Genomic DNA, 69,965 nt, shown 5'->3' with positions numbered 1-69,965 from the left:
GGTGACAACTCCATTCATAATTAGGTAGTCAACGATGACTAAGTATTTCAAAATTCAGGCAACAAATCTCATTTTTTTGTTTTTCCAATACTTGCAATCAAATTAAATTCAACCATCTCGAGTGAAATGTTATGGAAAATATATGGCTGGTTGAAACCGAGAGGTTCATAGATGAACCACCTAATTTCTAAGGATGTTCTTGTCTTGGATTGAGGATTTGATTGGAGGAAGATATTTGATATGAAGAAGCATTTTAAAGATGAATTTCAAATGATGGGATGTATTTGAAATTCACAACAATCATCATTGAAATAATATAATCATTTATCTCCAATTTTGTTCATCCAAACGAGTCAAATGATTCGAAATTTATCATCCTAAATCCATCAATCCAAACACAACTTAATGAACATATATGAAATAACATCAAATATTGCACTTATGTCTATAAACGTGAAAGTTTGGACAATACAAAATTTCGATTTCAATACTAGTATAATAACCTTTATTTCATGAACGCAGAGTACCATAGAAAAAATTTATCTGGGGTGAGAACACTAATGCTTGGTTTCTCTTCTACAACCAGCATAGGCAACCACATTTTACGGCGTGACAATCTCAAAACTATGACAATTTCTGGATCCAAGTTAATCAAATACATGCAAAATTGCATTATTATTGAACATATTATATTATATCGAGAGAAAACTTTCATCAAGCCATTCTTCTATTAAATGTTCAGGACGGTGGCAGTTTTTATGCATATGCATTATGCATAGAACTAAGGCCCGTGATAATGAAGCAGTAGTAACTGAATATTTCATGAATGAAGTATGAATTTTGTTTGAGTTATATAATTCTGTTACAAACTATTAAGCAGTGCATAAAAACAACAAAGAATAATGACCCCCGAACGAGAAAAAACTGACTTAACTACCTTACATTTGTGCAACATGAATCCTTTGACTTAACTACCTTACATTTGTGCAACATGAATCCTTTCTACCTTTTCTTCTTCATTGGCAGTTCTTTCATTTGATTCATCATTTGAATCCGACAATAAAGGTTCTTCTTTGTTTAATTCATTCTCACTAATTCGAGTAGAGGAAAGATGGTCCACAGAAATGGCATTCCTTTTATAATTCCATACTAGCATTGAAATGTAATATTGAGGTGAAATCCGACCTTGTTCTTTAAGGCAGTCTAGGCTCTCGTCAAGGGTTTGAGAGTCATCAAGCCCAATATATTCGAGCAATGCTTTCTCGTGATCTGGTCTCCAGTTAGCTGGAAATGGGGTATAGTCAGTCTCTGGTACAAGAGACATTCGGGTGTATTGAAGCCCATCAATTGATTCCACGAGACCCATTCTCAGTAAATTATGGTACTCGGGCGACTGCCCTTTCTTTTCCTTTAAAGGACGACTCAAATTACGAGAACCAATCTTGTAAACCTTTGCTCGCGACCTTAGCTTGTACTTTGCAGCATAGAGCTTTGCAAGTGAACCTCTAAGGATGTAAGAGCAGAAATTGACGATTTTCTTCCTGTTGACCGCATATCTATACCACTCAGCTATTGTGGTCAAGAACTTCTTCATCTGAGCGTTCGTGTGAGCCTGGGTAGCATGAAACATTCTAAAGCAAGGTTGTGGATCTGGATCCCTATCTCCCTTCAGAAAGTTCAGCTTCCTAAACTGTTTGATACACTGCTTCAAGCTTGCAGTGACTGACAACAGAGTCCCGACACCCTTCTCGCTGATTATTTTTCCACCAGTAGCCGTATATCTTAGAGCAGGGTAGACCACCCTTCGGCATAATACGTGGTCAAGAAAGATGATGCCTTTAGTAATGTGCTCAATTGGTAGGCTTTCGTTGTCAAGTTTCAGCATATACTTCTGGTCACAGAATTCTATCAACTGCTTTCTAAGAGTTGCTGCATCGGCCCTGGGTCCCCTAACTCCAATCAAAATGTGACCACCATAGCGGATATAGTCAATCTTCCTAGTCTTATCTGGGCCACTTGTTGGAACAAATTCCGGCCAAGACTTATTTCCTTGTTCTGCATCCACATCAGGAGAGTTCCATATGACATCTTTTGTAGATGGTCGATAAAATTCTTTAATTTTGCCTTCCATCCAACGGTCCAATTCATCGAGGCATATGTTAGCTAAAAGAGGACTTTCCACAATGGCCCAATTAAGGAAGTATCTCAGCCTCCTCTGGTGCAAACCCGAAAAAGGTTACCAATCAATAAGGATCAGGCTTCGGCTCATCTTCTGCCAGAACTCTCTTTTTTTTATACTTTCTTTTAATCTTCTTTTTCTTCTCCCCGTCATCAGCCTTACTAGTGATAACAGGCGTGGTCAGTGCCGCCTTTATCAAATCAACCACTTTCTTATCCCTAACGTCCCTCATCAAAGCACTAATGACCATCCCGATTTTCAATCCATCCAACACTGAACTCAAATATCCCTTTATATACCACAAGTACCCTGCAAAGTTCCGCCTAATCACCCTCAGCACTGTATGGGCATTCCTCCCTGGCCGAAATGCGAATGACTTTTGCGAGAACCTAGACTCATAAACTGGCTCCAAAATCATGAATAACACTCTTGGACAATCCTATCTTGAAAAGCAGCTGGCTGGGTAGTTGTCAAGATTGCCTTGATCTTCCTCTTCGACAAAGACTCGTATTCTGTCTTATCCTTTGGCGACTTAATGAAAAACTCTAACCTAGCTCCCCATTTGAATCTACTATCAAGAACTGCATTACGTAGAGATAAAAAATCCTCCAGCGCAGAGCGTGTAACGGAGCTTTGTGGCATGTACGCGTCCATCTCATCAGCACAAACCTTTTGGTATGCCAAAACCCACAATTCAAATCTCCTCAAATAATTGGTCAAATTGTTAACAGTTTTCCCGGGTTCTCTGAAGTTTTCAATCCACAGCTGAGAACAAACTGCTATACTGTCCTCCTTCATCAAGGAGGCTGAGTCATTCGGGTCAGGCACTCACCTATAATAAGTAGAAGTGCTAAGTGATCTTGATAGAACACACCCAGGGTTATTTCTTAGATCGACTCCATTTGTCAATCGAGAATGAAGTAACACAAGGTGGTGGGGATTTGGAGATAAGACTGTGGTTCTACTTCCGAGTGTTCTGCGGCAAAACACCGTCACACTTCGATGCATTTAAGAGGTGTCTGCGATAGCTCAGAAGCACCCCGCCCCCAACCACCACCCCGCCGCCACACAAAAAAGCAGCAAGAAAAATGCAAAAAAAAAGATAAAACTTTCAACTATCATAACCCAACAAAATGGAAACTCGGGATAGCGACTGAAATGGCAAAAAAGCTCATGAATAAAGGGTTTTACTAAGAATCTTACGCTGTAACATGGATTTCAAGCGGGGAATGAACGAACACATATAAGAACCAGGGGAAGAGGGATTGTGGACACCAACTGCGTTCCGCTTTTGATCTTTTTGCTTTGGGTGCGTTTGAAGCTCGGAATAAACTAACCATTAGTAATTAAATGAAAAATAAAATGATTATTGTAGATATATAATATATGGTAGTATATTTGATAAGATTTTTAAGGGTAAGATAATTTTGAAATTTTTGATGAAATGAGAAAATTGTCTTTTCTTTTTTTTTTCTTCTTCTATTTCGGCGGCGACGGTCCGACAGTCCGACGGTGGATCCGACAGCCGACGTGGCGGTGGCGGCGTCGGTCCGACGACGACGGTGAGTCAGCGGTCCGACGTCGGCGATGGCGTTCCGGCGAAGGTCCGACGACGGTTGTGCGGTACGATCCGGTGTATGTCCGATGCTGGCGGCGGTTCGACGAGGGCGGCGGCGGTCTGGCAGCCGAGGTGGTTCAATAGCGATGAAGGAAGAAGGGTAAAATTGGAAAGAGAGTAGGAATAAAGGAGGGATTAATTATCTTACAGAAAAATGAAGTATTATTTTATCACACGTAATACCACCTAGTCACTCATAAGAAGGATTGAGCTAGTTAAATAAAAATGGTACCAAACGAAGGATTATGTGTGATAAAATAATACATCACATCTAATCCGTCCAACCAAACGGTGCGTTAGATCCAGGGTTATGGGTTTTATTGTGAAGATAGAACAGGGTTGAGAAATTTCTTGCACAATAAATTTATTTTAAATTTTTATATAAAAAAAGAGCAACGAAAAATGAAATTAATCTAAAACTTTCAGTAGATAATTTTAGACTTTCAGTAGATAATTTTAGATTTTAATCGACTAAATTTTACTTGGATACATAGAAATTATCTATTTAATATATAAATTTAGTTCGAGCAAAAATCGATTATAAAACACCAAAAAAATGTGTTGTTTGACCGATTACTTTATAATAAATTATTTTATTATACACTTTATGATTCTTTTTGTAAAAAATTATCATATTGCTATTAGCTAGTGTATTAAATTAATTTTTTTTATTAATATCAACACAATAGTCTACACAAAATTTTTGTGAGATTGTCAAATGAATCAATTTCGTGAGACGTGTCTTCGACTCGATACAACTCATGAAAAAATATTAATTTTCATGTTAATTATTAATCGGGTAAATCTGTCTCATGAATAAAAATATTCAATCTTATAATAAAGAAATTACTCTAATATCTAATGAACACATACTTTTATAAATATTTCAACTGTTAGCTTAACTTATTCAAGTGTGGATCGTATTGATCTTTGATGAGTGAATTTAGTCAGAAATTTCGCCAAATATCTGCAACACTCCACGAGCCGAATAAATTTCAAATTATTGATACTTTAACACTAAGAATTTAGAGTGAGTCTCATGTGAGACCGTCTCACGGATCATAATCCGTGAGACGGGTCAACCCAACCCATATTCAGAATAAAAAGTAATACTCTTAGCATAAAAAGTAATACTTTTTCATGGGTGACCCAAATAAGAGATCCGTCTCACAAATATGACCCGTGAGACCGTCTCACACAAGTTTTCGCCAAGAATTTATAGGTGGTCACGATATTGGTGTAAATATAAGTTAATGAAATAATAATAAGAAAAAAAGTTGCATCTACATACAATTTGATTTTCAGAAAATAATAGATAGTAGATACGGTGTTAAACTTTCATTTATTCAATCCCAAATTTTTATGAGAAAATTTCAACTCAGTAAATCCATTTCCATTTGTAAAATAGTAATATGTATAGTTGCGATATTAATTCTAAATTAGAAGAAAATATATGTTTGGTCCCGTCTTGTATATATATTTTTTAAAACTCAATCTTATTATCAATCAATTCAGTGTCTTAATTCATTAACTTTCATATTATTTTTTCAATTTTAATTTTTTTCATTTAAGTGTTAACGTGACATCAAACAAGTGATGCATGTTGTTACATCAGCAATTTTCAGTGACACATAATCATTTTTCGATGTCATGTCAGCATTACGATGAAAAATGATTAAAGTCGAAAAAAATACAAGTTATTGGACTAACGTTGTAAATTGACCGATAACAAGACAAAAAAATTAAAAATATTCAAATTACAGCACAAAAAAATAATTTTTTTTATAAAATAGTATAAAATAACGTTATTTGAAATTAATATTAAAATCCACGTGATAAATAAAAGAGATAGTTTTTTTGAAAAAACATGTAATTATAATATTTATCTATCTACCATGACTTTGTTGTAAGTAAAAGTGCATCACAAATTTGGTCAGCTGTCGACACACATGTGTTGCTTGCGTGTGTAAAGTAATAACATGATATTGATTATATACAATGTAAAATTAATACAAGAGTATATCGATAACCTATGTGATTAATATGTTTAAAAGTGAAAAATTATGGTTAAATTTAATATCATCTGTGTAATAATGAATCACAGTTGAAACATATTAAGAAACTCAGAGGAAAAAAAATTTGTATTCTGTTGCGAGAATAAGCTTATGCGTCCAACCGTTGTCAACTACCACTTGGAAGTTTTAGACATTTGATATGATAATTTGTTTACAAGACAATGAACATGAGGTGCTTTACAGTCGAACTCCATTCTGTCTTCTTAAATGCAATTCGGACATCGATCTCACCACAAGAAGAAAACCATTATGTATTGACCTTGATTTCCAAGAGGAGTCATTTTGTAACTCGAAAAATCATTTCCTACTAGACATTGGATGACCTGGATCGCAGTTCATTTCAAGCTATACTGTAGGAACACTAGGTTCGAAGGGCTCCTCGCCCGTCAACTCGCCTTAAGAGATAATCATGAATGAATTCCAGCTGCCACAACAATGTTCTTCATGGTGCTAGCTGCATTCACAAAGGCATTAACTTAGTAGAACTATGAGCAAAATTCTCGGGTGCATGCATAATCTTGAGGATAAGCACCAGAGTCGATCTTGATATATAGTTTCCAGACTGTAAGAGAAATATAAGGATACAAGAAAAAAGATCGAGGCATTGTAATTAGTAGTTACATGAATAATATCCCTAGGCTAGCGACGTGTTCTTTTACCCAAGACAGTTCTCAGAGTTCATCACTTTCACACAAACTCAGAGTTGTCGTTATCAATTTAATTTCCAGCCAAGAATGCTAATAAGATGTGTCTGTGACCGTTTAAATGCACAAACAAACCTACATGTAGCCCAGGGAAGATAACAGAAGAAAGCAAATTGATGAACGTATTGATATGACGAAATTAATTGAGATTTGATCGAATAGTTCTTCTCTTGTTGATAAATATACTTCAAGCTCTACATTTCCAAACACAATAACAAATTTAAAATGCCTGAGTGATTCGATGTCTACTTCCAATGAACTACTCATAAATTTTAAAAAATAGATCAGACCTCTTGGATAGGAGAGACTTTCATGGATTGTAGCAGCAGGAAAAAAAATAAAAATCGCATCATTTAAGATGATAACGAGTAACGAAATTCCATGATTTTCGTTGTGCAAACCCAATCTCTGAATAAAATGACATATTGAGCCAACATTGTACTGATGTCACGCTTCTATAAAACTGGCACATGATGTATCAATAGTTCTGCCTGTAAGAGAACATGGATTTAACCATCAGTGTCCACTTTAAACACAATGCGGAGCAGTGAGTAATTTGTGATGAACTCAAAAGGCTTATGAATGAATCCGCCTAAAACTATAATTTCTGGCAGTGGTTTCAACTTATGAGAAAGTTTACAGCAGCTCCCTAAACCACTACCTACTGCATCGGATGTACACATGTTTTAGAGCAATTGTATGAAATGATAAACGAGCGTCAGCTTACAGGGACTAGGGATGAAGGTCATATACTCCAACCACTTGTTGGAGTTGCCTCTGTACAATTTTCATTTTGTGGAATATCAAAACTAGTCCAAATTTTAATTTGTACAGCTGAGAAAAGAAAAATATGACTATTCAGTATTCAGTTGTTGAAAAGTTGAATCTTTTAAACATGATTGTATTTAAAAATCTATGTTATTTTCTTCTTCTATACCTGATTCCATAAATTACCCGTCACATAAAGAACCCACTGAAGCTGTCACCTTACCATAATGTCAAACATAGCATTCGTTGCATGATCCAAGGATAAATCCATAGCACTAAAGCTCTTTCTTTTCTTCTTTTCCCCTAGCCTATAATTGAAAGGAACTTATAACTTCATCAAAATTATTCTATCAAATACTTGTATCCTAGCTTCCCCTGTACGTGAAATGTAATGGAGCACAAGAAGACAACGCCATCCTTTTGCTTTGCAATTGCGTTTTTTTCGTCATTATCGTGTTTCTATGTTTTACATTTTTAGCCGGGGACAATCACAATATCAGATGAAAAATATATTTGAGATATAGCTACTAATATCTATCCAGGTTTCTCAAGCTTTATATTCACGAGCAAACGGAAAAAAATTGTGTAGCATTCTTCAACATATAATTTATTCACATGAATTCCAAAAATATATACAAGTAACAAGAGGCAGTCCTAGCAAGTTATCTTCATGGTGAACCCATCATTCTGAATTCTATATTATGCATATGCATGCAAATGACATTAGAAACATAGCCTCAGAGATATGCACACCTTGGTAAAGTGAGTCCATTTGAGGAATTTGAGAATCCAGAAAACACATTTGAATATGTCTTGGTGAGATATGCAAAGTTGGAAACTGGTGACAATGGAGGTACCCTTTCACCTTTCCTCAAAAGTTCTGGCAGGTTGAGCCTCTTTAGGGTCAACACAGCCCTAGACTCTCTCCATATGAATCCGAGCAATCCATTTTGAAGTACGAAAAGAGAACCAGGTTTAGAACCAGGGTATCTGAATCCATACCCATTTGCAATACCTTCTCCCACAAAAGACTGCTTAACGTAAATAGGATTAGAGTCTCCATCGGTATCCCATGGGAAAGTATCCATCGATGGCTGAGTAATGTTCACTATGAACATAGCTGACCCATTAGGATGCAAAACATAGGATGTACCTTCCAATATCTTTGTAGCAATTAGTAGTTGTTGCCCATCTGACTCTTCATAAGAGATTAAAATAAAGAATAGCGCCTTCCCGGGTTTGTCTTCAGACGGCCGCCCTGGTGGCCAACCGAAAGTCCCTCCCCACAAACCAGCAAATTCATGGCCGTCCATTGGAGCCCGTACTGGCAACTTATAGAGAGCAAATCGACTATCATGCATATTTGGCCATGCCCTATAAGAAGATAACTTCATTGTTGTAGCACGTAAACTTAGGCCTATGGAATCTCCTGATCGTAGAAATACATGAAGTGGTACATGCTTACTTTCAGAGCTAGAGATATTCTTCCTCTGAAATTCATGGTAACAGTTTGTTGAGCTTGATTTCCCAAGTATCTGTTTGAGACTATTTTTCAGAAATCCAGAAAGTGTCTTACCTTTGGAGGAATGAGCCTGAGTCACATCTCCTGCCTGTAACATATGTAAACAATTTGAAGATTCGAGACTCTTTTTGACCTCGCTTGATCCTAACACGGAAGGATTTGATCTCAATTCTGTGTAAGACTTCAGATCATGGAGTCTGCCACCACAATTATACATTTGCAAAAGTAACAATCTTCTTTCATGTAGAACTGTCAAATCCCGTTGCATTTCAACATCATCATTTCTCCAGCAAGGAAATAACAGCATATTTGATGTATCCGGAACATTTAGACGATCTTGGCCGGTAATGAAATCAAGCAGCCTTCTCCTATCACCGAATCCCAACCGGCTAAAAGGTACAACCATTCCTTTCTGCTCAACAATCCTGTGAGGCTTAAAAATGTCACTATCTGATCTAGAAAACCTGTGTGATACCCCCTCATCTTCTCCATCGGCTTTACAATGAACCGGTTTGCCTCCATTCTTCAGATGCTGGGGCTCGACCTCAAGCAAAAGCACATTGCAAGTCCTATCAACCGATTTTAGCAAACCAGGATAAACATAATCTGCTCCTCTCTCCCTCCCATGTAAAAATAACGCAGGGGATCCCTCATAATTGCAAAGAATTTCAAATACAGGCGCCCATAGAAGAGGACCATCCTCGAGACCTAAAGGACCTACTTCTTGGGGGATTATCCGGCATCCAACAACTGATAAAAAACCAGGCATAACATACACTACATTACCAAGCTCAGGATTTTGGTGAACCCAAATGCCAACCAATGGCTGAATGTTCGCTAAAAACTGGCAAAGGGCCTTATAAGAGCGAACTCCTTTTCTCCACTCGATCAAGGTTTTACAAGAAACAACTTCCAATATATCACATTGGGCAAACCACACCTTGTCAGTGGCCACAATAACACGGAGGTCTCGACAGCTGAGACCGAGACTGCACACATCCCTCGAAGAGAGGGACCTCGTGATTATTTCAAATATATCATCAGGCAAAGACAAAAACAAGCTTGATCCACAGGGATCAGGCAACATAATAGAACTTGAACACTCCAAAGCAAAAAATTCGATCTTTGAACACAAATCTAAGTCTCTTTAGGCAAATCTGTTAAACCAAAGATTTTACATTCATATTGGAAAATCAAGCAAACATAATCTACCTGGGTTTTAAATGGGCTTTCATCTGAACAAAGATGTAGCAGGAATTCAACGAAATCGTTGAATCCAAGATATGCTTTGATTCACAAATACATGAAATAAGAAGACCAATTACACCCGTGAAACCAGAAATCGTCCACCAAAATAATAAATGAACATAATTTGTTCAGCCTTGCCAAGGGACAATCATATGATCTGTTGGTGAACAACAAAGTTGAGAGAAAAAAAATTGAGATGGGGTCTGTTGGAATCTTAATAATTTTGGAATTGTTTCCTTTGTGGGGTTCACTGCTTCACCAGAGTCTTGAAAACATGACAAATTTACAGCCTACCAATGTGGAATTGAGTTTGAAAAGGTAGCCAATCTCTAAAAACTCCAAGTCCAAGAGAAGTTCATCATGGTGGGAAAATTCGATGCTGCCCGTGCAGATCCAAGGGCCAGAAAATTTTTGGCCCATTTTATTTTATTTTTTTAAAATAATTTCACCCCTCATGATCGAATCTTGACCCTTGATTGGGTGTGGGGGCAGTGCCCCCACACCCAAGATCGACTTTACCATCATGGTGCCCACATGTCCACTTAACTCTGTTTCTGTTTTTATTTACAATTTTATTATATTTCACTTTGTCATATCTTTTATTTTTCAGCCAAAAAATAAATTATGGAGGTTTAAATCAGTGGTGGAGACATTTCTTGCGCAAATTGCAAAATGATCTGAAGGAAGGACAATTTTACAAGCAAAAGAAATGTTGGTGACCAAGTTGTTGCTTGTAGCATTATAAAACATATTTAAAAACTCAGATAACATAAAAATTTAAAATTGTTACTGAATTATATTTGCTGATTTAATTACTGTATAATATTTCAAAAAAAATCTTCAATTTATATTCATAAATTTATTCTTATTTAATTATAACACAAATTTTGTTTTTCCAAAAAGATAAAAGTATGGGACAATTTATATTTCATTTAAAATGTTTTTATTTTTTTAGCAAAAACTTGTGTGAGACGGTCTCACAGGTCGTAGTTTTGAGACGGATCTCTTATTTGGGTCACCCATGAAAAAATATTACTTTTATGTTAAGAGTATTACCTTTTATTGTGAATATGAGTAGAATTGACCCGTTTCACATATTATGATCCATGAGACGATCTCACATGAGACCCACTCTTTTTTTAAAAAAAAATCTTAGGAACCTTTATTTAGCTTGTATTCGATTTTTTTAAAATCAAAATTGACACTTTTAGTACAAAACCATAATTTTGTAAAAATAACAATAAATGTAAAGTTAGGGGGAAAATAATTATACTGTCTAGATGAATTTTTTAATATGAAAATTTAACAGAATGAGTATTTTAGACAACTTTATTTCACGGGCTTTTGTTTTGACGTTTTATGAAGTTGGGCTTTTTTAAAGTGATTTTTCTTCTTGAAATTTTTAAGTCCCGTAACTCAACAATAGGTATATGTTTTTTGTAACTTTTTTTGAAAGAAAACAATTTTCATCAGTTCGTGTTGAATTGAATTCTTAGTTTTTAGCAACAAATTCCAAATTTTTTTTTTAAGAATGGTTAAAATATAAAGTTGAGACAACTATATTTGGATTTTAATGAATTTTCTCCTATGTACATGTTCTTTTATTTGTCAAGAGTTACATTTTTCACGTAAATCGGATGAGCTGTGATTAGAGTTTTTTGAATGATCAGAGAAGAGCATTGCTGCTTTCATATGCTTCTACTTTCACGCACTTGTTGAAAAATTCTAATATCAGTAGCGTAGAAACGAACTTGTAAAGATAAAGTAGTAGGCGAAACAAGTGTGATGTTTACAATAAGAATATCGTGCAAAGAAAATCAAAACCAAACTGAGGCATGTAGCATGTACAGTTTCCTTAAAACAGATTCGCCCCCTCGATATGTGCTTCGAGGTTTCAGCAGACGTCTGTTTCCCAGGATACAACGGGCAAACCAGCAATGATGTCGCACAAATCACTATGCTAACGAACTAAACAATACCTGAACTTTATCAGTGGACGGAGAAGGAGCAGAAGCGCAGAAGAATGAGTAGAAATGCAGCAAAACGAGCAGAAGCATAACGCATAGTAGTGAAAGAAAGTGGATTTCGGTATGTCTTTTCTGTCTTGGCGCATCCCCTACTTATACATCTCAATACCAGTCATACGAAAGGCCAAATGTTGTCATAAAGAAGGCACACAAAGCACCAACGGTTGGGCGGACGAATCACCAAAAGTCAGGGCATGTGAAAGGTCTCAAAGGCATTAGAAAGATCTCAACCTAACATAAAATTAACAAAAGATGACATCACACGAAGCACCAACGGTTGGACAGACGAAGCACCAAAAGTCGGGACATGTGAAAGGTCTCAAGGACATGTGTATGGATGTAAACAAACCAAACCGTTCGCGAGCTATTCGGAGCTCGGCTCGATAAAAAGTTTGTTTGAGTTCGTTTGTTAATCATATCAAACCAAGCTCAAGCTCGATTTTGAGCTCGACAACTTAATCAAATCAAGCTCAAGCCTCAGCGTATTCGGCTCGTGAGCTCGCAAACATGTTCGTTAATAAGCTCGCGAGTTCGAACTCGGCTCGTTTAGGTGGCTCGTAAGCTTGAGCTTGACTCATTTGTTGAGTTGGCAAATAAAAATATTAGTACTAATAAAAGTTAAACTTTTATGTCTAATATAAAATTAGTTCATAGATATATTTAATTTTAACAAGCTCAAATTCGAGCTCAATTATATGTTTTACGAGCTCGAAAACGAGCCGAGCTTAAGTCAGGCTTGTTAAATATGATAAACGAGCTATTAATAAACCAAGCTCGAACCCGGCTTGATTAACATGATAAACGAGCTTTTAACGAGTCGAACTCGAGCTTTTCACAAACTTAGTAATTTCAAGACAAGTCGAATTCTAGCCTCATGATAAAAGCTCGAGCTCTATCAATCTTAAACGAGCCAAACTCAAGCCAGATGATAAAAGCTCGAATCAAGCTCGAGCTCGAGCTTGAATTAATCTTAAACGAGCCAAGTTCAAGCCTGATACTGTTCGGCTTGGTTTGAATCATTTACATCCCTAGACATGTGAAAGGTCTAAACCGATTTTTTTTTTAACAAAAAATGGCATAGTCTCTAGCTAGGCGAATTTTGCTTTGATCGATCCGACATTCGACGCACCTAGGTCGCGCTCGTACGTTTGTATACAAGTCAGTCAAGATGACATCACACGAAGCACCAACGGTTGGACAGACGAAGCACCAAAAGTCGGGACATGTGAAAGGTCTCAAGGACATGTGTATGGATGTAAACAAACCAAACCGTTCGCGAGCTATTCGGAGCTCGGCTCGATAAAAAGTTTGTTTGAGTTCGTTTGTTAATCATATCAAACCAAGCTCAAGCTCGATTTTGAGCTCGACAACTTAATCAAATCAAGCTCAAGCCTTTTCCAATTCAAATCGATCTCATGATTTTAGTACCCCTGCACGGACGTGCACGAGAGAAAGCCTCTTGACCAATCATTGTTATACTTCCATAAAGTGTAACACAATATAAACGTATCTATATCACTTTATTTTTCCGATGTGGGACAAACTCACCTTTTCAAATTTTTATTCACTCACATAGAAAGCCCATAAACCTCACAAACCCATTACATTTAATCCAACAATATATATATATATACTAAACTGTGATATATATATATATATATATATATATATATATATCACAGTTTAGTTTAAATTAAATAATTAATTGTGTACATATTATATCTTTAAATTTTTATTTATAAAGTGAAGTAGAATCTTTCTGGTCCTGCGAGAGCTCGTCAAATCCCTAGTGTCCTAACAGAGGCCTCCGCAAGTTGTCATTAAGAGGAATGAATATATATAAATACAAAATATCGAACCTCATTTTCTTGACTTTTTCTGGCTTAAATCATTTGCGGGTTGGAGAAATTTCGAAATCCCCTTCCAACTGCATGCCTCAAGGCTAAAAATATTGAAATTTTACAATCTAGTTTTTCCCAAGTTTTAATTTACAAAACTGCTAATTTTTCCTCCATTTCTTGAAATTCCAGGTATACTGACTAACATGATTGTTTTGCTGGAATTTCAGTACTCTATGGACTCGCATTGACTTGTTACTTGTTCAAAGTAAACCTGATTGTTAAAATATTTGAGTTGAACGTAATAGAATACATGTAACAAAGTCTCAATATTCCACTGTGATACCAAGCCAGAGAACATCCTCCTACACGACAAATCACAGGTGAAGATATCAGATTTTGGGCTCTCGAAGCTGCTCGACCCAAAGGAATCTGGCTTCTTTACAACTCTGAGAGGAACTCGAGGGGTACATAGCACCGGAATGGCTGATTGATTCGGCCATTTCAGACAAGACAGACGTGTACAGTTATGGGACGGTACTGCTGGAAATAATCAGAGGGAAGAGAAATTCATTTCAATCACGGTCTTCGATTTCATCAGGTAAGACGGGACATAGGCTGGTCTACTTTCCTCTATATGCATTGGAAATGCACACCCAAAGACGGTACCTGGAGCTGGTGGATCCAAGGCTTATGGGGCAGGTTGCAATAGAGGAGGCCGAGAAATTGGTGAGAGTGGCTCTGTGCTGCCTGCATGAAGAACCAATGTACTCGAGGCCTTCGATGGCTCATGTGGTTGCCAAGGATGGAGTGTCTGAGCTTTCTGAGGAGATATGACCCCAATGAGCAGAATGAGTTAAGGTCACACAAACCACCGAATATTCCTAATCCTAACCTGTTGGTAAGGCGTCTCGAAAGTTGACCTATCATGTTGATTGCAACAAGTCTCAGGTCCTAAATAAATCAACTTGAATTTAAAGTGTTTTTATATCAACTTTTACATGCTGGGATCCAATAATTGCAAGTCTTTTATTAAGTAACATAGTATTGAAACATTATAATAATTTGCTGCAGCTTATTTCATGATCATCACCAGGGGCAAGCAGCTTGTTCTCCATTAATTCAATGCTACACGGAAGAACTTCCCCCGATATGTTGTCAACCATTGGATTGTGGGGGCGCCTGCATGTGGAAAAGTTTTCCAAGTGTACAGGGGATAGGAGAAGGCCCCTGCATACCATCTAAGAGACTTTCTGTGAACTGATATGATATTGGAAAGTGAAAGTAAAGATGATCCACACCGAGTACAAGTTAGTTTGAACTATAAGGCATAGTTGGATAAGTTATAAGATAAGTTAAGGATAATTAAGATATATGATATTATATTTAATGTTTGGTATGATTTTAATAAGAGTGATTAAATTTATATATTAGATTGTAATGACAAAATTAACATTATCACAATAAATTTTATAATTTCAAAATTGTTGCTTGAGTTCATATTTCTTATTTGGTTATGTGCCGACAGTGCTTGCATTATTTATTTATTTTTACCTAATTTTATATATTATATAATATATAAAAAAATTTAAATGCATTTAAAAAAATTTAAATAAATAGATATCAAACAACCAAACCGATTGTGAAGGATCGATGGAAGCACAAGAGAAATGAGAGAAGATAGCTAGGGTTTATGATTTTTATAAATTGGGGTAATTAAGTCATTTGTAGTGTATTTTCTCACTAAATTAAAAGTATCACACGTAATAGAAGAGATTTTTTTTTCCTTATATAAAGTTATTTATCAAGGGCTCGTGATATTATTATGAGCTTTCTAAAAAAGCACCAAACATGTGATAAAGAGGATTATTTATCAATCCCTCCATTATCCTGTGTACCAAACTATGCCTAAGTGGTTCATTTGTCACAAAGATTTAACTACAAATTGTATAAAATAGGGGCATTCGAGTTAATAATTTTTTTTATGTAACCATTCTTAGCTACTAATTTAAACATCATGAAATTTTTACCTCTTAATATTTCACATGGGTTTCAACTTCCAATTTAAAAATACTGAATTTTTAGTTTTTTATTTAATTTTCACTCGAGTGGACCGTCCATACGGCCCACTGCCCCGATCGACCTAAGGCTATCCCGATTTTGGGCTCTCTCACAGGCTTTCCATAGGCGTCGTACGGGTACTCATAGGATCTCCCCCTCCCTACCAAGAGGTTTCTTTTGCCTCCCCAGGACTCGATCCCATGATCTATATGATAAGTACATTGATATCAAGAGTCTTGGTACCAATTGAGCTACTAGAGAAGTATTAACACCACAACTTCAACGTTTTTTTTCTTCTTATATAATGATTATTGTGGTTTGGTTGGTTATTTCCATATATCAATTACTTTTTTTTAAAGCGTATATAAATCTGATTCAATTTGTTAATCTTTCAAGTGGGACATAAAATTATTTTGCATGCGTTAATTAAATTCAGTTTTTGTGCAAATAAATTATAATTAGATTCAATTTTCGAACATATTATAAGTTGGATTAATTTAATTTTATTCGTTAAATTTAGTTAGTAAATTATGGAACAATTTAAGACAAAACATTTTGTTGAACATTGAACAGTCAATGTTGTTTTTCTTGTTCGGAGAAGATGAATTTTCTACTTTCAGTCTTGGTTCAACCCCCCATAGTCTTGGTTCAACCCCCCATCTGTTTATCCCCGTCTACCATTAAACACATACATGCACATAAAAAATGTATTTATTTATTTAGTTTATATATATTTTGAGAAATGAAATTTCATATATTTTATTACGGATAGATATCTCGTTAATTTCCGCTAACATTAGTGTATCATGTTATCTCTAACTCATAACTCTTAAAAATGTTATTTTATCTAGACGAACTATTTTAACTGTCGGGGAAAGCACAAATATTACGTATAAGAATGTTTTAATTATGATTCTAGTTTGTTTTATTGTTGTTTACTTTAGGATTGTTCTGATTAAATGGTTTATACATTAAAATTTAATGGGATTAGAATGATCTCTACTATGAAAGATAATTTAAACTAAATTGGTCGTTTTTAAGGGAGCTTAGAACGTAAGGATGTAAAGTTGAATAATATCAAGTTCGAACTCGATTCGATCAAAGTATATATAGGCTCGAGCTCGATTCCACCTTTTTGTCATGAAACTTGAGCTCGGATTGTTTTAAAATTATAAAGCTCGCTAATAGCTCAAGGTCCGCTTGTTTAATGAGTTTGATCGAGATCGGCTCATTAAGCTGACTCATTTTCGAGCTCGTTTTTTAGTTCTTTGAGCATTTTTGGTCAAAATTTAAACTAAGATTTGATACTTTAAGAGGTAGACTTTTCATTTGTAGCATTTCAAACATTTCTTTACACTCAAATTTACAATTATAAGACAAAACAAACTAGTTGATCTTGAGCCGAATATTATTAAGCTCAGAGCTGTTTTTGATAAAATTGTCAACAAGTATAACAAGCTATCCGAACAAATTTATGATCGGATCGAGATCCAAATAGCAAGCGTGGAGAAAGTTGCATTAAATTAACTTGCTCTTTTCACAAGAGTTCGGTGAGGGTGACCACACGTGAGATTTCCCATCCACGTGGAATCCTATGATTAGAGAGTCAACTTCTACTTCTTGTCTGCGGTCAACCGTATTAATTTCATTACAGCTTGGGGTGCTAATTTATTTATTTATCCATTAATATTCATACACAACCCAAAAAAATTGTAAAAATTTAAAATTAATTAAAATAAAAATTATATTATTAATTTTTTTAATAATAGTGTATTGATAAATTTATTACAACAAGAACTAGAAAATTTAAAATGTTTGATCATTTAGTTATAATTATAGGTAGTAAATAAATACCATTAATTAATTAATTTTAATATTATAATGGAACAGATGCAATGCCCCACGGGCACCAAGACTAACAATAAGCTGCAGCCCCGCCCACCTCGAAAGCCAGCTGTTGTGTGAAGTTGGCTTATATATATACAACCAACGCGATTGTTCCTCTTTCTTTCCTTTCAAACAAACTGCGCGGAGCAAATGTGAAGAAAAATCTAAATTTTTTTTTGAAGAATTCCCTAGTGTGAATGAAGGGTGGTGATCAGAAGTTGAATCTGCCGGCGGGATTCAGGTTCCATCCGACTGACGAGGAGCTGGTGGTGCATTACCTCTGCCGCAAGTGCTCTGGCCAACAAATTGCTGTTCCCATCATAGCGGAGATTGATCTGTATAAGTTCGATCCATGGGACCTTCCTGGTAGCTAGTTCACTTTTTCCCCCTAGTTTTTTAGAGACTGGACTGTTTCTTCGAGTAATTCACGAAAATGTTGAATGGTTATCTTGAATGCTCCATTTTTATTATTTGTTAATTCCAGATTGAGTCCAATGTGATTTATTTGACGTAAATTTAGATGGGATTCGAAAATTGATCTGTATTTGAAAGTTGGCCGTGATATGTTCATTTTCTTGCATCTGTGGCTAATGGGGAGTTAAATTTTGATACGACCAAAACCAACCAATAGAACCAAACTAGTTTGGTTATTGAGTTTTAGAAATATCAGGTAACTAAGTTCGGTTTTTTAGTATTGTTCTTTGAAAATTATGGATGGAACTTGGAACAGAATTTTTTCCTGATGTTTGGTTACTGTCATGGCTCGTATAGATTGCTTTTGTGTTCAATAATGCTCTTTTAATTTATTCAAGTTTTTAAAATTTGGTTCGGTTGTTTTGGTAGTATATCTTATTTTGCTAGCTACCTGTAAAATCTAACTAATATGTCGGAAAAGAATGCTTAAATTCAATTATTTATGTCAGGTATGGCACTGTATGGTGAAAAAGAATGGTACTTCTTTTCTCCAAGAGATCGAAAGTACCCGAACGGTTCACGGCCCAACCGGACGGCCGGTTCCGGTTACTGGAAGGCAACTGGAGCTGATAAGCCGGTCGGGAAGCCTAAGACACTTGGGATAAAGAAGGCTTTGGTGTTTTATGCCGGAAAAGCTCCAAAGGGTATCAAGACTAATTGGATTATGCATGAATATCGTCTAGCTAACGTGGACAGATCTGCTGGCAAGAAAAACAACTTGAGGGTATTATAGCTAACTCGTGCACCTTTAATGTTGATCTGCAAACTTGATTTCATAATTATCTTGTGATGTGTGCTCTTGATGCAGCTTGATGATTGGGTATTATGTCGAATATACAACAAAAGAGGAGTTCTTGAAAAGCATTACAAAATGGATCACATGGCAATGAATTTTGCTGACATTGAAGATCGGAAGCCAAACATTGATGCAACAATTTATAACCAGATGCAGGCGCCTATGTCCTTGCCATTACAAAAGATGAACGAGTATTTACCTAAGGTTCAGACGTATTCGAGCAGCTTAGAGCATGAGTCGTCACCGGAGTTTACGTATGAGAAAGAGGTTCAAAGCCAAAATTCCGTTGATTTACAACACATTTACTTGGGTGGTTTTCAAGATGATGACCCTTTTGGCTCCCCGATGCAGTATAATAACCAATTCTCTATGCTTCAAGACATTTATCCTTAGTTCCAAAGGCCCTCTCTAGTATATGTTTATCCTAGCTAGAAAATATTAGGTTAAGTTACCTAAAACTATGGAAGGAGTAAGGGCAGGACACACAAATCTCCGTAACTATGCAATTGTGGGTGATATATATATGTGCATCGTGACGTGTGGCTAGAGTAATTATATATTAATCTAGCATTCAATTCCACATAAAATTAATAATATTAGAAAATTGGTGTCTATTTTATCCTAACACGACAATATCCTATTAAAGAACAATAAAATACAAAAGACCCACAAATGTCTAAAGAATCTTGCTAAGAGTGAGTCTCATGTGAGACCGTCTCACGGATCTTAATCTGTGAGACGGGTCAATCCTACTCATATTCACAATAAAAAGTAACACTCTTAGCATAAAAAATAATATTTTTTTCATGGATAACCTAAATAAGAGATCCGTCTCATGAATACGATCCGTGAGACCGTCTCACACAAATTTTTGCCTCTTGGCTAATACATTGAAGCCAAGCTAGCTGTTGAAAATAGGAGATCAAATGCAGAAGTTTGCTAGTGGTTTGCTCTCGTTTTAAGACTAAATATTAGGGAGTAAATAAATGAAATTAGTATTAACCATATAATACAATTATTGAAATTATGGTTTTGTTTTTTCCCAATCAAAATACATACCTAAAATGCGCCGCATGGCAGCAAGATGGCTTACCAAAGCTCAAATATTAAATCTCCATTAGAAAACAAAAGTTGAGATTAGGCCCCAATGTTTATATATTTCAATGTGCTATTCACTATCACTTATACATACAAATTACTATATACAGTAATATCATTTTAACTCAATGATACCTCACAATGTAGATTTATGGGTTCTTTAAGAAATCTCCCTCTCATTCAACTCAATTAACTTGCATAAATTGTTGGTTGATTTTAATTATTAATTTAAGGAAATGAATCTCTGTTTAATAAAATTGTAGGAAATGAAAAGTTCTTAGTTCACTACTTTAAAAACAAATATATCTTGGGTATAAAAAGGGTAAATGGAATATTTTTAGTTTATTTTTAATTCTTATGTCTAAATATATTATCGTTCTCTCCCTCAAAATATAATTCATGTTCATTGGCTTTCTTTAGGTAATATAATATTTTATTATTTTTATATAACTCGTTGACTAACAAAATGCATGTTTTTGAAAAATTTCGAATTTAAGATATTCATGTGGTTATAGTTTAGAGCATAACATATTATGAACAATTGTCGTCATATGTTCTTAGCTATTCAAAGAATTATAATTAAGTAATATTTTAGATCTTCAAGATGTAATTGTTTTAATTTGATGAGCATATGTATCAATTAAATGATATAATAAGTAGAAAATATCAACATCATATATTGTTTTTTTTACACTCTTATATTACTTAATCTATTCAAAATCTATTTATATCATTGGATTTGTATTGTTCTGTTCAGTGTTTTTATAACCGGACCGTTAATCGAAACGGTCAAGCCTTAAAAAATGGTTCAACCACTTCTACCGAACGATCGAACCGGATCAATAAAATTAATATTTTATTTATTTTATATAATAAATAAAATAGTAAAATATTGATTATTTATGTTTTTATAGTTTTTACTTAATTTTTAAGATGAAAATTAGAACAAATATCCAAATAAACATCACTTTTCCGGTTTTTCCGGGTTTTAACCGGTTTCCGGTTTCCGATTTTTCCGGTTTTTTCCGATTTAACCGGGTTTTAACCGGTTTTTTTCGGTTTAATCGGTTTTCCGGATTTTTACTTATCTCCGGACCGGTCTGGAGGCCGGTTCGCGGTTGAACCGGTCCGACCGACCGGTCCGGTCCGGTTTGGAGAACAGTGGTTCTGTTAGCTCAATTTAATACTTAGAATCATTATTTTTAATTCTTACCATTTGTTTGGATCCATATTTATCCGAACAAAATGTTGTCTGATGGATTGGAGCATGTTATGCAGGGAGTAAAAATTATTTTTTTTATTAATTTAATTTTTGGTTTTACATAATATAGATATTCTCATATGCTTTCATGCTAGTGACAATAAATGGCTAAATGTTCAGTAAAAACTGGCAAAGCGCCTGATAAGAGCAAACTTAAAATCTAAATAACATTCTTCGACTGTCCAATGCAGAAACTCCAACGTTTGTAAAATCATTCAAGTCTCTTTCTGTTATGATTTTACCATCATATAGTGAATGACAACGAACACCACTGTTACTGCCTCTCACTTTTTCCTTTTCTTTGTCCGTAATCACGACTGCGTCTTTGATTTCCGGAGAAGTTGATTTCTTTGCCCAGCTAGAGTGATAAAACTATAAACTTTTCTTCTTAGTGTTGTCTATGTACCTAGGCGATATATAGTGGGTGACCACCCACCTACCACTTTTTAGAACACTGATATATATATATAAATATATATTTTTCTTTTTTTTTCTCTTTTTTCTTTTATTATATATGTGAAAAATATAATAAGATCAATGAGATAATAATAATAATAATAATAATAATAATAATAATGTACATGCACATAATCTATTTATGTCTAAAACAAGCTCGTTGAAAAAAACTTACAACATATCAGGCTCGTAGCATTAACTTTGGGAAAATTCAGTTAACAGAGCAGTAAAAGTAGCTAAATTTTTATTTACTTTTGGAAATAAAGAGTGTCGGTGTTTGTGATGTCAACATTCTTCATCGTTTATCAATCATTTTTGAATGTATTTACATCAACTAAATGCATATCAGGCTTGTAGTTTCCAGGAACAAATATGATGGCAATAACTGTGTTTTTTTTAATGAAAAAAACCTTATTTTCGCAAATTAATATTCAAGCTTCCAAAAAAAATCTTCCATTGTTGAAATCAATTGAAAAACCATCGCTTAAAATTGTCAGGGGAAACATTGTGAGAATAGGACACACCTTCACAGTATGGCATTGCATTCCTAAAACACAAAAAGGAAAACAAAATCACATTGAATTGTGCAGAACGAATCTTTATCAACTTATCAATTATTATAAACTTAATCACAATTACAAATAGATTGCAAAAAATAAATAAATAAATAAAACAAATATCAAATAATAATGTACATCAAAAGTTCATTAATTAATAAAAAAAATGGAATAATGAAGAAAAACTTCAGCTATCTCCTGTTAGAGATTTTTCTTAAAATCATGTTTCGTATACATGAAAAACTATATGCGGAAGCTTAAATCGAGTATTACCTCCGGCCATTGAAAGTTTTGATTTCACTGCTTTTCTTCTCGGTTGAAGTCTTCTAAGCACTCCACCCTCTCAATAGATGGTGTATATTTCTTTATGAGGTGTGTATTTCTTTATGAGGTGTGTGTGCTTAGGGACCTCAATCGCTTTATTTATAGGCGTTTTTTTCATACCATCGATGAATGTATCGGGAGCCGAGATTCAGAAGAAGAAACGTGTACGCATCTCATTTTTCTAAAGTGAGCACGTTTGTCAAAATATGTAGGCTTCTTGGCCGTCGCCAACTCCTATACGGTACGTCTTCCTTTCTGATATGTGTCATATTTTTCTTACATTCTCCCACTTGACACATATATCTCATGTACCATAGGAGAAAACAAAATACATGAATCATGGCGATATGTCATCTTAAAACGAATATTATCTTCCATGTATTACAATGCATTATGTCTCTCAAATCTGTATAACTTAATGAATAAACCCAATGTTTATTCGAGGTCCGACTTTATTGATATTTCTCGAATAACTGAATGTGTGCACAACATATATGAGAATATATCACATCATAGTTTCATTAATTTGTTCTTACAACAAATATTACATAAAGGAACCAAGTCCCATTTTTTCTAGTATGATCCTTAAATTTTAATGGTGGCATGCCCTTAGTTAAAGGATCCGCAATCATCAATTCAGTACTAATGTGCTCGATAAGTAACTTCTTATCTTTAACACATTCTCTTATGGCTAAATACTTAATGTCGATGTGTTTGTTTCGACTACCACTTTTGTTATTTTTAGCCATAAAAACAGCAGCTGAATTGTCACAATATATTCTTAATGGCCTAGATATAGAATCCATAATTCTAAGCCCTGAAATGAAACTCTTCAACCATACACCATGTGAGGTTGCCTCAAAACAAGCTACGAACTCAGCTTCCATAGTGGAAGTAGCAGTCAATGTCTGCTTTGCACTTCTCCAAGATACAGCTCCACCAGCTAGCATGAAAATATATCCTGAAGTGGATTTTCTTGAATCAATGCAGCCAGCGTAGTCTGAATCAGAGTAGCCAATTACTTCCAAATTCTCAGTTCGTCTGAACATAAGCATATAATCTTTGGTCCCTTGAAGGAACCTCATTACTTTCTTTGCAGCTTTCCAATGTTCTAAACCTGGATTACTCTGATATCTTCCCAACATCCCAACAATAAATGCAATGTCAGGTCTAGTGCAAACTTGAGCATACATCAAGCTTCCGACAGCAGAAGCATAAGGAATGTTTTTCATTTGTTCCCGCTCTAGATCATTCTTTGGGCATTGGCTTAAATTGAATTTATCGCCTTTCACAATGGGAGCTATACTTGGTGAACAATCTTTCATCCGATATCTCTCTAAAACTTTGTTTATATAGATTTCTTGAGACAGACCTATAATACCTCGAATTCTGTCTCTGTGTATCTTAATGCCAATGACATAAGATGCCTCACCCATATCCTTCATATCAAAGTTTTTAGAGAGAAATTGTTTCACCTCATATAACAAACCCTTATCATTGGTTGCAAGTAATATATCATCCACATATAGAATTAGAAAACAAATCTTGCTCCCACTGACCTTCTGGTATATACATTGATCCATGAGGTTCTCAACGAATCCAAATGAAGAGATAACTTCATGAAATTTTAAATACCATTGACGGGAAGCTTGTTTCAATCCATATATAGATTTCTTAAGCTTACAAACCAATTGCTCACCATTACTAGAGAAGAATCCTTCAGGTTGTTTCATATAAACCTCTCCCTCTAGTTCTCCATTGAGAAAAGCTGTTTTCACATCCATTTGTTGCAAATCTAAGTCAAAATGTGCAACTAATGCTAGAATGATACGAAGAGAATATTTCTTAGATACAGGAGAAAAAGTCTCCTTGTAGTCGATTCCTTCATGCTGAGTGAATCCTTTAGCAACAAGTCTTGCTTTATACCTTTCAATGTTGCCTAATGAGTCTTTCTTTGTTTTGAAGACCCATTTACATCCAATGGCTCTTACACCATCAGGCAACTGAACAAGATCCCAGACTCCATTAACTGCCATAGAATTCATCTCTTCTTTCACAGCATTAAACCATAGTTTTGACTCATTACAACTCATGGCTTGTGAAAACGTTTCAGGATCATTTTCGGCTCCGATGTTAAAATCCGATTCTTGTAAATACACAACATAATCACTAGATATAGCTGATCTTCTAATTCTAGTAGATCTCCTAAGGTTGTTTGGTTGATCAACAATTTCTTGTTGTTCTTCATTAACAACTTGATCTACTGGATTTTCATCAGCAATTTGTGGAACTTCAATAACTGGTTGTCTAACACCCATTTGGTCTTGAGGGGTGTGGATAACGACCAATCTGTCATTTGAATAAGAGGGTTGTGCATTAATGTGATCATTATCAAGAATTATGTCATTTGAATGATCACTCCCACTAATCAAATCATTTTCAAGAAATTTTGCATTTCTTGATTCCACAATTCTAGTGTTGTGAGATGGACAATAGAATCTGTACCTTTTGGATTTTTCGGCATACCCAATGAAATATCCACTTATAGTTTTTGGGTCCAGTTTCTTTTCATGTGGGTTGTAAACTCTTATTTCAGAAGGACAACCCCAAACGCGTATATGTTGCAAACTCGGTTTCCAACCTTTTAATAACTCAAATGGCGTCTTTGGAACAGCCTTAGTTGGAACTCGGTTTAATATATACACAGCTGTCTTAAGAGCTTCAGTCCACAAGGATTTAGGAAGTTTAGAGATACTAAACATGCTCCTCACCATGTCCAATAATGTTCGGTTTCTCCTCTCAGCTACGCCATTTTGGTCCGGAGAACCAGGTATAGTATATTGGGCAACAATCCCATGTTCCTGGAGAAACTTAGCAAACGGACCAGGTGCTTGTCCATTCTCAGTGTATCTACCATAATATTCTCCACCTCTATCAGTTCTCACGATCTTAATATGTTTTCCACATTGCTTCTCCACTTCAGCCTTAAAACCCTTAAAGGCTTCTAGTGCTTCGTTTTTGTTATGAAGCATGTAGATATACATGTATCGTGAGTAATCATCAATGAAAGAGATAAAGTATTTCGGACTTTGCATGTCCATATCTGGACAACAAATATCTGAATGTATGATTTCTAATATTTCTGTACTCCTCTGGCACATTTTTTAGATTTATTGGTCTGCTTTCCCTTAATGCAGTCCACACAAGTCTCAAAATTAGTAAAATCTAAAGTACTAAGTACTCCATCATTTACTAATCTTTTAATTCTCTCTATGGAGATGTGTTCCAATCTCCTGTGCCACAATATAGAGGAATCTTCATTTATAACACATCTTTTAATACCTCCCTGAACATGCATAGTGGTGTTATTATTTTGTAAAGAAATAGAGAAAAGACCATCAATCATTGTACCATTTCCAATAAGATTTGATTTATAAAACAAATTTATTGATTTATTCAAAAACTGAAATGAATAACTAAGAGGTACAAGTTTTGAAACTGAAATTAAATTCCTAGAAAAACTAGGAACATAAAAGGTCTTTTCTAATTTTAAAATATAACCATTATTCAACACTAGGCAGCAAGTCCCAATAGCCTCCACATGCGAAGACATCTTGTTTCCTGAATAGATGCTTCGCTCATTTTCTATTGGCTTCCTTATGTTTTGCATACCCTGCAAGGTATTTGTAACATGGATTGTAGAACCATAATCAATCCACCATGTGTTATAAATCATCTTAACCATATTAGATTCATAACATACAAATGAAGTAGGAATACATTTCTTTTCAAGCCAGTCCTTAAATTTATTGCAATCCATCTTAATGTGTCCCGTTTTTTTACAGAAGAAACACTTGGATTCTTTCTTGATGTCAGGTTGGGGTGGAATTATTCCTTTCCCTTTTCCCTTGACTTTGGCTTGCTTCTTATACTTTCCTTGTGTAGTCATAAAAACATTTTCACTCGTTTCCATTAACAACCTTCCTTCCTCTTGAACACACATGGTCATTAATTCATTAATTGACCATTTATCCTTATGTGTGTTATAGGAAATTTTGAAAGCTCCATATTGTTGTGTAAGAGTGCATAAAATGTATTGCACAAGAAAAGTTTCAGACATTTCCACTTCAAGTGTCTTTAGCCGAGCCGCTATGTCCCGCATTTTCATGATGTGCTCTCGCACACCTCTCACACTGGTGAGCCTTAATGAAGAGAATTACATAATTAGGGTGCTTGCAAGTGCCTTATCTGAAGATTGAAACTGTTCATCAATAGCCTTCAGTAACTCTCTCTGACATTATTATGCTGATCGACAGAACCACGCATACCAGCAGAGATTTTGGTCTTTATGAACATTACGCAGAGTCGATTAGATCGCTCCCATTTTTCATAAAGATCAACGTCGTCAGGAATGCTGGTTTCAGTAATAGCTAATGGTTCGTCTTTCCGTATAGCATAATCAATATCCATCCACCCCAATTGAAGAAGAATTCTTTCTTTCCAAATTTTATAATTATCGCCCTTTAGATCGGGAATGTCACATTTCATATCAGAAAAAGTCGCAGGTTGCATAACTGCACAAAATATCATATGCTTAAAATTTTGAGACAATATCATGTTTTACCAATGTAATTCATGTTTTAAAAATCTAGAGACATAAAATTTGCCTGTGGGCTAAAATTTTAATTCAATAAGATTTTTCTGTAACTTTATGATAAAACTATCAAAATATATTTTTCTTAAATCCTGTGGGTAAATTAAGAAAAATATAATTTGATATTTTAACCTAATTAGTTATATAAATATAATAAAAATCCATGTGGGGTAACTTTTATTATTTTTATATAATTAATTACAATTGATGTCCATTATGTGATCCAAACCCACTTAATGCATAATTTTTCATAATTAAGGATGATGTGGCTATTCATCAATTATTTAAAATTATACGGTTCACCGTACAAAATTTTGGCTTTACTTAATGCTTTATATAATAATTATTTCGCAATCAACACTTTCCAAGAGTGCTCCCAGGAAAGATAGGTAGTGCTAAGGCCCTTTAAATACCCAACTCCTAGACAGAGCAATGTTCATCAGGGAGACCAGTGGCTAGTCAAGACAGTTTAAACCGGTCTATGAAGAACTCCCTCAGATCATGTTTTCTTACGTCACCTTATAATTATTATTCAACTTAATTATCCACATTTATGTGAATCTTTATAAGCCAAAATTTAAATAACTTTATATTCACATTTTTACTTAATATGAACAATTACATTCCCCATTAGTTTTTCTCTTCAATCAGAGTAGTGATAAAGTGAGGATCATATTTACATAAAAATGTAGGCTCCTCATCAGTTTTTCTCTTTTATCAGAGTAGTGATAAAGTGAGGATTATTTGTTCATTTGTGAATATCTGAAATATTTTATTATATTGTATTCACATCTTACTTGATATGTTCATCTCAATATAATTTAATATGAACATAATGTGAATATTGATTTTCAAAATATTTTTCAATACAATTTGCATTTTAAAATTCTAGAATAAATGCAAACACACTATTAAATTTGCATGTACAAATCAAACATTTATCCGTAATATTTGACATTATCTAACATGCAAAAATAATTTCTAAACATGTATTGAAAATTACGTCGAACTTGAAATTATTTTTAATGTGTACAAATGATTTGACCAAATGCTATATGTATACCGAATTTTACATATAACTTAATAACACATTAATCATTATTTATTTATTTATTTTTATTATTATTATTATTAAAAAAAAATAATAATAATAAACGAATTATTCCCAGCATAAGATCCCGCATAATTAATTTTTATATTTATTTATTATTATTATTTTAAAAATAAAAAAAAATACGGGAGGGTCCCACACATAAGACATTTGAAATTGTTAACCGACACAAAACATGAAAAACTATATGTGGAAGTTTAAATCGAGTATTACCTCCGGCCATTGAAAGTTTTGATTTCACTGCTTTTCTTCTCGGTTGAAGTCTTCTAAGCACTCCACCCTCTCAATAGATGGTGTATATTTCTTTATGAGGTGTGTATTTCTTTATGAGGTGTATGTGCTTAGAGACCTCAATCGCTCTATTTATAGACGTTTTTTTTCATACCATCGATGAATGTATCGGGAGCCGAGATTCAGAAGGAGAAACATGTACGCATTTCATTTTTCTAAAGTGAGCACGTTTGTCAAAATATGTAGGCTTCTTGGCCGTTGCCAACTCCTACACGGTAGGTCTTCCTTTCTGATATGTATCATATTTTTCTTACATCTCCCTCATTTAACATCTTCTTCGTCTTTTTCAATTATATCATTGGATTTGAAATATTGACTAGCAGAGAGAAAAAAAAAAGTCATGCAATTGCACTATTGCTAGAAAAACAAGGAAACAAAATTCCAGCCAGGCGCGCTCAATCGGAACTTGCACCCAGAAAAAGGAACACCCATCAAGGCCGCACCTACGGGGCATCCCAACGCCTAGGAGCAACCAGGCGCGCACCTTTTACGACTGTGTCTCAAATGATGCAACTCCCCGTTCTCTTAATTGGAAAAATGACCCCTTTTTTATAAGATTGAGTAAGCTAAAACCAAGAAGGAAAAAAAATTAAGTAAAAACAAACTGAATGATGTCGTGACTTTAGCAAAACATGGCATTCTTTCTCAATAGATCATCTGGCATAATGCAAAAAGGCTGGCCAAGAGCATGGCTGTTCATCATACCTCGACTATCATCTTAGCTCTACATATCCTTGAAAATAAATAATCAGACGCCATTATTAGTGTTACCAAACTAAGTCTACCTTTACAAGATCCCAAATAATTAGAGTTGAAGTCCTAATACATTATACTGTTATTAAAACTGCTAAGAAATCCTAATAAGAAAAGTAAAGCATTATCAAAAGTTAAAGAACAAGCAATGTTAATGCCACAAACCTCATAAATCTCATCGTGACGAGTTCGACTTCGCGATTGCCTCTATGGAAAAGAGGCCCTTGTTAGATTTTATTAACTATATATTTTGTAAGAATCAGATGATAATATAAATTAAAAATAAAACTTAAAAAGTTATTAAAAAATAATATAATAACTTAATGTATGTACAAAATAAAAAATTAAATATTTATTTTTCAAATGGAAAAATAGTTGTTCTTCTTTTTTCGTTTGATTATTTTACTACTTATATGATGATTTTATTTATATGAAAGAATTGATCAGTTTTCTGGTGAAATTATTGAACCTGCAGCGTCCACTTACACCTATAACGAACATTGTAGGTGCTGAAAAAGCTGCAGCAGACGCATCGTTTTGCAGTAATACTGCAAAACGCCACCCCCACACAATTTTTGAAATTATTTTTTTAACAATTAATAATACAAAAAACCCTAAGACAATGCTACTAAGAAATCCTAATAAGAAAAGTAAAGCATTGTCAAAAGGTAAAGACACAAGCCTAAAAAATGTCATTGTGGCGGGTCCGACTTCGCGATTGCCTCTGTGAAAAAGAGGCCCTTGTTAGGTTTTATTAAGTAAATATATTGCAAGAATCGGGTGATATTTTAAATGTAAGGTAGTAATGAGAACAATTTGGAAATAATAATACTAAACCACCAAAAAATTTGAAACACCATATACCTATAGGAACCCACGCCTAAGAAGGTAATCACGAAACATAATCTAGATGCTGAAATAGGTAAAAGATATTGTTTAAGAGTAACATTACAAAAATAAAAAACAAGTACAAACTTTAAAATATGAAAATGTTAGGTCGACATTAGGATAGACAAAAAGAACAACTTCCCTTCATCTTTGGACTAATTACTTTTCAAGAGATTTAGCTTGTGTGGGTCGCGTCGTTACTAGTTTGGTACCAATAGTGGCGTTTTTAGTGACAGCCAAAGTGTTTTGCAGCTAACTCGAAATCCAATGCAGGACCGAAATATCAATGCAAGGATGCATTTCATTTGAAGCCTGGTGGAACAGGGAGAGGATGAAATGGAAAAGATCTCAACAAAGGATAAACCTGCTGATATGTTAAATAAGCTAGTCACTAGTGCAAAATTCCAACATCTTTTAGACTTGGTCAGTGATGGAAAGATGAAAGAAGCTCTGCGGTAACAGAGGAACCGATCTTGAGGTCATGAGTTAACCAAGGTGCAGATTTGAAGGGATTTGGTTCACTTATGCTCAATACATGAACCACTATCTAGCATGGGATGTTATGAGCCAGATGGTTCAGGGTGGGAAAAAGAACATTGCCACATAGAATCAAGATTCAAAGGGAGCACCAAGTAACTGCCATACCAGAAAACTCTTGGCTTAGTCTTTAGTATAAATAAGGACAGTGCAACATAGAAGATTGTGAGTACGAGGAATTAATTCTGGTGTATCCAAGGAAAAGGATTGATCAAACTAGAAGCAAGTCTGTGTGAAAGTGTCACTGCTGTAGAAAGGCATTGAGTGAAAAACTCTTGCACTTGAGTAGGATATTCTTCATCTTGGATATAGTGGAATTGATCTCAATATCAAAGTGGATACAGGGCAATTCTTTAAGCCTGGACCACGAAAAATTACTGTGTTTTATTCTTTAGATTATCAACAGTTTGTGCCATCAATCTGTCTTTCTATTCCTTATCCAAATCCAGTCAAAAATTGCTTTCAATACAAAACGTAGATGGTGAAATAGTCCACACATGTAAAAGGGGGAAGCGAATGGAATTTTGCTTACTATCCATTTCTGGTTTCTCCAGATTGACCCTGGAAACACACAACGACCGACCAATCAACAAATGACAATGAACAAATAGTTTGCTTCCTTGAAAGAATGAAAAAGACACTGATTACCGTAGAGAAGACGAACAGTAAGCTTCATCATTTAATTCCCTGATAAAATACTACAAACACCGTTCTTAAAACAGATGAATTAATTAGCTTGTATATTGTGTGGATCGAATATCAATTGAGGGAAGAGAATTGATGAATTCTTTTGATCGATAGATCGAATTTTAAATCTATTTAATTATGTAACTTCAAAATTTTTTTTTTGAGAAATATTTGAAAATTTCATTTTCATTATCATCTTCAGACCATTAGTATATTACTCGTAATATTATTCAAAATCTTATATTCCTTACTAAATAGCAAGACTTTAAAAATTTATATTAGATTATTATTATTATTATTATTATTATTATTATTATTATTATTATTATTATTATTATTATTATTATTATTATTATTATTTGTCTGAAGTAAGCTACAATTAATTTTAGTACAATAGTTCTTGTTTTTATTTGTTACAAAAATGATTTTTAATTAACAAATGAAATGTTTTCTAGTATCGAAAAGTCAAATAAATTAGCGATTTCTCCGATGCCTTGGGTATGGTACCGATCAAGATTCATTTTTTAATGCCGCCAAATAAATTAACAGCAGCAAGCCTGAACAGTCCAAGATTCTGAAGATGGCTATGGCTCTGCGTTCGCCTCTTCGACCATTCATTTCTGTAGGTCTCTTTTCTGCCCGCTTTTACATTTTTCACTGCAGGCTTTATCTTTCTTCGTTATTGGGTGTCTACGCTTTTAACCTACAATTTTTGTGGATGCTAATTCTATCCAAGTTTCAATGCAGTCTCTTGCTAGATATGTTGTGTATCTTTTGTTTTAATGGGTTCGTGTAGCGCAGATACCTTTGAATTCCCTGAAGAAAGAATTTGAAACGGAGTTTTGGTGTAAATTAATGTCTATTCTTGCTCTTGTGAAGGCTGGAATGTTAAATTGGGATATGTATTTGATCATTCCAAAGAATCAGATGGTTTCTAAGACCTTTTACTTTCATTTTTTCATGTCACTTGCTCTTCCTGGTGGTTATTCACGTAGCTTCCACTTGTAGACTAGTACTCATGCCATGTGAGTATAAATGCTAAATTAATCACATTTTAAGATGTATTATGTAGTGATTTGAGTTAGTGCAGTCTGAACTCTGAAGGGAAGGGTTGAAAAATGTTTTTTTTCTTTATTGGCCTCTCTTTCTGTATGATTCTACGAACACAGGTCCTCTTGGTGTTCACGCTTTTATGTGTGAAAATTCCAATAAATGCTTGGTCTTTTGTATTCTGAAACAACTCGAATAGTCAAAGCTAACTGGACATGCAGACAATTAAAGGCGCGAGAGAGTTGCTGGGAACATTGTTTACTGGAAACTCTTCTGGACGAAATTCGGGTAAGTTCCATTTTTTCCCCTTGTCTTTGACCTGTTATTGTTGTAATTAGCTGATTGTCCACTATATGTTCTTCCTATGTGTCAGATACTGTCGGATTGATAAAAGATGGGAAAACATCGTGGAGGTCTATCAGATTCATATCTTCTCGAGCATCTGTCAAACTTGTGCAGACATCTTATCATATATTACCTTCTGGGGCCCAGATGGAAAATAAAGAAATACCTTCAAATTTTCTGAGAGACAAAAAGATGGTCCCTTATTCAGATCCACCTAGAGATCAAGATATAGATCTCTTGTGTCAATTTTTCAACAGAAGGTATGCATGGTGTCCTGCAAAGGACCAAAGAGCTAAAAAAAGTCATTAAAATGGCAATGATTGCTTTCTTAGAGATGCGTGGTTTTTTCTTTTAGCTGAAATTGACCATCATAGGCTCAATGAATTCATAATATTGGTTATAGATGAAATCAGATTGTCTGCGGATATTACATGTTACTAATCTGCTGAGGATCTTGTTTCTCTTGGACTTTGTACCTGCATGTGCGTCACTACACCCTGACCAAACAGTTGAATCTTCAATCCCCAAAGTTTTGTCAAAAGTGCTCCTGGGTTTATGTCCTGCTGCTCCTGCACCAACCATTTTATTTGAAATATGACCTGCCAATGAATGTTTATCTGATCATACAAAGCTGGACCATACCTTCAGCTATCTCTATGCAAATTGAACTATACTTATTTTGTGCTGTTTTTTGCAGTTCGAAGCTTGTTGTCTTGACTGGAGCTGGGATAAGCACGGAGAGTGGAATTCCTGATTATAGAAGGTTGTTTTTGACCTCCTATGGAAGTGTTTACCTGGTTATGCGGTGACATGCTAATAGGTTTTGTGGTCATGACCTTCTTTATTTTCTGTAATAATGTTAAGTATCCGGACTACAGACTCATTATCTGATCATCTGTTGCTGGACTCAATATTACTAATGAAGTTTCCTGGCTGCTAAAAATTACAACTTTTCCATGTTGACTTGAAGATTTCCCTGATATCTGAACATGGCAATCTAGCTTGAAAATTCTAACCAGAAACGAAATTTACAGCTCGGTATTGAATTTGCAAACTACAATATTGGCTCTGTATCTTTATTTTTTAATGATTGTCACTGCTGACTTTGTTTCAGCTTCTAAAACTTAATCAGTCAATCACTTTATCTACTTAAATACCTATTTTCAAGCTCTGGTATTTACCATTTTGCAGTCCAAATGGAGCTTACAGTACTGGATTTCGGCCAATAACTCATCAGGTGATTAGAAAGCATTTGCTGCCTTTTTATATCTTCTCTGTGTTATATTAGATTTCATTTGAGATTTTTGCCCCAGTTCTATAGTCTGGGTGTGTGCTGCATAATTTAAAATGGAGGTGTGAATCCGATGCAATTGTGATCATTTCAAAAAGTTTGCTTTGCTCATAAATTTCGTGCTAGAGGATTTTAAATTTCACTCACCAGTACTGAATACAAGTGTTGGACTGACTCACAGCAATTTTATCAAATTCAAACCAGGATGACTAAAAATCTAGTCATGCATAAATTAGCAATAGCTTTGGGAAATCCAGTTAAATGCATAGGAAAAGTAGCTTATATTTACTTAATTTTGAAGTTAAAGGATGTCGGTGCTTGTCATGTCAATATTTACTTTATCAATCAATTCTGGACAGGACTGCTTCCTGTTCAACTTAATAGTTAAACTTAATACATGTACATCATGGGCATCAATGCAACACTGGCATCTCGACTGCTTAAACTCAATGCTTTAAGGCGTAAAAGATTTGTCTTCTATAGTTCTTGTTAGTTTTGATTTGTTTGCTTACGACACTTTTAAACCGATGCTTTATTGTATGTGCTGTGTGTTTGTCCATATTTTGTGTTGTATGGGTATTTAAGTTCTAGACTCGTACTATCTCAATGAGCAGGAATTTCTCCGTTCCCTTCGCTCCCGGAGGCGGTACTGGGCAAGGAGCTTTGCTGGATGGAGAAGATTTACTGCTGCACAACCAGGGCCAGCGCATGTTGCGTTGGCATCTCTCGAGAAAGCTGGTCGTATAAGTTTTATGATGACTCAAAATGTAGATCGGTATGGTTTGTCATGTGAGGTTTTCTCTTTTAGATTTCCTACAATGACAGCATATCCCTTCTTTTCTCAGGTTGCACCTCTTCTCTTTTAGATTTCCTACAATGACAGCATATCCCTTCTTTTCTCAGGTTGCACCATCGTGCTGGTAACAACCCTCTTGAATTACACGGGACTGTATATATTGTTTCTTGTACAGAATGTGGTTTTTCTATATCCCGAGATTCATTTCAAGATCAAGTGAAGGCTCTTAATCCAAAGGTTTGTCCTTTGGTATAAATGATTATATCTGAATTGGAGTTCTGTTCTCGACTGTAGTTTATCCAAGAATTTACTCTTCAGTTATTATTCGTTCGGATTAGTATAATTGAGGAACTTTCTATTTTTATTTTGAAAATAAATCACTTTCTTTAAATACATCATGCAGCATGTGAAAGGCTACTTCTCATTAAATCTTATGACAAGATTTCTCAAAAAAACAAAAGAAAAGAAATGAATGAAAGAAGAAATCTTGTCGGGACAAACTTATCTGTGACATGTCAAATCTAAGGTTTCAATCAAATTCTTGATTTTTATGAGGTTCTATTGAAGATATTATTTTTATATGTTTGACTCTGATGTATCTGCTTCTGCTATGATCCTACTGGCAGCATGTTGGACAGTATCAGTCTTAGTCCCGATCAGCTCTTACTTTCTTTTACGTTGTCTGTAATTCAACCATCTTTCCTAGATTTCTCCTTCTTACATTTAATAGTTTTCTTTAGGATGACAGTGACCCCTTTATTGCGATTCTGAGGTACGAATGTTTGCTTAGCAGGTCCTCAAATGACTATATGAACTGATAAATGTTCGCTAGTGATATATTTTGTTTTTCTCTAGTGATAATATTTTATTCTCTCTTTGAGCTATATTCTACTTGGAAACACATAGAAGTTGATATATTTTTGTCAGTCTTGTTAATTTTTTTTAAAGCATGGCTTTGCACCATCAAAACACTACACTCGATCATATTTTTTTCTCTCTTTTATGATGTATCATTAAATTCTGAAGGCTTCATTTTTCTTAACAATAAAGACTTGATTCATGGTCACCACTCATGCAAGCTATTAATTTACAAACTTGAGAATCACAAGAACTAGAAATTCCATTCCATATTAGTTGGCTCCTTCCTTTGTGTTACAGAAAAGATCGAAGGTAATCTTTTTAGCCATCATGTCGTGTTTGTTTCTATAGAAATTGAAGCAAAAAACTTAATATGATTACAGTGGGCAGAAGCAATTGAGAGTCTAGATTATGACAGCCGCTCGGATAAGAGCTTTGGAATGAAACAGAGGCCTGATGGAGATATTGAAATAGATGAGAAGTTCTGGGAGGAGGAATATCATATTCCTAGTTGCCATAAATGCAATGGAATACTGAAACCTGATGTAAGCAATTTGCTTTTTCACGTGGTTTTAGCGATCCCAGAAAACCTGGCACCAAGTTTTGAATGGTGTGATTAAGCATTGTTACTTACATAGCTAATATATGTATCCATTTATCTGTGTATGTGCCACTAAAAATAGACAATCGATGGTAATTCATTATACTATTTTAGTTTGTTTAATGTTCTACAGAAATTTTTGTTTATTATTTTGTAACATGCAGTATGACACTGCCAGGTTGTATTTTTTGGCGACAATGTCCCCAAGGGTAGAGCAGATAGAGCAATGGAAGCTGCACAGGAATGTGATGCTTTCCTTGCACTCGGTTCATCTTTGATGACCATGTCTGCTTTCCGGCTGATCAAGTATATTCCATACTAATTTTTACCCACTGTTTATTCTATTAGGATATTATAGAGAAGAACATAAATATTATATTCAGTGAAAAATACAAATATTTGCCCAACAATATTGAAATTTTCCACACGTTTTGAAATCCTGAAATGGGTAAAAGAAAAGGTTGTGCATTACACTTCTCATAAGCGACAGCTTAAGATGTGAAATAGAATATCTCTATAGTTATGGAAGATTACCACTTACATATAATTAAAAATGAATGTACTCTTGATAATAAATAAAAAAATTTACCTTTGATATTGTTAGCTTATACGCCAAGGGCACTGTAGATTGGGCAGTTATCACACTTCTAAGATTTTATATAGAGCTTTGGGCCGTCATGAATTTATAATTTCCATCAGATACGAAATACACTCAGTACTTTTATGTACTCTTGTACAGGGCTGCTCACGAGGCTGGTGCTTCTACGGCAATTGTAAATGTTGGCGTGACTAGAGCTGATGATTTTGTTCCTTTAAAAATTAGTACGCGCCTGGGCGAGGTATAGTTCGTTTAAATCCTCTTGCTGACAGTAACTATATTATAGAATTTTCTGCTTGTCTAAATCAAGCAATGGTGCACTGCAGATATTGCCCAGATTACTTTCAGTTGGATCTCTTAGCATCCCTCAACTCTAGCTCGATGGGGGAAACAGTGTATATCATTACGGTGTTTCTATGGTGAATCATTATCAGATCCGTTATATCATTCTTTAACCGTGATTTTATTCAATCGAGCAAGGCAAATATGCCGGGCACTGCTTAATTTGTGTTTACCACTGTTTATATATATGAAAATAGAATGTTTAGGGTAGTCATGCCTTAATTCACATGAAATACAGTTACTGTATACCGGACATATTAAGATCAAGACGATTTTTGTGGTACATTTATCCTTTCGATTAACTTATGTTTTATCTCTGTTAGATTTCTTTTGCAATTAGCTGTATATGGCTCGAGCTGGTCGGGCAGGGCCGGCTCCAATGGTAGGCAGCCTAGGGCCTCCCTTCGGTGGGTGCTCAATTTTTATTTTTATTTGTCACTCAATATCTTAGTGAGCATCTCAAATCTTTTGCAGAAAATTTAAATTGGTGGTCAAATTTTTATACTATTGCTACACATTTCTTCGCGTAAAAAAAACCTTCTTTATTCTTAAAAAACGTCTCTCTCTTTCTTTGTTAAATTATCCACTCAGGTGAGTTATGTTTATCAAATTGAGCCATTTATATATTGTGTTGTTTTCTATTGAATGCATTTTCTCTTATCCCTTCGTGTATTGCGGTTGGTGTTTTATTTTTAGTTGATTTGGATTTTGGTCTCCAAGATTCTATAATCTTGTAAAATGTTTATTTAGCTCTTGGATTGATATTTTACACAATTCGATTATAATAATTTTTTTCATGTATTAGTATTTAAATTATAATTTTTATTTGTTTTGTTATATGTATTTTGTCACAAAAATCAATTATTTGCGCTTCATTGTTTTGATGATTTTTATGTGTTTCTATTATACATAGCTTCATCTGTTACTCGTGAGCAGACCTACAGGGTTAATTCATGTATATTTAATTATCAGTTCGTATACAACATTTTTATATTTAATAAAAAATATATATAAAATATTCCCTATAAAATTACTCAGGCTTCCAATTTTCTGGACGGCCTGCGGTGGGGCTTGGAGTTAAGGATCTTGCGTGTTAGAGATTAGAGTGAGTCTTATGTGAGATCGTTTTATGGATCTTAATCTGTGAGACGGGTCAACTCTACTAATATTCACCATAAAAAGTAATACTCTTAGTATAAAAAGTAATATTTTTTCATGGATTACCCAAATAAAGATCCGGCTCACAAAATACGACCCGTGAAACTGGTTCACATAAGTTTTTGCCTAGAAATTATATGTCAAACATATGTGGCAACTCACGGTTTTTTTATGAAGCAGTCGTGTCCTCGTTTCTCAACCAGACGGAAGTTTATTTATTACCTCTACTGAAATCTTGTTCTGTAAGCTCGAGCCTAGCACTTTCTTCTTAGATAATGGGAAAATGTATACTAAATTGGTATCTAAAATATCGGAGTTGGTCAAATATTAGATATGATAAGTCTCTTGCAAAGGAGTTCAACATATTTTTATCCGTGACACGAGTTAATTATGTTTATATTTTTAATAATAAGTAATATTTTTGGTATAAATAGTAATATTTTTTAGACAAATAAAAGACATATCTCACAAAATTAATTATTGATAGCGTCTTATCAAAATTGTTGTGTTAGATAATAAACATCACTCGGGACCAACATAATGAAATAAATGGGATTCCTTATTTTAAAGGTCTTGAACGTTGGACCCTTGTGATTTTGATACCATACTGAAACAAATTCCCAGAAACTTTGGTTTATCTAGGGCAACACAATGATCAGTTTTAATTTTTTAACTTAAAGATATTGTAATAAATTCAATAATCTTTGTGTTTTAAAACATAAATACATATGTTAATGTATGGTTACAAAAATGACAAGTATGTTTCATCGTCACTTAAAGTAACCTACCCTTGCTGTTCACAGATTCATAATTTTTGTGGACCTGAAAAGTCGTTAGCAACTATAAAAGTCGGTGTTTGCCAATGCTGGATTTGGTTGGAGTACAGCGAGAGCCACTCATTAACGTAAGAACTGAAATATACCAACATGAAGAGACACTTGATTTCAACCATTTAAATAAATAAATATATATAAAGCAAGCTTCCATTAAAATTTATGCTGCGGCTCTTCTGGAGGGGAGAGGTTTGGGGCATACCCTGAATAACTGCCCTAATTCCCCGTACATTTTTGTCATCGAAGATGACAGGGTGATTGAAACGAGATATAACGGGGAGAAATGAGTGGTCAAATGGGTCCTCCGCCACCCAGACGCAGCAGTACGATTCAAAGACGCAATTCATCCACCGTGAGGAAGTCGTCGGCTTCAACTTCCGATAACGGCGCCGCCGCCGCCGCTAATGGGTTTCACGCCAAGCCTACTTCCCCTACTCAATCGTAAGCTTCCCTGATTTATTTTATCGTGTAAAATTTCTTGTTATTAAATAATTTTTTTTGTATCGTATTTAAGAATTAAGCTCAACTTTGGAATGATGGGGCTTGGGAGAAAAAGATTAAATCTTGAAGCTGAAATATTCTGAGTCCGGAACTCGAACAACCTCTATCACTTGTGGGACTGCTAGCGTCCGCGGTGTTAAGAGGAATTTAGCTTGTTACGTGGATCCTTAGAGGCAGAAAATTTAAATGCACATGTGGGTTTGGAATTTATGATATAGATAATCTGGGATCGGTCAGATGTGTATTGAGAGTGATATATATGGAAATTAACATGGTCTTTTGGTAAATAGCTAGTATTGATATATTTACGATGTTCCATGTCCCACCATGGCCTCATATGAGTTATGAAGTGACTAATAAGTTTGATTTTGACAATATCCCCAATGTAGAGAGCAATGTTTTTCGATTTGGGCTCTCTCTTTGGCTTATGGCCTTAAGTCCTAACATTATTACACTCATTCAGAAAGTTGACTTAGCAGAAGGCTCGGCAACCTGTGAAAAGACTACCTTTGTGCAACTGTTTGTAGTATTGTCCGTGTCTACATTTCCTTCACTGTAAAATGTGGAGTGCCTATTAGGTTTGAGGGGTTCTTTTCTTCCACAGTTCCACCTAAAAGGCTGGCTTTTTGGGTTTGGACTTTCTTTTAGACTTATGGCCTAAATCCCAATATCGGTGCTCTTGTCAAGAGAGTCAATATAGTGGAAAGGGGGACCAGGTGAGTGTCGATAATGTTACGTGTCCCGTTTTGGCTCTACAACAATTGTGGAATGACTAATAAGCATGAAGAGATCTCACCTATAATGGTAGTTGTCGGGGGTTAGGCTTGCTCCTTGCACTCATATTCTGTCATTATCTATGTAGATTGTTTCAGTTTCTCATCTGGTTTTTTTTAGTATTTTGTTGCATTAAATTGTCATCCATGTATCATCTGTAAGTGAAAAGTTTTAACCAGCCAGTGGCCATCTTATTATATTTTTAACATGGTATTGGTGCATTTTTTCCCAGTGCAGTGTATCAAGGGAGACAATTTAGGTTTAAATATAAAGTTGTTTCCCGCTTCCCCCCAACCACCCCCCGTCTTTTACTTGTATGTTTGAATGTATATTTTGACTCCATCTTTTGTACCACTCCCTGTCTATGCACTGTGCTGGCATCATATCTGTTGATTGTATATGTAGCTCTGTTGTTGGGGAAAGGACGGTGAAGAAACTAAGGCTATCAAAGGCACTTACAATTCCTGAAGGGACCACTGTGTCAGATGCCTGTAGGAGGATGGCAGCCCGGCGTGTTGATGCTGTCTTGCTAACTGATGCTAATGCTCTGCTTTCTGGAATTGTAACTGATAAGGTATTCATGTAGGTGTGTAACTAGCAATCGATCCATGATTACAGTGAATGTGTTTGGTTTGCTTGTGTTGTTTTTGAATATTTAAATTATTTTTTCCTGAAGGAGATGGAAGAAGGTGCATTATAAGGCAATGTTTCTGAATAGGCATATTGCAGTGATCACCTTATCTGTCATGGAACTAATGATCTCCAATTCTATTAAGATCTAACACATAACTTTATCGTCTAGGATTTTTTTATACTAACTATGGTCTTGTATGAATAGGACATTGCAACCAGAGTAATAGCTGAGGAGTTGAGGCCAGAGCAAACAATAATTTCGAAAGTGATGACAAGAAATCCAATATTTGTGAATTCAGATTCATTGGCTATTGAGGCTCTTCAGAAGATGGTTCAAGGTTGCTTCTTCTGAGTCGTTTTTTCCTTATCGCAATGCTTACTGCACAAGCCTTTTGAATTTGGTTGATTGTAAGAAAGTGAATTTGAAATAATATACATGTAGATTGATCACCAGATAAAAAACAAGCTTTTTAAACATGTGGCAATGGTTCTGCTCCTTGAACTTGGGTGGTTGCCTTGCTTTATGACCTCAAACGTTGCTGATACCTGTGTCATCATTTTTTAAATATTTTAATTACCTAGGTTATAATTTTCTTTGAAATGTCAATTCTAAGTATATATTATGCTACCACTCTGCTTCCATTTTTTTCCAACAAGATATGCCTAAAAAATTACTCTTAGCCTAATAATTCATCAGCTTAGGTTTTATGTTTCAGTTAAGTTGCTCCACCAATCTGTTTTGAAACATGCACATTTTACTTATGAGTACAGTGTCAACTTTTCCTGCTTTCCTTTTACCTACAATAGGTAAATTCCGGCACCTCCCTGTTGTTGAGAATGGAGAAGTTATAGCTCTTTTAGATATCACAAAATGTCTTTATGATGCCATATCGAGAATGGAGAAGGCCGCAGAGCAGGGAAGTGCCATGGCAGCAGCAGTTGAAGGAGTTGAACGTCAGTTCAGGAGCAATTTCTCGGGTCAGTTGGTATTTCTGTGGCTATTGTTTGTAAAATAATGGTTCTCGACAAGGAATATTTTCTATAAAAATTTATAAAAGGCTTGTTTGTCAGCTAATTCAAATTCCACTATAGTTGTTTTTTTGTTTAATTTGGTTTTCTTCTGTATTGCAGCACCATCAGCTTTTGTAGAAACTCTCAGGGAACGCATTTTCAAACCTTCTTTATCAGCTATCATTTCCGATAATTCTAGGTAAAACGGAACTTGCTAGCCTATTCCTTTAGATGGAAATTGTCTTATTGGCTCTGCATTTAAACTTACTCTGTAATTTATCACAAATTCAGGGTTGCAGTAATATCTCCTTCAGATCCTGTTTATGTTGCTGCTAAAAAGATGCGTGAATTACGAGTCAATTCGGTGGTTGTCATGACAGGAAATAAGATTCAGGGGATATTAACGTATGACTTTTGTCCAGAATATCTTTCTTTTACTTTGTTATATATTCATGTAGCGGAGTCTGAATTGATCTGTGCTTTTTATCCTTGCTCATGGTTATTATTTTGATATTGTTGCAGTTCAAAGGATATACTCATGCGAGTTGTGGCCCAAAATCTCTCTCCCGAGCTGACTTTAGTGGAAAAGGTTTGGAGCTGCTTCTTTCTTGTTCCAGTTTCATAATAGTGTTGTGTTCTCTTATTGCATCATCAATCACGTGACTTACATGATATGATCAGATTATCATGTCTTGTAAAGACAGTTATCATGAGATCCTTTTTGCTCCCTAGTTGTTATGATAGTATTGACGTAGTAAACTCAAATTTCTGCAAGTGTTCTCACAAGTTTTCCCATTTTTTGCTAGGTGTCTTGTTTGCTGCCTTTATGACCTTTTCCACCATCTTTTGTTCTTGTTTGAACTTTGAAATGTCCTTTCTCAATAGTTTCCCAGCCCCCAGGCACGTGATAAACAATCTTTTTTCTGAGAGAATTGTTGCATCCCTTTCTGCTTGATCTGGTTGTTGACCATAGATCAGACTTCAGCCAGTTGATTTTTTTGTTTTAGGCTTTTGGCTGTGCTGTATTTTGTGGTGAAAAACACTTATGTAATGTATAAACTAAAAATTGAATGACCTAGTGGACTGCGTTACCGAAATTTTACTCCACGGTTGTTTGGATGAAGATGTTGCTTTATCTTTTTCCAATGCTACTTCTCTTTGTCAAGGTAATGACACAGAATCCTGAATGTGTAACACTGGAGACAACAATCCTTGAAGCATTGCATATAATGCATGATGGGAAATTTTTACATTTACCTGTTCTGGAAAAAGGTGAGTGTATTTCCATCCTTCTGTATTTTAAGCAAAAAGATTTGATTTCAGGCTTTAAGTTTTTAATACATTTTATATTATTTGGGAGAGCAGACGGAGGTATTGCTGCCTGCATGGATGTTTTGCAGATAACTCAGGCAGCAATTTCTATGGTAAAATTCTTTTGCCCTTTGAGTGTTGTTTTCAGGCCGGTGCATAATGTATTGATTATTACCTTTTGACATTTTTTTCTTGTCACCAAAATTCCGAGTTTTCACCTTCATGTTTGGTATATTTGTGGAATTTAACAGTGTTCATTATGTTTAGTTAGAACAATTTAAATTTTTTATTGCCTAATGTTCCCAACTTCGTGTCTTCTATTTCTTACATGCGATCTTTATTTTTTTTTCAAGGGATACCATCTTTTTTCGAGTTTTGGTAACTTGAGTGAATTCTTCCAGGTGTGGAAGTTGATGGCCATGTTATCTATCACAAGTATAAAGAGTTGATGATATTATTACCTTGTTTTTAGTTCTTTGAATATTAATGGCAATTTTTTTTTACGTAAGACTGTCTGATCTTGCATAAAATAACTTTAGTCAGCTCTCTTACCAATTTCTTTTGCTTATATCTAACTTTTTACAGGATCTTGTATTTATTTACTCTGCCTTTTGCTTTAAAGAGTAATTATGATGTAGAAGTAGAGATTTTTTGTGAATGTGAGTGCATATTCTTTTACTGAGGCATTTCTGACGGGTCAAAAGTTTTTGAAATATGCATTTATTTATATGAACAAGAATCAACATTTAATAAAATGGGAACGAAATGGAATTAAAGTGAACATGGTAGTGATGATTTTCCTCGGAAAGTTTAGAGAATTGAGAAGGTTAAATATTCTTTGAAGGTTGAAAGTAGCTCTGATGTCGCCAATGATGTAGCAAATACAGTGATGCAAAAGTTCTGGGATTCAGCACTAAATCTAGAACCTCCAGATGATTATGACACTCATAGGTTTTCCTTCACCTTTTCTATTCAGAACATAACTATTTAACTAAATGATCTATAGATATGACAGCTGTCCTTGCATGCTTTGCTGTACAGTGAGATGTCAATGTCCCAATATATGCCATCAGAAGGAACAGAAAATACAAAGTCTACATACCCACCTCTGGGTCTTGGGAATTCATTTTCTTTCAAATTTGAGGACCATGAACGACGCGTGCATCGATTTAATTTTGGTGAGTTCAGACTTTATTGGTGGCAGGCGTTAGATGAAACTGAACACCTCTTGATTCTTACTCTGACATATGATTGTATATCTTTTATTTGGTATTGTATTTATTGTTGCCCATTTCCTGTATAAACACAAAATTGTTTTTCAAAATCAGTTTTTAAGCAGCAGCATCAAGCGTTGGTTGGGCATTTAGTTTTTGGTTTTGTGAAACTAATGAAGAAGAAAATGAAGAAAAATATATATAACATGTCAAAGTATCTGTGCAACAAGAACTCACATTGTGCTCTATGAGAATGTTGATGGGGTTTATATGCATGGCTGTTGCCAATTTTTAGTTGTATTAGTCAGTGAGCTCGAATTTTTGGTTGACTCAAGTCTTTTTGTTATCAAGCTTAATGACCATAGTCATCCCTTTTGATGTTCCATGTTCCGATTCCTCCCATTCAGGCTTTGAGAATTTATCTGAGCTTGTTTCTGCTGTTATGCAAAGGGTGGGTGCATCAAACGATCAGATTTGCCTTCAACTTTTGGTGAGTAAAAAGAACATAGAATAATTTTGGTAAATTTTGCCATCAAACTATTTAAAACCTTTTAACTTCTTTTCCTAATTCTGTTTTAGTATGAAGATGATGAAGGAGATAAAGTCCTGCTCACGACAGACTCGGATCTTGTCAGTGCTGTTAGCCATGCAAGATCAGTGGGACTAAAGGTGTGAGAATGATTTTTTTACGAACCACATCTTACAAGGACATTCACTCTCTCTTCTTGATGGAGGAAAAGATTTAGAACATCTGCATAGTAAGAATCTTGTAGCTTTTGGTGGTTCTAATGCCAGTCTGTTCTACACAGCCACTACACGTCCCTGCTACTTCTGATGGTGGTTTTAGAATCTTTAACAGAGCCACGGCACTAAAAAAAATCTGTCTTTTCATTCTTCCAATGCTGACACATTTAGATCTCAGAGTATGCAGCAACCTCATTCTTATAACCGAATCTCTTGTGGCCTCAAATTATTTGTTCAAAGTCTGATTCTTAAGTTATAATCCACTTTCTTGAGAAGAAATAGCTTTCTTATCTTCTATATTCTACAAATCAACGCAAGTATAAATGGTCATCAACAAAATTATTGTGATGTCCAAGTTTTTCATGAATCACTTTTTATCTATCATGTGCTTTTGATATCTACTTCTTAGCATCATAAAATGCACAATTATATAATTTTGCATCCAAGAAGCATGCTTCTTCTTCTGAATCATACTCATTTTAGTTTATATAGTTTATGATGTATGATAAACACAATCTGATATAAAAAGATAAGGAGCTTAGAATGTGGTCAGTGGCATATATACTGAAGGCTTATAATTGACCACATTTTTGTATGTTGCACTTGCTTCGCCTGCTAGCGGCTGGTAAAGCTTGGCAAATTGCACCTGTATTCATTGTTATTATGTTTCCTAGCTTCCAGTGGGCTTATATTAATTTCTGATAATTTTGGCTGTATTTATGTCAGCGTTTATATCTCGCGTCTTTTTTTGTCAACCAGGTTTTGAGATTACATTTGGATTACTGTGATGCCAGTCAAGTAACGAGCAAGCTGTCATCTGAATCAGAAACTGCACGGAGAGGTAGATTGATCCCTCTCCGCACTGGGATATTTGCAGGGGCAGTGGTTTTATCTTGCATAGGGGTTTTGGTCTACCTGAAACGTACTAAGATATGATGTCATGGAAGGGATGACTCAGTCGTAGGGGATGATATGCAAAGCCATTATATGGAACTATACGATGGATTACGCAAATTTAGTATTATTTGTGAAGGTTTTAGTTACAACTTACACGGCAGGGTGTCAAGAGAAGGGCAAAAGAGAGGGCGGAAATGGTAAAAAGGAACAACTTACAAGCGATCGTTTTTGTGTTCTTACATACGTAAGAAATACCATTAAAAGTCCAGGTGTTCTGGTCTATGTATTGGCTGCTGCGTATGGGTGCATTCGAGATGCTTCATCTCATGTTTTATTAAATATATATACATGAGCAATACGCCTTGAAGGAAAATTTAAAGATGATTTTGTATATATCTACTTGTACCAAGGAAGATATTCAATATATACGTATCGAGTTGGTGCAAATAAACAGATCAGTCCATGGAACCAATCTTATCTTTGAGTTTATACCTGCCCGAGTGCTATACTCGTGAATATCTTTTTTATTTAACTGGCAAGAGGGGGAGAAATGGGCTTAATTTTCGAAGCTTGTTAAAGTTAAAAACGTGTTTTCATACATAAAATGACAATTTTAAATTGAATGTAGTTTACGGAGGACGGAGTTACCAACGGCGGGCACGATGGCTTGATATAAAAACAAGGCCGTTATGTTCCAGTGCATATAGATATTAATTAATTATTATAATTATAAATAATCAAAATATGAAAAACTTTTATTTACTGAACTTTTAGGAAATAATTGGGCCTAAATTGATTGATATTTCAAAACAGGCGGCCCTTTGAGACGAGGTTCAATCAATCAAAAATACAAAAGGTAGTTGCATCGTCAGAACGATCCATGGAAAGAAGTTACGTTATTTTCAGTTTTCATCTTGCATTGTTGGCTTTTCTTCAAACGGAATTTCAGTTTGATGACTGCTTGCATACCATGTTGGATTTCATATTGGTTTTGAACAGAACCAAAACCTACGGCTTTTGCTCCCAACTCCTTTATCGAGATAACATACGGCTCAATCGAACTCACAATCGACCGAATTGCTAATCCGGAAGGCAAACAATCTAGGTAAGAATCGGCTATACCTGTTTGATTTCGTTTGTGATGGCTTCTATGTGCGTGATTTTTGATTTCTTTTTTGTTCTCGGAGCAGTTACTGAAATTCAGTGGTTGGTATTCTTTAATTCAGTATAATTGTTATTTTGCAGTGAATTTATTTTTGGTTTTTCTCCATTTCAATATTATTGTTTTTTTGCTCTTTCATAAACTATCTTTACAGCCTACTTTCGTTGAGGGCCTCGATTGCTAGTGATTATTATGTTTCATCGTCATTTAAAGTAACCTAACTTTGTTTGCTAATACGTTTACATTTTTTTGGTGACATGCATTTCATAACTTTGTTGTTTATTAGGTAATGGATGCCAGGGATATGAAATCAGATCTTCTAGCTCTACAGAGATTGTATGGTATTCTTAAAAGCGATGGAGACGGTATGACAAATCCAGCCTCCAATATGGTATGCTTCCATAAATTCTTTTTTCTGCCTTCATCTTAGACTCCAGGCTTGTTCCAACATATTATAGATATTACAATTGCCAGGGCTTTTGTTTAATTCATAAGATCCTTTCGTATTATTGTTATTATTATTTTTTGAACAGGAGGTGGATAAGCATGCACGAGTTATTCTAAAGTATTTGTTGGATTCAGCAACTCAAAGGGCCCTCAAAGTGTGTTACGAGGTAATGTCCTGTATTTCTTTCACTCAATGTAATTTTTGTGCTTTTCTTTTGCTCGGATTTTTAAGGCAGTCTTTCCATGGAATTGGATCCATAATTAATCTGTGCTGATTACTCGTCCTCTGACTCTTAGTTTGATTCAATGTCATAGATACTTGCTGGTCAAGCGGGAGTATCACAGACACCATGTGCTGCAGATGAGCAGCAAACAAATAACGCCGTTAAGGAACAAGCTTCTCGACTCCATATGACTAGAGAAGTGGAACAGAGTTTTAGAAATGACCGGGGATTTGACAAAGAACGAAAAGTGGATGGTTTAGATTTCAAATCGTGGAACGACCAAATATGTATTCGACAAAGGAGCCAAGTAGAATCCAAAGAGCAATCAACACCTAGTGCTGATGTAAATGGAGCTGAATTTGGGAAGAAACGTTGCAGGGTTTGTCAGCGAAGCACCATAAAGCAAATGGTAACTAATGATGCTGCTGCTAAATATCCAGACAAATCAGCATATCCACAGCATGAGGTGAACAATCACTTTGAGTATGTTCCTTCGAACATTGAGCAAGAAACTGGATCTGTATTGCGTTATAAGACAACTGAGTCGAAGACTGGAGACAAGAGAAGACAGATAGGACCTTTTGTGAGTAACCTGAGCGGTGTTGGATCCACGGGATTTTCATCAGACACAGTGGTACCAGACATAACTACAGTATGTAATTCTAACTTTAAAGCCATACACAAGCGTGAGGAAGCTGACTCTATATCCAAAGAGGCTTCTGAAGCAATTGAGCAGCTTGAGTCATGCATCTCAAATTTGAAAATAGGATCAGATAATGTGCACCTGTTTGGGCAATTTTCTGGTCAACATGAAAATATGGATAGCAACGACATAGTATATAAACTTACAAGTCAAAGTGCTCAGAGCCCTCTAAACTACCCATCGCATCAGGTCTACGGTGTGTCAACAGAAGTGATAAATCAGCCGTTGGCGAAGGTGCAGCCAACAAATAGCATGTTCTGCCAATCAAACGGTCATTTTTCCAGGAGTGGAGGGACCTACGAAATGAGAGAATCAAATGTAGAGCCTAAGATGCATATTCATGGTATGGACAAAATTGAGTCAGGAAACTGGAGAGCGACTCGTAATGATTTTGGGCCTAACGCCTGGAATGTTGCTGTTGCGGCTGATCAGGAAACATTTAATTGGCCTTCCACCTTTTCGTCTGTGCCTAAAATGGAAAGTCCACATCAAACTCGTTTAGCTATGAAAAATGAGAGGAGTACTAGATATGGAGTATGTCAACTATCGAAGCCGGCAAACACTTTTGGGCACCAAACTTTTAGTAAAAAACTTGAATCCATTGATTCTAGCCGCAACATTACTTCGAAATGGGGAACACGTGTCAAAAAGCATCAGCCTAACACCACTGCAACACTTCAAAAACGTTCACATCAATCAGAACGACAACACAAGAATGGAGTTGTAACAAGCAGAATTTCTATGACTTCATCAAGGTCGTCTTTAAATCATAAAGAATTGGAAGATACGGCTTCTAGTTTGTACTCGCCAAACACGGAAAGTCAGCAAGCTAGCAGTTATGGCAGTGTTGGTGAAGATTATTCGTTCTCAGATCAGACTGGAAGCCACCATATTACTTCAAGTACAAACAGTGAAAGCGGAGCTTCTCCTCAATCACATGGAACTATGAGAGACTATGACAGTTGTACAAGCAAGATTGAGGACGATCTATACTCGTCCACGAGTGGTGATGGAACTCCTGAAGTAACTTCCAGCAGTGGCAAAAGTGAAGGATATTCATCATACTATCAGCCAATGAACCATCATGCAGGATCTACATACTCGTCGATGCAGTCCTCGTCAAGGAAGAAGGTTCCTGGAAGGATCAGCAAATCAGCTAGTGTTATAAATCATAAGAAACCAAGTAAAACGTGGAAGAGTTTGAAAGACAGATTGGCAATTATCTTTCATCATCACCATCACGACCACCACCATCACCATGATAGCCATGATAATCATCGTCATGCAAGTCATTGGAAAAAGATAAACGTCGGCTCACTTTTTAAGAAGCGTGAAGGGAAAATTATACGTTCCAAACAAGAAGATGAGGCTTATGGTGAAATGGCTGTTGAAAAAATGAGGAAATCTCTGATACATGACAAACATCAAAAGGGTCATTTCCATGGCCTTGTGGAAGCTTTCTCGAGGCACATTTGGCACGCGAAGAAATCAAAATTGGCAGAAGGAACCAGTGGAAAATTAGCTAAAAACCAGAGAGGCCGGAAGAAGGCGTTAAAGAAATCAAGGTGGTGGAAACTGCTGCAACACAGAAGGGCGAAATTTCCCGAGAAAGCACACGTGAAGCTTGGATTAGGCAAGAAAAAAACCCGTTTAAAGGCTCTCCGAAGTTAAGACGACTTTAACATCTCATAATTATTATCAGCATTCTTATTATAATAATAAATCCATTGAAATCAATTAACACTAACTTAGAGAATCAAAATGCAAAATAATATATTAAGATATATGAATAACATTCATGTCATAAAAAATTGATCAATATTAAATAAAAATTAATGATATTGACTTATTTTACTATTCGAGCTTACTTTTGATTATTTGTTTGTATTAAATTCACAATTAGATGTTTATTTTAAACTCTTCTAGAAGTTTAATTAGAAAGAATATCAAAACTCTTTTAAAATCATTGATAATAATGAACTAATTAAAAAAAATCAAGATGTTCTAATTAGTTATTAAACGGTCACTCACCAATTTAAATGAAAGAATCGAATCTCTTCCAATACTAAATGCACCATAGAGAAACAGTCGGTTTATTTCACCCTACCTTGTGAGGCACTGCCTCCATGAGGTGATCAAAAGCCCAGATTTAAACACACATACACCCCATGAAGTGATCAAAGGCCCAGATTTAATCACCATATAAAATCAATGGCTGAGATCCTGTGAAGGCACTGCCCCCACAGGTAGCATCTACTCTACCGAAACAGTCATATTTTTTAAGATGAATATTAAGTTGTGATTAAAGGATGATTAATAACAATAAATTAAGGTGCAAATAATTTCTCAATTGAATTACAAATTTTTTTTCCATATATGTCCCTAACATATAAATAGATTGACCAAAATATTCATGTGATATATTATATTATACACATCAAAGTGAGGATGTAAGGCTAGTTTTTCCGATTCATAATTGAAAAACATCGTCTTTTATCCACAAAATTCTTTGTTTTTCTTGAGCAATTGAAGAGTTGTTACCCGATAATGAATATTTATTTCAACAAAACTGACTTGTTTTGATGCATAGAAGACGAGTCTTTGAAAGAAATAAGAAATTAGAAATGATCATATAATTGATTTGAATTGAAATATTGAGGCATATTTGAATTTGGAAGTCACATACATATGCTATAAATTTGGTGGGTCGAGCTAACAATTTGGTTTTGCATCATTTATGCCTAACAAATAAACAACTTCACAAAAATAATCTTATCGTGTTACATGACATACATATAAAAATGAATACATGAGTCTATATATTTTCGTCCATTTATAAATGAAAAATAATACTTTTTATCCATATTTTGATAGATATATAGATGGTGTCACAAACTATGACTACGTAAATTTGTCATCTTTCCTTTAGTCTTTTTCTTTTGAGCTTGACTTCGTTATTATCCAAAAATATCGATTTCTTGATTTATATTTTGAAAAATAGAAGAATATTTTAATCAAACAAAAGACAAATTATAATAATCAAGATTGATGAAACTTGTGGCGGCAAAACATCCTAATACTTGTTTCCAATTTTGCTTCTCTCTTCTTCTTCTTCTTCTTCTTCTTCTTCTTCTTCTTCTTTCATTCTTAATCTTACTGTCATTGTCTTTTGTTTTTATTCGAAATTAAAATTTTCGAAATTTCTAAATTGGCAATGCTATCACATGAAAAACATTCGTTCTTTGGTTTGGAAATATTTTTATTTGTCCTAAGCTGGAAGGACACCAGCGTGTTCATTGATTACCATCCTTAGGATCCAAATGAAGGTATTATATAACTTATGAGAGTGGTATTTTTAACGTTTTCAAGAGATCAAAAATATTCACGAACATATTATAATTAATAAAAACATGATTATATGTTTCTTCAAAAAAATATTTTTCAAACACTAATGTTAAAATTGTTCAAGCATGATTATATATTTCTTCAAAAAAAATATTTTTCAAACATTAATGTTAAAATTGTTCAAGATTTCAGCAATCATGGATCTTGTCCGTTGTCACTTCCTACTACAATATCCACCTACGTTTTAATCCAACAAAATAGTAATATTAGAAATCTTCGAGGGAAAAATAGAATAAAATCTAAGGACGAACTATATATTTGCCAAATCTTTTAAAAATAATTCGAAAAGCACTTGCGTGCGTATGATCAGGCGCCTATATATTCTCAAGAATCAAGATTGAGTGTACAACACTTACGAAAAATAGTTCATTAACACGAGAGAAAAGAAAAGGAAAAGGAAGAAGACGTCTGAAGTTGGCAGCGGCGGCCGTCGTTGTAGGCGGTTTCTTTCTCAATCCTCCACCGGAGATGCAGGAAATCCTCCGCGGAGCACGGGAGCCTAAGCGGGCCGACTGCATGGTAGCCATAGATTTCGCGAGCTTTATCAAGAAGATTTCGGAACAGAGGATTGTAGAGATATGAAATTGGCACTGAAAATCTTTGGAATGATCCACCATCTTCTTCAATATCCTCTAGACCTACTTCCACTGCAACCCATCCTTTCTTCATCTTCACCTTCCTTTCTTGAACCATCTATATATTTTACTTGATTGTAAAGAAGATAAATTAATCAACAAGAGAGAATTAAGGGTTCTAATTGGTTTGGATCGATTATCAAGCTAATTATATCTATTCTAGTTTATAGCCAGGGGAAAGCTATAGCCTATATATATGTACTGTGGTGTGATATCTGATATTGGTCTGTATGTATGATGTATATATATATATATATATATATATATATATATATATATATATATATATATATATATATATATATATATATATATATATATATGAGTACATTGGACTTAAAACATCGATAATAAAATATTTAAATTGCCATTTAAAATTTAACTTAATTAGTGAGGAATGGTTGATTTGGTTAACAAATTTTCATTATGTATCCTTGTAGCAACTTGACTCAACAATTTTCACGAAACGAGAATAAATACGAAGTAGTTAATATAAAAAAAATTCTTCGTGGAGTCGTGTTTGTATGGATCTAAACCCGATAAATGACATTTTCAGATGTATTCTTAAGGCGTCTGATGGATGGATGGATTCTAGTGGGGACAAGATTTGTCACATGTAGAGTTAGTGTATTTTGTCTGGTAAGTGGCTGACGAAGATTTGATAATAAAAATGATACTTCGGAATTGTAAAAAAAAAAAAAAAAAAGACCAGATTAGTGAATCTTATGTGTTTGTTTGCTTCCGATCTTCTCTCTTTTTGCACGTCACTCGTGAAATCCTACGCCTGCGTACTTGAAATTAGCTGTATTAATTAATATTCCTTTATTTTTCAAGGGATAAATTTTGCCCATAAATTATTTTAATTTTAAAAACATTTACTTGCTATGTTACACTTCTTTTTAAATTATATAAAGTTTCGATCCTAAAAATTAGATTACTTTTCAAAAATATAGTCATACATTTCTATCATGATCAGATTGATGCATGACAAAAATATTTTTATTCTAAGTTAACCTTCGAAATTTAATTTGACTCTCAAAGGGAATAAAAAGGCTTCTTTTTAGAGGATGTCGTTTTGAGTTTCCTTGGAATAATGTCACACAGGTAGGCGAGAAAGAAAAAAGATATCAGTTGCTGTAAGACTTGTAATTTCTAGTCTACGGGATCATGCTGTCAGATAAAATATGGGTCCAGCCAAAAGGGAAAGATTCGACGATTGTCCCGCTCTGCACAAAAGAATAGAGACGATCTGTGAGACCGTCTCACACAAATTTTTGTCAAAAAAAAAAATATTGAAAATCAATATATGTATACTTTTTTAAAAAAATAAAAATAAAAATAAAAATTGATTGTTGAATTAGTTACCATCACTTTGATCAGAGCCTCATAATTATTACGTTTTTTAAAAAAATAAAAATAAAAATAAAAATTTAAGCAGCGTCACGTTTGGTTCAAGCGTGAAGAAGAAAGTGTTACTATCGTGAACCTCATAGATAATACAAGTGTATGGGAATGGATTAAAAAGAGATGAGTAAAAAAAAAGGTGAAGAAATCGTGTTTCTATTATACATACGCAAGGCACTAAAATATGAATTTCGAGGACTAACTTGCGTTTGAGCCATTATTCATAAAATGTCATGGCTTATTTCGCTTTATGTTGAGTGACTAGCCTTAGCACATCCGTCCTAAGTACGTGCAAGGAACCTCCTTTTGCTTGAACCTTAAACCAATCCCTTGCAGTGAGTCTCAAAGTTCTAACTTCTAAGCTTGTCCCGAAAAAACTACTAAAACTAAAAACCTGCATAGTCTTTGTGAAGTAGGCCATGCTCTTTTTTTTTATACCCGTTTAAATTTAGAAGACCAAAATTAAGAGCGACGCCAGTTTATAGACCTATCAGTTTAGCTCGAGACTTGTTCTTACCCAATAATGTAGTCTGATTCAAATGTTCTTCCTCCTCTTCAATCTTCTGCCTTCGAGCAGCCTCTTCCTTTTGTCTTTGAATCAACTCCAACTCCAACTCCCTCGGTCTTTCTCCCTCTTTTTGCTGCAGTTCTAGAGCATCCCTCGTTTGAGCCTCTTCTACGATTCTCTTCCAGCATCTTATCAAGCTCTTCCCTGATCTCCTTCCGAGCTTGTTCCTGTTGGCATAAAAACACCACGTCAATGAAGAATAGTGGAATCGTACTCATTTTGTGGATCACTTCATGTAGAATAGATGATTATTGAATTACAATACTAGCATAAATGTAGTGCAGTGAATTGAATATACTCACGACAATATACGTCACACACTTTGATGCATTGACGTTGAAGATGGATATGATAATAAAATGGGAATTGTAAATTAAAATCTTCAATTCTCCAAAATACTATATTAATTTATAAAACTGAGTAAAGAAATACTATATGTTAAAATATAAAAAGTCTCACCCTATATCATCCACACAAATATATCAATTCAAACATAATACAACGTGCTAAACAAATTTTACATGGTTTATGTTTTTAGTCTCCCAAACCCATCTCTCGAAATATTTTCCCAAACCATAAAAATTAAAACTAAAACATTGCATTGATCTTTAGAGAAACAAAATATTGCACCTAGCTTGACAACAAGTGCATAAAAAATAATCATCTACTTCTATAACTAACAAAGTTTATCCCAACACGCAAAAACATAACAAAAACATTTCCATCGTTAATTGATATGTTATTTTGACTTGAAAGTGAAAAGTTTGGGTACACTAACTTTCATACCCTCAAAATTAAAGCTGAGCAGGGTAAAAAGAAATTCAGAAGTAATCTGACATCAGAAAGCAGATAATTATTTAGGGGCATACAAAAAATCGGATGGTAAGTTCAATAGGAAAAAACAGAGGGAGTAACTAAAAAAATTGGATTGAGTAAACAATTTTGAGGACTTCAAAATTGAAAGTGCATGAAATGTGCTGTGTGGCACCAGTATTTCAAATAGCTGAAATGACCCATATACAATTCGTTTGATCCAAAGAAGAGTAACAGTTTCCAAGTAGGGTGATTCTAGAATATTTTCCACAAAGAAAGAATCTGAGGACATTGTTGAACATATATACAAATACTTGGTAAGGCGAAACTTCGTTAGGAAATTTGATGAATGCCAATGCAAATAGGTAGTTTTTACATTCACTTTCCAAGAAAACAAACAAATCAAGAGTGCTGGGGAACTCTACCTAAAATGAGAAAGTAAAGAGAACATTGAGGAAAATAATGCCATGTTGGCTTCATGTGAAACAAGTTAAATCAAGTCTCAACTCTAAGCCACCATAAACTTCCTAACCTATATATTTGCCACAATGTTGCATAATTTTGGTAATACATCATTTTCCACATGAATCAAAAGTTCAAATTTGTATCCTCCTTCCACATACTAGCTGATGCAAGCTCTTGCTCTTTCTTGTTTTATTAGCATTTCCATTGGCTTCAACCTTACATGTGTATGAGCATGAATTCCATCCCAAGTAGCCAGCCGTATCTTAACATTCATAATGCTACAGCCTCATTACAGCAAGACAGAAGACACAATTTCCCCCACAATACAGAAATAGTGGTGCTGCTCCAGTAAGCGCCCCAAAGGACTTTCAGAGCCCAGAGTTCTGTCTAATACCAGTTATTACACTCTCAAAAGGACAATAAGCCCTCAAATCCAGCTGAATGCATCATAAAATCTAATGCATAAACAAAAGGAACCAATTCGGCAGTAAATCTTACTACATTACAATTTTTTAACATTGGACCACCTATCAAGAAGATCTAGTAAGTCCCATGAATTGTCCAACTTTGACTGCAATTACTCCCACAAATTCTTCTCAGCAATTGCAAATTACACATTTTTACACAAACCCATCCACGAATATCTCCCAAAAAACACCCACGACTAAAATCAACGTCAAAGAGAACAATTATACCACATCAAAAATTACAGCATATCCGGGATACAAATAAATAGTAAACATTTAATACTAAAGTTGCAGCACCTAGAGCTTAATGGGGTTCACCGGAAAATTCAATAGCTTCGAGACACAGTAAACGTGGTGATTCAGCTCAATTCGAGTTGAAGTTCTGGGGACACTCAACTTTTCTGGCCGAGAAAGATGTACGAACGTGCTCCATTTCTATTTCTCCGTCAAATAATCCATTTTTCAGGTTGTTTTTAAGATTAACAACTACGGCAAATCCGCAATAATGTACTATTTTTTGTTCAAATATTTGAAGAGCATGTCCGCATGTTCGTCTATCGGTGACGTTGAAGTTTAAATTTTTTTAAAAAAATTAAATTTAAAAGCATACACGATTAAAAAAATACTACATATAGTTAAATTTTAGAAAACAATTAAAAATTATACACAATTAAAAAAAATACAAAAATTATACATGATTAAAAAAAGCCAAATTTTATTGTCTTTTCACGTATAAACTCCAAATATGTCCGAACAAATTCTTTTGAAGCTAATTAAAAAAAACAAAAAAAAACATATAATTATAATAATAAATTTTATTTATTTTTTGGATATTTTTCGTTAATTTTTTTATTAAAATTAACCGTTCGATTTGCAATGGCTAGAAAAATAAGGTCCTCTATTGTTTTTTAAAAAAATAAAAAATCCCACACCACATAAAGGTATTCATGCGAGGCCCACCCGCTTGACCGCATGCGGAAACATCGTGTGTGGTTTTATTATGTAATTAGAGTCTAATTCTGATTTTAAATATAAAAAAAATCCCTAAATCAATGAAGTTAGTTAGTCTCAATTTTAATTATACAATAAGATAATTAATTGTTAAACAAAAAATACATATTAAATTGTATTCAAATAACAATGTAAATGGCAAAAAAATGTTACGTAGAAGTGTAGAACCATATATATATATACATGGTTAACATGATAAAAGAGAAGCAAAATTTGATTCAGAATAGATAGACTCTTTGTCCGCTTGATCTGCGTTTCATATGAGTGCACGACAACCATTGGCAAGACATGTCGGTACCACCAACCAATCTGCAGTACAAGGAGAGTTTTGTTCACTATACTGTCGGGTTTGAGTTTGGATTGTTCTTCCAAGATAAATATAAGATTTCATTTTAATGATTGAAAATCTGTTCTTTCTTGGTCTCCAGAATACTTAGTACATTGGGCTGAGTTTCAGACGAACTAAATATGTGTAAATTCAAGCGGCCAGTTTATATGTGAAGACCAATTTTGTTGGGGCAAGTGGGCTGAGGCTGAACTCTCTCCGATCCGACTAGCTCAGCTCATGGGATTATGATTTAGGTCAAGTCCAAGAGTGGCAGCAACCACTAATAAAAAGTCATGATTTTTCAACTTTCATATATAAAATTTACGCATGGAAGCTGGAAAATTACTGGTACTTAGAGGTTGAAAGCACCGTCTAAGTACTAAATGGAATCGATTTTTGATCTGCTGCTCAATCCTAGCAACCACAGTTGATGTTGAAGGAATTTTTAACACACTATGAGATGACAGCAAGCGACTACAAACCTGTCTTTAAAGCTACCCATCTCACTAGAGTTTCTGCGGATATTTCTTCTCTTCTTGTAATCTCGTAGGAATATAAACATAATCTTCCACCATTTTGTACTAATTTGTGATTTATCAGATCCCTCGGGAGCCGGCTGCGGGCCATTATTGATGGACCATTTTCTTGAATCTGATCTCTTCTTGGAACTGGTCAAAGATGCAGGCAGGAACATTTTCAGCAAGAAACCCCCACTCTCCATGCTCTCGGCTCTGTACATTTTACTGCTTTTGTTCTTCTTCTTATTATCATTCCGTTGGATGATTCTTTTTCCGATTTTATAATGATCTGTTTTCTTCTCCTCTACCAATACCACTTCCTTCACTTCTCCATGATCTTCAATGATATCTTTCAACGAGAGCTCGAAGGACGATTCTGGCAAGTCTTTGATCATCTCCATGAGCTCTCTTTTACCATCCAAGATTGCTCGCAAACGGGAAGTCGGCGATAAACAGCTGCTGTAGTGGTGGTCGTGAGGCAGGAATGGAGATTTAGCTTGATCAAGAGTTGAAATATTCTTGGGAACTTTTGTCCATAATGGTGGAGAATTTATGGCACTGAATTGGTCTTGATCATGGTGATTTTGAACCCGAAATTCGACATAGTCGCCACTCGAAAAGCCAGAACTTTGTCGATGAATCGATGCTCTGTCTTCCCAGAACCTGAAATCACTTGTGATTGCCATTTTTTAAACAAACAGAAAAAGTTATTCCATATGTTGAAAGTGAGAAAATATGTTAGGGTGGGAAGACTAGGTCCATAATGATATATAATTCATTCAAAGTGAGAATATTCTAACTCTTAGCCGTCCACTCAATTAGGACAAGTAGAAAATATGCTCCACGTCCCAATTTGCTTTTGTGGATCTAAAATATGAGCACCCAAAATTGAATATATTGTTCAATTTTTTAAGGATAATGTATATTTATTGTTGAAAATATATGGCTCAGTGTAACCTAATATTGTATTTTTAAGCAAAAATATTCTACAACATTCTATGTGCCACTTGAACTTTCTTAATTAATGTGTATAACTTTTCTACATTTTCATTATCAACATATGTGATAACTTTTTATCCGTGGTACACAAATTATTATACAAAAATATCAGAGAATATTTCTTCTCGTATTTTTAGCACTTAATACTGCCGAAAACTACCATATGGCAGTTTTCTTTGCCACCACATTCCATTAGACGAAGGAAAAATATCATCTCCGTCTTGATTATGGCAATTGATCGTATAAATTGACAAAGGCAAAAATTTGTATGAGACGGTCTCATGGGTCGTATTTGTAAGACAAATGTCTTATTTGGATCATCCATGAAAAATTATTATTTTTAATGCTAAGAGTATTACTTTTTATCGTGAATATCGGTAGTGTTGATCCGTCTCATAGATAAACATTCGTGAAACCGTCTCACAATAGACCTACTCATTGACAAATGGGTCATATATGATCAATTATTCAAATCCCTTTAACTTTAACTACACTCCTACTAATTAGGTATGTTTGGGTCATGTGTGTACATATTATATACATGTGTTTGTATGCGCAAATTTTTTGGCTTGTTACACGACCTCTTTCAAAATTCTGATGATTTAATTATTTTATTTTTTAGAAAAATAATCTTAATGTGTCCATATCGTCGGTGTTTCTTTATTGAATTTATCTCACTAAAATTAATTAGTCCACTTTACCAAATTACTAAGCATATGGACAAGTGCATGCATAAATGAAATTTGTATTTGCCCACAGAAAGCGAGTTTGAGGTACCGGAATGAAACTTATTATTACATTATCAATAAGTACCAAGGGAAAGAGAAAGCAAAAGATTACAACATGAAATCAAAGTTAATGAATCAAAAGTAGAATTTCTTGAAATCACAAGAAGAACATTATGCAGGAAAAAGTATATATACTCCAGTCATGTTAACATCTGATCACCATTTCCAGAACACATTGGAACCACACTTGTATTTGTCTTTCCCTTCACATTCCAACTCCAAATCATCGCTAAGAAATGGTACTTTCTGCATCAAATAAATCAAGTAAATTACTGCTTCACATCTACTATTTTGATTTGTAGATAGTGGTTCGTCTTCAAATCAGACAAACCTTTTGCTTGGCAAGATCTTGGCAGCCAGTGAAGTTATCCGGGAACTTGCATGTTCCAAACTGAACTGTGTACGCTCGAGCAAAGTTCGCCCCGCTAGTTGCCAGTCTCTTCTTGTCGTTCAGTTCCTATGACCAAAGTTTACATGCATAATATTCACTAAATTAGCCACCTCTCGACTTGCACCTGCCCCTTGTTAAAACATCCCATAATATTCTATTGGGATAAGTTTCTACTATGAGTGTTGTAGCTGTAAACTAACCTTGTTGGCCTTGCTCTTCTCCAAATAATCATCGATTACGCCTGCATTGGCGGAGCAAGTGGAGACAGCAGCGGTGAAAATGGCGGCGCCTAGGCCAAGAAGGGCAGCTCTTCGACCTGAGTCGCTACTGTCAACCTGTTGGGCTTTGATCACGGGCATTTTTCGAGCCGGGGTGGCCAAGCAGGGAGACAAATTGATCTTGGAGTTGATCTCCGGCCCTGAAATGGCAAAGTTGCAGGCCAGAATGTTGGAGTTCATGGTGGCCATTTCTGCAGAAATTCCGAACAGCTCGATGGAACTGAGGCTTTAAGAATTTGAAAATTTGTAAAGAGATTTTGGTATCTGGGCAAGTGATGAAGATGGTTGGATGAAGGGGTGTGGTTGGAACGTGGATAGGGTGAGATTTCCTCACTCCAGTTGGCAAAATTATGCTGTGTTTGAGTCGAATTCTGTGGTGGACTCGAGCTTTGGGTCCCATTTAGAAATATAAGCCAAGGATATGCTTTAACATCCAATTTGTTTTTAAGAAAATAAAACGGACATGGGTTCATTCGTTTGGCTAAGCCAACTCCATCGGTTATCAGAGTGACCCATTCAGAAAACCAATTAATCAAGTGAAAGATAAAATGAAATCCTTTTCTTTTCATCAAACAAAATTGTGAACAGTTTTGGTACTGCATGATAACTCCAGGAGATGCGTATTACCCTGAAGAATCTATAGACAAAGCATTTTAAAGGACCTAAGAAGCCAGTCAAATAAAAATCAAGAATAACAGTTGGGTGGCTTCTATTATCCCTATCTCCTATCCGATGAACTTTTGTTCCAACAATTTATGCTGATACATCACATGTAAGTTGATATCAAGGCTCATAACTAAAGTCGAAAGGTTGACGGAGCACAGACTAAATATCAATCTTCATAAACGAGGGTATGCTTCCACTTCAGCCTTCATCAATCACTCAACACCCATCAGGAATGCAGACGGTTTCGATTTCAGACGTGCGCACCCGGACTAGGGATTAGAAGTTCCAGTTACGAGCATAAAAAATATCATCACCTCAAACGAGACAATCTCTTCCGTTTTCTACTCTTTTTACGAGCTGCAGCATTGCTTGTGTGACTCTTGGAGCTTACGTGTAAAGCAAGAGTTGAGGGTGGCCTGCTACACGCTGTTCTGGCTTTTTTAGCAAGCCATTTCAATGGCATATTGTTCACTAAATCGCCAATATCAGCTGAATTATTCAATTCAACAAGCTTTTGAATTTGATCGAGCATTTGGCATGTCCAGGCAGTAGAAATGTCCAAATCAACAGAATCATCCATCGGTTTTTCCCAAATATCTGTTAGGATATTCTTATACGACTGCAACGACATGGAAGATTGATAGCTCTGCATATTTTCACAGATCATATTAACTTTGATAACATGCTTGCAGAGATTTCCTAGTGATGACCACTCGCAATCACAATGTGCAAATTCAGACCCAGGATTCCAAACCACCCGTGTGAGGTTGCAGTCTTTCATACTCAAAACCTTGGCAAAAAGACAATCCTTATCATCTAAAGTAACGGAAGAGTCTGGGATTTGAAGAGCACGATGCCAAGAAGTGGAAGCAATATATTCATCCTTCACATTTTGAAAAGAATCACTTTCATCGGCAAAACGGTCAAGCCAGTAGCTCGAGTGTAGCTCAGTTGTCAATTTATGAACTAGCCAATCGACCCTCTGGAGGAAACCAAGATGTGAATCATCGTATAGTTTAGTTTTCAATTTCACATGATATGCTTCGATGGCACCAGATGCTTCCTGACTTGCAATAGGAAATGTCTTCATTGATGAAAGCCACATTTCTGCAGCATACAGAGAAACGAGAAATAATGAGTCGGAACAGTATACTAACGAGGGTGAAGATAAATTAGCAGGTTGAAAATGCAAAATACAAAAGATAATCATCTGACCGATTTTAGGAATCCAAGATGCCTTGAAGTATTGAACAAAGGAAACCTGATCGACAAAGTCCAGACAAAAATCATCTAAAGCTGCAGTAAGATCCATTCCACCCCAGATGCTGTACACTATTTGCCCGAGGCGTTTAAATATCTCCCTCTGAACTTCAATGTTGGAACATTTCTTAACAATATGCCTTAGCCACGATCTACGAACACGCCAAAGGGAAAATAGTATTGGGCAAGAAAATATCTCCCTAAAAAACAGTTAATCCAAATCAATGAGCAAGAAAAAACAGAACAAATCTGACTCAAACAAGGAGAAACGAAAGTAAGAGATTCTGCCTTATGGGGTCAATTTCTGCTGCAGCATCATCGATCAAGAACCCATTGGCCTTCCACCCAGGGTCAACTGAATGAACTCGGTCGACTAGTGCTTTCACCCATTTAGTCACATCTGGCTTAGCAATACTGCGGGTAATGACCCAAGCAACAGGAAGTGCATGTTGCCTCGAGTCAAACACAAGAATAGTGCACAAAGGGTACTGCAATAACAGTAGATCATAGTTGAGAGATATGCTTAAATGTTTATGTTGAAATTTTTCACAAAATAACCCTTATTTGACCTTCAGCCTCTTTATTCCAAATGTTGAATCAACAGCTATAAAATTTTGATGGCCAAAACGAATCATTTGCTGCAACTGCCATTCTGTTTGTATTCCCAAAACAAATGGGTCTGAATCTGGCATATCTCGATAATAGAAAGTAGACTTCTTGTTGCGTTCTACCCATAATCGAATGCTGGCTTGATCATCTAGATCCAACTCATGCGTGGAACGCTTGATAATCATCCCAAGTTTCTGCACATATTGAGAAGCCAGGCTTTTGACTTTTTCGTCAGGACCACAGTAACGTTGAATCCCCTCAATGTGTTTCTCCAACACATTTTCCTCAGGTATACCAAGGTAGATCATTGACATGGTTTGTTGTTGAATCTCGCTGCAAACATATGGAATTTTCTTGGCTCCAGGACCTATTGCATCTCTATCTAAAGGCCCGTGGCACACAAAACCAGATTTATTTACATGACGCCTCTCGTTATAAATAAGAAGTGCAAGAGACGGGCGAGCATAAAGACGCTTCACAATGAAATGGCATGTACAACCTCGCATAGATTGAGGTCTAGCAGCACGATTTCGAGTGTTCAAGCGATATCTTCTACTCGGTAATATATCTCCTCCTTCTCCATAGTTCTCAGGCCCAAATGAACACCAATACCTTCATGAGAGAAGAAAATGTCAATTATGGTAAAGGGAGGATTAAGAAAATTTAATGACACGAGAATATTATAAAACCTTTACATGGAAAGAGAATATCTAACTCTTGGTTGCTTCAGTTTGTGTAAAGGACATTAAGAGATGCAATGTGGAGAGTCAAATGTTGTTAAAATGATTATAAATGCCTTCATTCCTATGATATAGCTTCCTTCGATTTCTCTCCAAAGGCAAGGGAGGGTTTAAGAGCTGAATTAACATGAAAACTCATTACCATTCGCAACTTCCCTAAATTAAAATACTCCACAATCCATATCACCGGAAATGAGCTATTTACTTGTACAAAATTTCTTTAAGTTATAGAGCAACTTTTGAACATACAACATCACGGTGGTATAGGTTTGTTCAGAGAGCAAACAAGAATGTTGAAGATTCATAATTATATTATCAATAAACAGGTTGTGTCGGTAACTTACATTTGACTTTGCCAAAAAGTATCAACATTAAAGAAGTTGATGACTATGAAAATATAAGACTATTGATGTGGCACCACGTATTAGCTATCGCTTTTGGGCCAAATCATGGTAATTTGTAAATCCAAAATATTTCATTAAGTTGGTCACGACCAGCTTTTGTTGCTCCATGTTAGACCAACTTGCACTTGTAATTCATATCTTAATTCTGGGCAAATACTCTGCTGTCTCCGGGATACAAGTGCGGCGGTGTATTAGAACATGGATTATTGATAAAGTTGTTTCCAATAAGCTCAAACTTTTGGGACAAGTACTTTTGATACATACGGTTTGCAGCCATGAAATCAGATAACACATATTTAAAGTTCCCAGACGCGCATACATATTCCTAACAGTGAATACTGTGAAAGAGAGTAACAAAGTAAAGTCGAAGTTCAAGAAACAAAAAATGGGGAAAGAAAATTAACTCACATCCTATACTCCAGATACTCATCATCTTTGAATTCCTTTAAGCTCCCACTATCTCGTTTTCGCCCTCTTTCAATGTGGAACCTAGTCGGGCACTCAACATTCAAGCATTCTCCAATAATAAAAGCATCAACTCGCTCATAAGGAATCAGAGCAACATCATCGTATGGCTCTCCATTTCCAAGCTTCTTCCAAATCAAATCAGCTGAATAGAAGTCTTCCCCAGGTGGATCTTGCACTGTAAGATCATTGATGGATTCAATTGCGTCCATTTCCTTCAACGTCAACCCCTTTGACTGAAATCTTGCCTTCACACAAACAACTCAATATTCAGAAAGAATAAACTGCAACCAGTGACAAACCAGACCCAGTGGGAAAAAAAGAAAAGGAACCCAGATGGATATAGTAATAAAAATAAGAAAAAATCCAACCTTTTTTCCGTAACTTCTGAGGCTGCTAAATTGACTTCCTTCCCAATTACTTCATCTCTTTTTCAACAGAGAGAGAGAGAGAGAGAGCGCGCGCGAAACTACAAAACCAAAAACTTGCTTTCCCGAAGATTCTTCACACCGCAAGTGCAATTGTGAGTGTCCCCTGTGAGCTTGTTACCATGTATCATGCGAAGGCGGCGCAGGTTCGCGAAGAGGGGAAGGAACCGATGACGATTCCAGCTGAATGCCTTTGGGCCTTTTAACTGCTTGACAGCCAAGTTTATGCTCGATTAATTATAATGTTTTTATCTAAACAAATTAAAGTATTAGTATTTTTTAATTTGGTGGGTTAAAAAATATTTACTATTTGTTTGCATTAATTATTTACGATGATATTAATTAATTCGTAATTTAAAAGTATCAACTTGCGATTTTTCTAATTTCAATAATAAGTGAGTCACGGGTTAACCCTACCTATATTCAAAATAATATTTTTAGCATAAAAATAATAATTTTTCATAGTTAATAGATAACCCAAATAATAGATCTGTCTCATAAATACGATCCGTGAGACCATCTTACACAAGTTTTTGCCTTAAAATAAGTTAAAGAAAAAAATTATCCGTGATTAATTCTACATTCCACAAAAACACTTGTTTTAAAAAAAACTTAGGAAAAAATCCACAAAAGCCTCAATTTTCATACGCTCTGAATATGTAAGAATTTAATTTGAATTCCAATTTATGTAAATAATATGCAATTATTTTTAATTTTGTATATGTTTTGTCTCCAAATTAATAACACCTTCTCTCAAAAAAGAAAACCTATTTTAGGGAGAAAAAAACCATGCTAAACTTCAGAAACATAAAATAATTATTTTGCAACTGTTTATTAATTTTAGTGCTCATTAACACACCATGCACATATATATATATATATATATATATATATATACTTCTAATTATAAAAAAAAAAAAAAGTACATCTCATCCAATTATGTAGTTTAATGTTGGCACATGCAAGAAGGAATTAATAATATTTGCAAAATAACCCCAACCCAGGTACTCGTTATCCGTCGAACAATCCTCCGGTCGATTTGCTTCATCAACTGTTCGCAGAGGTTCCTTTACAAGTATCCCACCGGAATTCTTGAGGCTTTTTCTTGTCTTTCAGTTGAGTTTCGTACCGTATCCACGCGTGTCTGTGAGATGCTGATTGATTTGGAATGGTCGTTTTAAGCTTATTGTGTTCTTCCGATGGTTGAAAATCAGTGCGTGTGCATTTTTTTTTATTTTAATATTGCTAGTACTCTAATTAATCGTCTGCAGATATTCGACTTGTTTTTTTTGTCTCGTTGAGTTTGGTTGCTGCATAATTTCTTGAGCTTTTCGGAACTGTTGTTTCATTGCTCCGTGCGTATGCGTTTGGGATTGGGGAAGTGACGAATCGAGCTCTTGTTTCTTCAGTTTTGGAGATTTTTTTTTTTTTTTTTCATTTGTGTTATCCACTGACGTTTATTTGTTTGCTTCGATAAAAGAGTTGGTATTTTCCTTGTTAATATGCTACGATTGTACTTTTCTCATGACTTCGCTTTTCAAAAAGAGGTGTTTAGTAACTGCTGTAGCATACCCAAATTCCTTGCATGCTCAGAGCTTTGTTTTATGCTTATAGTTAAATTTATTTTGGTTAATCAATGCAAACCTTGGTGATCATGGTTTAATTACATATGAATGTGGATAAATTAATAAAGAAGATGGCCTTTTTTTTATAGAACAAATGGATAACCCCCCTACGAACATTTGAATGACTCATAGGATAAATTAAAGAACATTTTTCACTAATCTGGTTTTTTTCACTAATCTGGTTTTTTTTTTTCACTTTTCTTTATTTTATTTCTTTCTTTCTTGTCATTCGATGTTAAAATTTATAGCGCTGCTGAGGAGAGCAACACATCGCCCAAATGTTCTTTAATTAATCACATCGCCCAAATGGATAAATATTACACAACCAAGTTAGTATACGTACGTTATTCAACATCGAATGACACACATCGCCCCTACATGTTAAACATTATATCAATCAATTTAATTTGTGATATGATTTTGTGTTATTATGATATATTTAATTTTTATTACAAACTTTATAAAAAAAAAATTAAATACAAATGATTGTGATGCAATATATATTCGGTCAAAATATCATTTCTAAGAAAGAAAGATATATCATTAATATTGGAATGTGTACTCCAATAAATAATCACTTCAATTATTGATTATATCAATTCATTTAATTCAAATTTTAATTTAATTAATTTTTATATCAATTCAAATATAATTTATGTATTATATGTTTTTTATTTTTTTATTCAAAGTGAAACTAAACTCTATTGAAAACATAAACTATATTAAAATTTTTGCATTGATTATATGAATCAATTTAATTAAAAACTGTATAAATAAATTTAAAATACAATCGTATATTTCATTTTTCTTTAAGAATAATATGTTGTTGTGTGTATTATGAAGATATTTTGTAGATAAAATCACAACTCATTTGGATAAAGATATCGATGAAACAATTATTATTATTATTATTATTATTATTATTATTATTATTATTATTATTATTATTATTATTATTCAAATGTGACAAACACGTGTCGTGTCATAAAATTGTTTGTGCATGTGGATTTAGATGAAATAATTGCTTTTTTTTTAAAAAAAGTATTTCTCATTAATTTTATTGAATTTGATTTAAAAAAAAATTATCACATGTTAAAAAATAATAATATATAGCTTCTCAAAAATTAAAGAATTAAATATGTATTAATGTTGATGATCGACATCAATACACTAAACACGATGAGCATCATGTCATTGACAAAGGCTAACACAATCTAAAATTTGGATATATGATAATGATTATTAGCCAAAAAAATTAATCGACATGCGTTATATTTAATAAAGTTTTAAAAAATTAGCGAAAAAATAGTTTTTATAATTATATTATTTTTTCAATTTAAATGTCTATTCATTTTTCACTAATTTTTAATAATATCATCCCGTACATCGAACGGGTTAAATACTAGTTATGAAATAATAATAAATTAGAGTTAAAAGGAAAGTTCCAATAATTTTTTGAATATCTATGATTTATTAAATTAAAAAAGGAAAGTTCAAATAATTTTTGAATATCTATAATTTGTAAAATTTAAAAAAAAAAAGCGAAATTCGAATAAATTTTGAATCTCTATAATTTATAATATATTGCGTAAATTTTAAACCAACTAATTTTTTTTTAACGGTTTAAACCAACAACTTTTGAGACATAGCTATAACCATTAGTAATATGTATTTGAGTTTTATTGGATAATATAATTAAAATTTCGTGAGATTATTTTCAAACGAATAAAGATAATATGAAATAGAGGTAGCAGATATCAACCAATTAGTTTTCAAAAGGAAACTTTATCTTGTTTTTCTATATACAGATTTTAGCCTATTTTATAAGAATCTACAAGCACGAACAAAATCAAATTTTAATCCTTATTGGCAAACTCCAAATCCTAATTGCATTAAATAAGGAAGCTTTTTGAAGTATTTAATTTGAATCTATATATATTACATATAACATCTGAAGAACACACAAAAAAACAATTCCTTGAAGATATTTCCGGTGATGGAAACTCCTGATATTTCCGGTGATGGGAAGGAATATATATTAGAATGCCTCAAGATGAAGCCGATCATAATCAAGAAAGTCAAGAAAACGGAGGTCATCAAGTTATTTGGAGTGGATATTCATGCCTCCACAGAATCCGTGTATACCATAGTCCACAAACCGAAGCCTCTGCGTTGTTTCAATACGAACGCCGCACAGTTCATCCCCGTGCAATCCCACGATCCTCTCGACCAACGCGGGGGCCATGTGGAGAATGCTGAACCAGAACCAGAACCACAACCCCTTTACGACTTTTCAAGAATTCTGCAAAATATAGAGGCTCAGTTTGGTGTCATGCCCGTCTTGTTGTACCAGAAAAATCTGACGAAATCCGACCTCTCGTCGAATCTCAA

At 34.8% G+C, this 69,965-nt stretch overlaps 8 protein-coding genes, 1 long non-coding RNA gene and 1 pseudogene across 16 annotated transcripts; 4 read left to right on the top strand and 6 right to left on the bottom strand.

Moving 5' to 3' along the window:
• Positions 1-763: 763 nt before the first annotated feature.
• On the bottom strand, positions 764-3,480 carry LOC140826403 (nuclear intron maturase 2, mitochondrial-like; annotated as a pseudogene).
• A 2,798-nt stretch (positions 3,481-6,278) lies between these two features.
• LOC140826402 (F-box protein At5g39450) lies at positions 6,279-10,474 on the bottom strand. Of its 2 annotated transcripts, XM_073188674.1 has the most exons (3): positions 8,098-10,474; positions 6,867-7,067; positions 6,279-6,326 (listed from the first exon to the last, which is right to left on the bottom strand). In XM_073188674.1, exons 1-2 carry the CDS (start codon positions 9,951-9,953, stop codon positions 7,055-7,057), a joined length of 1,869 nt encoding a protein of 622 aa, XP_073044775.1. In that variant the 5' UTR covers positions 9,954-10,474; the 3' UTR covers positions 6,279-6,326; positions 6,867-7,054. The 2 variants fall into 2 exon arrangements, with proteins under 2 accessions (XP_073044775.1, XP_073044776.1); XM_073188675.1 differs by lacking the exon at positions 6,867-7,067.
• Positions 10,475-17,952: 7,478 nt separating this feature from the next.
• LOC140828236 (NAC transcription factor 32-like) lies at positions 17,953-19,809 on the top strand. Its single transcript, XM_073191223.1, has 3 exons — positions 17,953-18,293; positions 18,851-19,125; positions 19,210-19,809. The coding sequence occupies exons 1-3, from the start codon at positions 18,125-18,127 to the stop codon at positions 19,588-19,590; spliced, it is 825 nt and encodes a 274-aa protein (XP_073047324.1). The 5' UTR covers positions 17,953-18,124; the 3' UTR covers positions 19,591-19,809.
• Positions 19,810-32,278: 12,469 nt separating this feature from the next.
• LOC140826400 (NAD-dependent protein deacylase SRT2) lies at positions 32,279-37,995 on the top strand. 4 transcript variants are annotated; one of them, XM_073188669.1, is made up of 11 exons: positions 32,279-32,436; positions 33,086-33,152; positions 33,238-33,469; positions 33,907-33,972; positions 34,401-34,446; positions 35,115-35,275; positions 35,404-35,533; positions 36,538-36,699; positions 36,934-37,061; positions 37,495-37,594; positions 37,680-37,995. In XM_073188669.1, the coding sequence occupies exons 1-11, from the start codon at positions 32,395-32,397 to the stop codon at positions 37,728-37,730; spliced, it is 1,185 nt and encodes a 394-aa protein (XP_073044770.1). In that variant the 5' UTR covers positions 32,279-32,394; the 3' UTR covers positions 37,731-37,995. The 4 variants fall into 4 exon arrangements, with proteins under 4 accessions (XP_073044770.1, XP_073044774.1, XP_073044773.1 ...); XM_073188673.1 differs by having other exon boundaries at positions 32,317-32,440; positions 37,680-37,993; XM_073188672.1 differs by having other exon boundaries at positions 32,331-32,436; positions 33,064-33,152.
• Positions 35,245-35,497, bottom strand: LOC140826401 (uncharacterized). Its single transcript, XR_012116814.1, has 2 exons — positions 35,411-35,497; positions 35,245-35,352 (listed from the first exon to the last, which is right to left on the bottom strand). It is a non-coding gene; the product is annotated as an uncharacterized lncRNA (long non-coding RNA).
• Positions 37,996-39,783: 1,788 nt separating the features above from the next.
• LOC140826399 (CBS domain-containing protein CBSCBSPB3-like) lies at positions 39,784-47,229 on the top strand. 2 transcript variants are annotated; one of them, XR_012116813.1, is made up of 14 exons: positions 39,784-40,127; positions 41,367-41,535; positions 41,800-41,932; positions 42,402-42,572; positions 42,726-42,804; positions 42,897-43,010; positions 43,128-43,194; positions 43,772-43,877; positions 43,971-44,029; positions 44,761-44,867; positions 44,958-45,094; positions 45,538-45,620; positions 45,710-45,888; positions 46,634-47,229. XR_012116813.1 is itself a non-coding variant. In XM_073188668.1 (14 exons), the coding sequence occupies exons 1-14, from the start codon at positions 39,970-39,972 to the stop codon at positions 46,808-46,810; spliced, it is 1,650 nt and encodes a 549-aa protein (XP_073044769.1). In that variant the 5' UTR covers positions 39,788-39,969; the 3' UTR covers positions 46,811-47,229. The 2 variants fall into 2 exon arrangements, 1 of the variants encoding a protein (XP_073044769.1); XM_073188668.1 differs by having other exon boundaries at positions 39,788-40,127; positions 45,710-45,799.
• A 465-nt stretch (positions 47,230-47,694) lies between these two features.
• LOC140826398 (uncharacterized) lies at positions 47,695-51,088 on the top strand. 2 transcript variants are annotated; one of them, XM_073188667.1, is made up of 4 exons: positions 47,695-47,876; positions 48,220-48,324; positions 48,467-48,547; positions 48,696-51,088. In XM_073188667.1, the coding sequence occupies exons 2-4, from the start codon at positions 48,223-48,225 to the stop codon at positions 50,976-50,978; spliced, it is 2,466 nt and encodes an 821-aa protein (XP_073044768.1). In that variant the 5' UTR covers positions 47,695-47,876; positions 48,220-48,222; the 3' UTR covers positions 50,979-51,088. The 2 variants fall into 2 exon arrangements, with proteins under 2 accessions (XP_073044768.1, XP_073044767.1); XM_073188666.1 differs by having other exon boundaries at positions 47,695-48,324.
• Positions 51,089-54,867: 3,779 nt separating this feature from the next.
• On the bottom strand, positions 54,868-59,995 carry LOC140826397 (uncharacterized). 2 transcript variants are annotated; one of them, XM_073188664.1, is made up of 2 exons: positions 58,886-59,995; positions 54,868-55,486 (listed from the first exon to the last, which is right to left on the bottom strand). In XM_073188664.1, exons 1-2 carry the CDS (start codon positions 59,605-59,607, stop codon positions 55,231-55,233), a joined length of 978 nt encoding a protein of 325 aa, XP_073044765.1. In that variant the 5' UTR covers positions 59,608-59,995; the 3' UTR covers positions 54,868-55,230. The 2 variants fall into 2 exon arrangements, with proteins under 2 accessions (XP_073044765.1, XP_073044766.1); XM_073188665.1 differs by lacking the exon at positions 54,868-55,486 and adding an exon at positions 58,176-58,384 and having other exon boundaries at positions 58,886-59,989.
• Positions 59,996-60,694: 699 nt separating this feature from the next.
• On the bottom strand, positions 60,695-61,702 carry LOC140826396 (photosystem I reaction center subunit N, chloroplastic-like). The gene is made up of 3 exons (XM_073188663.1): positions 61,300-61,702; positions 61,040-61,165; positions 60,695-60,954 (listed from the first exon to the last, which is right to left on the bottom strand). The coding sequence occupies exons 1-3, from the start codon at positions 61,564-61,566 to the stop codon at positions 60,865-60,867; spliced, it is 483 nt and encodes a 160-aa protein (XP_073044764.1). The 5' UTR covers positions 61,567-61,702; the 3' UTR covers positions 60,695-60,864.
• A 219-nt stretch (positions 61,703-61,921) lies between these two features.
• On the bottom strand, positions 61,922-66,155 carry LOC140826395 (uncharacterized). Its single transcript, XM_073188661.1, has 6 exons — positions 65,893-66,155; positions 65,465-65,769; positions 63,873-64,524; positions 63,592-63,791; positions 63,259-63,503; positions 61,922-63,150 (listed from the first exon to the last, which is right to left on the bottom strand). Exons 2-6 carry the CDS (start codon positions 65,731-65,733, stop codon positions 62,354-62,356), a joined length of 2,163 nt encoding a protein of 720 aa, XP_073044762.1. The 5' UTR covers positions 65,734-65,769; positions 65,893-66,155; the 3' UTR covers positions 61,922-62,353.
• Between the last annotated feature and the right edge of the window lie 3,810 nt (positions 66,156-69,965).

Source organism: Primulina eburnea, chromosome 3 (assembly GCF_022965805.1).
Source record: "Primulina eburnea isolate SZY01 chromosome 3, ASM2296580v1, whole genome shotgun sequence".
NCBI classification, from domain to species: Eukaryota; Viridiplantae; Streptophyta; class Magnoliopsida; order Lamiales; family Gesneriaceae; genus Primulina; species Primulina eburnea.
This window is presented reverse-complemented; position numbering and strand designations above follow the sequence as displayed.

Coding starts and splice junctions, on each gene's coding strand:
- LOC140828236 (XM_073191223.1), top strand. CDS start 18,125: ATGAAGGGTGGTGATCAGAAGTTGAATCTGCCGGCGGGATTCAGGTTC. Junction 18,294..18,850: donor CGATCCATGGGACCTTCCTG/GTAGCTAGTTCA, acceptor TATTTATGTCAG/GTATGGCACTGTATGGTGAA. Junction 19,126..19,209: donor GCAAGAAAAACAACTTGAGG/GTATTATAGCTA, acceptor CTCTTGATGCAG/CTTGATGATTGGGTATTATG.
- LOC140826400 (XM_073188669.1), top strand. CDS start 32,395: ATGGCTATGGCTCTGCGTTCGCCTCTTCGACCATTCATTTCT. Junction 33,973..34,400: donor GGAATTCCTGATTATAGAAG/GTTGTTTTTGAC, acceptor ACCATTTTGCAG/TCCAAATGGAGCTTACAGTA. Junction 37,062..37,494: donor TCTGCTTTCCGGCTGATCAA/GTATATTCCATA, acceptor ACTCTTGTACAG/GGCTGCTCACGAGGCTGGTG.
- LOC140826396 (XM_073188663.1), bottom strand. CDS start 61,566: ATGGCCACCATGAACTCCAACATTCTGGCCTGCAACTTTGCCATTTCA. Junction 61,166..61,299: donor AGAAGAGCAAGGCCAACAAG/GTTAGTTTACAG, acceptor CTTTGGTCATAG/GAACTGAACGACAAGAAGAG. Junction 60,955..61,039: donor AAGATCTTGCCAAGCAAAAG/GTTTGTCTGATT, acceptor TATTTGATGCAG/AAAGTACCATTTCTTAGCGA.
- LOC140826395 (XM_073188661.1), bottom strand. CDS start 65,733: ATGGACGCAATTGAATCCATCAATGATCTTACAGTGCAAGATCCACCT. Junction 63,792..63,872: donor TTGGAATAAAGAGGCTGAAG/GTCAAATAAGGG, acceptor CTGTTATTGCAG/TACCCTTTGTGCACTATTCT. Junction 63,504..63,591: donor GCAGAAATTGACCCCATAAG/GCAGAATCTCTT, acceptor ACTGTTTTTTAG/GGAGATATTTTCTTGCCCAA.
- LOC140826402 (XM_073188674.1), bottom strand. CDS start 9,953: ATGTTGCCTGATCCCTGTGGATCAAGCTTGTTTTTGTCTTTGCCTGAT.
- LOC140826398 (XM_073188667.1), top strand. CDS start 48,223: ATGGATGCCAGGGATATGAAATCAGATCTTCTAGCTCTACAGAGATTG. Junction 48,325..48,466: donor CAAATCCAGCCTCCAATATG/GTATGCTTCCAT, acceptor TTTTTTGAACAG/GAGGTGGATAAGCATGCACG. Junction 48,548..48,695: donor CCCTCAAAGTGTGTTACGAG/GTAATGTCCTGT, acceptor TCAATGTCATAG/ATACTTGCTGGTCAAGCGGG.
- LOC140826397 (XM_073188664.1), bottom strand. CDS start 59,607: ATGGCAATCACAAGTGATTTCAGGTTCTGGGAAGACAGAGCATCGATT. Junction 55,487..58,885: donor ATGGGTAGCTTTAAAGACAG/GTTTGTAGTCGC, acceptor TTATGCCAACAG/GAACAAGCTCGGAAGGAGAT.
- LOC140826399 (XM_073188668.1), top strand. CDS start 39,970: ATGAGTGGTCAAATGGGTCCTCCGCCACCCAGACGCAGCAGTACGATT. Junction 42,805..42,896: donor ATCATTTCCGATAATTCTAG/GTAAAACGGAAC, acceptor TCACAAATTCAG/GGTTGCAGTAATATCTCCTT. Junction 44,868..44,957: donor GATGATTATGACACTCATAG/GTTTTCCTTCAC, acceptor TTTGCTGTACAG/TGAGATGTCAATGTCCCAAT.